Source organism: Mytilus trossulus, chromosome 10 (genome assembly GCF_036588685.1).
Source record: "Mytilus trossulus isolate FHL-02 chromosome 10, PNRI_Mtr1.1.1.hap1, whole genome shotgun sequence".
NCBI lineage: Eukaryota > Metazoa > Mollusca > Bivalvia > Mytilida > Mytilidae > Mytilus > Mytilus trossulus.
The window spans coordinates 53920351-53992439 of NC_086382.1; the positions used below are offsets into that span (position 1 = coordinate 53920351).

Genomic DNA, 72089 nt, shown 5'->3' on the forward strand with positions numbered 1-72089 from the left:
AGTGACATACAAATTATTTTTTTCATCCAAAATGACATAAATCCAAAAGGAATATCATATATATCAACCAAAGTGGTACAATAATACCGGCAATGTATAAATACGAATTATATCAAAAAAGATATTATAGAGAATGATCAGAATGCATGAGAGCTTTTGCTCTCCATGAGTACTAACTAACTGAAAAAAGCTCCTGAACATTTCAAAGCTTCCATCAAATCCTGGCTTTTAAATCACAGAAGAAACCATTTAATCGTTCACAATCGAATTCAGTCATTTTTGCAAGTGCACAAACACCTTGAAGTAGCTTGTTACGAAAAACAACGTACATGTATTGTTTACCAGTTAAAAAAAAAAATCTTTTATTTGTAGAATCCTTCTGTTTTTTCTATTGTCTGGCTACAATTGTGCAAATGAAAATACCACCACACATCTAAGTGGTCGCAGTTCAACAACTCATCGCCATAACAGTATTGGTATTACAACTATTCAGCACATATCACATCAAGTTCCTCTAAATGGTATAACCGCGCCGCCGCTTAATCATACAGATGGCAATCAACACAACAGAACCCATAAAATAAATGGTAATATTATAGTGAGTCATTAACATTTATATTTTTATATGGCGTGTGTTTCATTCAAAGGAAACATGTTTCTTAACTTTAGAAAAGAATAATGCCAATATGAAACAGCTTTAAGATAAATGTTTTTGAACTTCAATGTCTTATTCAATGGAAAAAACTGTTGTATTTAATTCCATCTAAAACAAAAATCATATTTCTCAGGAAAAGAATCAAACAACTAGAATAATAAAAAAAAAAAATACCCTCCACAAAAGATGAATGGCTTCAGAGGAGTATGACAATCGGGTCATACAAAATGATATACTCAAAATAACATGAAACAGAATGGTACATGTTTGTAGACCTACAATGTAGTATAAATAATAAAAGATGAGAAGATGTGGTATGACATAATGACACAGAAACTTCATCTAGCAACTACATGTATAGCCCACCATACAACCTTCAAAAATGATTTAAATCCATAGCGTGCTTATTTGTTAATGAAATACTATACAAATTATGTTGTCATAGCTGCATGTATCCTTTTAAAAGAACATCACAACTTTTAAAGTCTAGCGGTTGATTTATAAATTTTATTTATGTAATCATGTTAATTGTAAAATGTTGATGGATGTAACTTTACCAGCTGCGAGGGAATAGAACAAAAAGTAGGGAACAAACTTTTTAATGACAAACAAGGGACAAACTTTTTAATGACAAAAAGAAAACCTCTAGTTTTAAAAAATCTTCTTTCATTCAATGTCATTTTTTGCTTTTACTTTTTTTGTTGTTTTGAGTCGTCATGCTTGTTAAAGCTGAGTTTACTGAGGACCTTCCCTGACATTCGTCATCGAATTTCAAAGACGACAATGTATGTGTGTTGCCGTGTCATTCTTCTGATTCAGTCATGGTATAGATTGTTATTTAAAAAGAGAGAATTATATTAAAAAAAAATTTCAGAGTTCGCATATTTTCTGTTATTTGAATTTTGGCATTTTTTTTGTTTTCCATGACTTTATCAGTTTGTTTTTGACTTATGAGTAAAATATACCTTTGGTGTATTTTTCGTCTCTTTTTTTACACAACTATCTTCAAATTTCTACACAAATATATGTATTCATACAACAGCAACCATTGGATTAGTTTTTATCCTCAATCGAAGAAGAGCAAAACTGACAAGTATATACGTTCAATGCTGGTAAGTAAAATGTTGAATAGAACACTACAGGTAACTTTATGAACATGATGTGTTTGTGTACTCGATTGTCATAAGTTCAATGTCTCTTAACTCTGTTTTCCAGGGTGTGTACTCGATTGTCATAAGTTCAATGTCTCTTAACTATGTTTTCCAGGGTGTGTACTCGATTGTCATAAGTTCAATGTCTCTTAATTATGTTTTCCAGGGTGTGTACTCGATTGTCATAAGTTCAATGTCTCTTAACTCTGTTTTCCAGGGTGTGTACTCGATTGTCATAAGTTCAATGTCTCTTAACTCTGTTTTCCAGGGTGTGTACTCGATTGTCATAAGTTCAATGTCTCTCAACTCTGTTTTCCAGGGTGTGTACTCGATTGTCATAAGTTCAATGTCTCTCAACTCTGTTTTCCAGGGTGTGTACTCGATTGTCATAAGTTCAATGTCTCTTAATTATGTTTTCCAGGGTGTGTACTCGATTTTCATAAGTTCAATGTCTCTTAACTCTGTTTTCCAGGGTGTGTACTCGATTGTCATAAGTTCAATGTCTCTTAACTCTGTTTTCCAGGGTGTGTACTCGATTGTCATAAGTTCAATGTCTCTTAACTCTGTTTTCCAGGGTGTGTACTCGATTGTCATAAGTTCAATGTCTCTTAATAATGTTTTCTAGGGTGTGTACTCGATTGTCATAAGTTCAATGTCTCTTAACTCTGTTTTCCAGGGTTTGTGAACTATTGTCATAAGTTCAATGTCTCTTAACTCTGTTTTCCAGGGTGTGTACTCGATTGTCATAAGTTCAATGTCTTTTAACTCTGTTTTCCAGGGTGTGTACTCGATTGTCATAAGTTCAATGTCTCTTAACTCTGTTTTCCAGGGTGTGTACTCGATTGTCATAAGTTCAATGTCTCTTAACTCTGTTTTCCAGGGTGTGTACTCGATTGTCATAAGTTCAATGTCTCTTAATAATGTTTTCCAGGGTGTGTACTCGATTGTCATAAGTTCAATGTCTCTTAACTCTGTTTTCCAGGGTGTGTACTCGATTGTCATAAGTTCAATGTCTCTTAACTCTGTTTTCCAGGGTGTGTACTCGATTGTCATAAGTTCAATGTCTTTTAACTCTGTTTTCCAGGGTGTGTGAACTATTGTCATAAGTTCAATGTCTTTTACCTCTGTTTTCCAGGGTGTGTGAACTATTTTCATAAGTTCAATGTCTCTTAACTCTGTTTTCCAGGGTGTTTACTCGATTGTCATAAGTTCAATGTCTCTTAACTCTGTTTTCCAGGGTGTGTACTCGATTGTCATAAGTTCAATGTCTCTTAACTCTGTTTTCCAGGGTGTTTACTCGATTGTCATAAGTTCAATGTCTCTTAACTCTGTTTTCCAGGGTGTTTACTCGATTGTCATAAGTTCAATGTCTCTTAACTCTGTTTTCCAGGGTGTGTACTCGATTGTCATAAGTTCAATGTCTCTTAACTCTGTTTTCCAGGGTGTGTACTCGATTGTCATAAGTTCAATGTCTTTTAACTCTGTTTTCCAGGGTGTGTGAACTATTGTCATAAGTTCAATGTCTCTTAACTCTGTTTTCCAGGGTGTGTACTCGATTGTCATAAGTTCAATGTCTCTTAACTCTGTTTTCCAGGGTGTGTACTCGATTGTCATAAGTTCAATGTATCTTAACTCTGTTTTCCAGGGTGTGTGAACTATTGTCATAAGTTCAATGTCTCTTAATAATGTTTTCCAGGGTGTGTACTCGATTGTCATAAGTTCAATGTCTCTTAACTCTGTTTTCCAGGGTGTATGAACTATTGTCATAAGTTCAATGTCTCTTAATTATGTTTTCCAGGGTGTGTACTCGATTGTCATAAGTTCAATGTCTCTTAACTCTGTTTTCCAGGGTGTGTACTCGATTGTCATAAGTTCAATGTCTCTTTACTCTGTTTTCCAGGGTGTATGAACTATTGTCATAAGTTCAATGTCTCTTAACTCTGTTTTCCAGGGTGTGTACTCGATTGTCATAAGTTCAATGTCTCTTAACTCTGTTTTCCAGGGTGTGTGAACTATTGTCATAAGTTCAATGTCTCTTAATTATGTTTTCCAGGGCGTGTACTCGATTGTCATAAGTTCAATGTCTCTTAACTCTGTTTTCCAGGGTGTGTACTCGATTGTCATAAGTTCAATGTCTCGTAACTCTGTTTTCCAGGGTGTGTGAACTATTGTCATAAGTTCAAAGTCTCTTAACTCTGTTTTCCAGGGTGTGTGAACTATTTTCATAAGTTCAATGTCTCTTAATAATGTTTTCCAGGGTGTGTACTCGATTGTCATAAGTTCAATGTCTCTTAACTCTGTTTTCCAGGGTGTGTGAACTATTGTCATAAGTTCAATGTCTCTTAATTATGTTTTCCAGGGCGTGTACTCGATTGTCATAAGTTCAATGTCTCTTAACTCTGTTTTCCAGGGTGTGTGAACTATTGTCATAAGTTCAATGTCTCTTAATTATGTTTTCCAGGGTGTGTACTCGATTGTCATAAGTTCAATGTCTCTTAACTCTGTTTTCCAGGGTGTGTACTCGATTGTCATAAGTTCAATGTCTCTTTATTATGTTTTCCAGGGTGTGTACTCGATTGTCATAAGTTCAATGTCTTTTAACTCTGTTTTCCAGGGTGTGTACTCGATTGTCATAAGTTCAATGTCTCTTAACTCTGTTTTCCAGGGTGTGTGAACTATTGTCATAAGTTCAATGTCTCTTAATTATGTTTTCCAGGGTGTGTACTCGATTGTCATAAGTTCAATGTCTCTCAACTCTGTTTTCCAGGGTGTGTGAACTATTGTCATAAGTTCAATGTCTCTTAACTCTGTTTTCCAGGGTGTGTACTCGATTGTCATAAGTTCAATGTCTCTTAACTCTGTTTTCCAGGGTGTGTACTCGATTGTCATAAGTTCAATGTCTCTTAATTATGTTTTCCAGGGTGTGTACTCGATTGTCATAAGTTCAATGTCTTTTAACTCTGTTTTCCAGGGTGTGTACTCGATTGTCATAAGTTCAATGTCTCTTAACTCTGTTTTCCAGGGTGTGTGAACTATTGTCATAAGTTCAATGTCTCTTAATAATGTTTTCCAGGGTGTGTACTCGATTGTCATAAGTTCAATGTCTCTTAACTCTGTTTTCCAGGGTGTATGAACTATTGTCATAAGTTCAATGTCTCTTAATTATGTTTTCCAGGGTGTGTACTCGATTGTCATAAGTTCAATGTCTCTTTACTCTGTTTTCCAGGGTGTGTACTCGATTGTCATAAGTTCAATGTCTCTTAACTCTGTTTTCCAGGGTGTGTACTCGATTGTCATAAGTTCAATGTCTCTTAACTCTGTTTTCCAGGGTGTGTACTCGATTGTCATAAGTTCAATGTCTCTTTACTCTGTTTTCCAGGGTGTATGAACTATTGTCATAAGTTCAATGTCTCTTAACTCTGTTTTCCAGGGTGTGTACTCGATTGTCATAAGTTCAATGTCTCTTAACTCTGTTTTCCAGGGTGTGTACTCGATTGTCATAAGTTCAATGTCTCTTTACTCTGTTTTCCAGGGTGTGTACTCGATTGTCATAAGTTCAATGTCTCTTAACTCTGTTTTCCAGGGTGTGTACTCGATTGTCATAAGTTCAATGTCTCTTAACTCTGTTTTCCAGGGTGTGTACTCGATTGTCATAAGTTCAATGTCTCTTTACTCTGTTTTCCAGGGTGTGTACTCGATTGTCATAAGTTCAATGTCTCTTAACTCTGTTTTCCAGGGTGTGTTCTCGATTGTCATAAGTTCAATGTCTCTTAACTCTGTTTTCCAGGGTGTGTACTCGATTGTCATAAGTTCAATGTCTCTTAACTCTGTTTTCCAGGGTGTGTGAACTATTGTCATAAGTGCAATGTCTCTTAACTCTGTTTTCCAGGGTGTGTGAACTATTGTCATAAGTTCAATGTCTCTTAACTCTGTTTTCCAGGGTGTGTACTCGATTGTCATAAGTTCAATGTCTTTTAACTCTGTTTTCCAGGGTGTGTACTCGATTGTCATAAGTTCAATGTCTCTTAACTCTGTTTTCCAGGGTGTGTGAACTATTGTCATAAGTTCAATGTCTCTTAATAATGTTTTCCAGGGTGTGTACTCGATTGTCATAAGTTCAATGTCTCTTAACTCTGTTTTCCAGGGTGTATGAACTATTGTCATAAGTTCAATGTCTCTTAATTATGTTTTCCAGGGTGTGTACTCGATTGTCATAAGTTCAATGTCTCTTAACTCTGTTTTCCAGGGTGTGTACTCGATTGTCATAAGTTCAATGTCTCTTAACTCTGTTTTCCAGGGTGTGTGAACTATTGTCATAAGTGCAATGTCTCTTAACTCTGTTTTCCAGGGTGTGTGAACTATTGTCATAAGTTCAATGTCTCTTAACTCTGTTTTCCAGGGTGTGTACTCGATTGTCATAAGTTCAATGTCTTTTAACTCTGTTTTCCAGGGTGTGTACTCGATTGTCATAAGTTCAATGTCTCTTAACTCTGTTTTCCAGGGTGTGTGAACTATTGTCATAAGTTCAATGTCTCTTAATAATGTTTTCCAGGGTGTGTACTCGATTGTCATAAGTTCAATGTCTCTTAACTCTGTTTTCCAGGGTATGTGAACTATTGTCATAAGTTCAATGTCTCTTAATTATGTTTTCCAGGGTGTGTACTCGATTGTCATAAGTTCAATGTCTCTTAACTCTGTTTTCCAGGGTGTATGAACTATTGTCATAAGTTCAATGTCTCTTAATTATGTTTTCCAGGGTAATCGATTGTCATAAGTTCAATGTCTCTTAACTCTGTTTTCCAGGGTGTGTACTCGATTGTCATAAGTTCAATGTCTCTTAACTCTGTTTGCCAGGGAGTGTACTCGATTGTCATAAGTTCAATGTCTTTTAACTCTGTTTTCCAGGGTGTGTACTCGATTGTCATACGTTCAATGTCTCTTAACTCTGTTTTCCAGGGTGTGTGAACTATTGTCATAAGTGCAATGTCTCTTAACTCTGTTTTCCAGGGTGTGTGAACTATTGTCATAAGTTCAATGTCTCTTAATAATGTTTTCCAGGGTGTGTACTCGATTGTCATAAGTTCAATGTCTCTTAACTCTGTTTTCCAGGGTGTGTGAACTATTGTCATAAGTTCAATGTCTCTTAATTATGTTTTCCAGGGCGTGTACTCGATTGTCATAAGTTCAATGTCTCTTAACTCTGTTTTCCAGGGTGTGTACTCGATTGTCATAAGTTCAATGTCTCGTAACTCTGTTTTCCAGGGTGTGTGAACTATTGTCATAAGTTCAATGTCTCTTAACTCTGTTTTCCAGGGTGTGTGAACTATTGTCATAAGTTCAATGTCTCTTAATAATGTTTTCCAGGGTGTGTACTCGATTGTCATAAGTTCAATGTCTCTTAACTCTGTTTTCCAGGGTGTGTGGACTATTGTCATAAGTTCAATGTCTCTTAACTCTGTTTTCCAGGGTGTGTACTCGATTGTCATAAGTTCAATGTCTCTTAACTCTGTTTTCCAGGGTGTGTGAACTATTGTCATAAGTTCAATGTCTCTTAACTCTGTTTTCCAGGGTGTGTACTCGATTGTCATAAGTTCAATGTCTCTTAACTCTGTTTTCCAGGGTGTGTACTCGATTGTCATAAGTTCAATGTCTTTTAACTCTGTTTTCCAGTGTACCCAGTGTGTGTACTCGATTGTCATAAGTTCAATGTCTCTTAACTCTGTTTTCCAGGGTGTGTGAACTATTGTCATAAGTTCAATGTCTCTTAATAATGTTTTCCAGGGTGTGTACTCGATTGTCATAAGTTCAATGTCTCTTAACTCTGTTTTCCAGGGTGTGTGAACTATTGTCATAAGTGCAATGTCTCTTAACTCTGTTTTCCAGGGTGTGTGAACTATTGTCATAAGTTCAATGTCTCTTAATAATGTTTTCCAGGGTGTGTACTCGATTGTCATAAGTTCAATGTCTCTTAACTCTGTTTTCCAGGGTGTGTACTCGATTGTCATAAGTTCAATGTCTCTTAATAATGTTTTCCAGGGTGTGTACTCGATTGTCATAAGTTCAATGTCTCTTAACTCTGTTTTCCAGGGTGTGTACTCGATTGTCATAAATTCAATGTCTCTTAATTGTGTTTTCCAGGGTGTGTACTCGATTGTCATAAGTTCAATGTCTCTTAACTCTGTTTTCCAGGGTGTGTACTCGATTGTCATAAGTTCAATGTCTCTTAACTCTGTTTTCCAGGGTGTGTGAACGATTGTCATAAGTTCAATGTCTCTTAACTCTGTTTTCCAGGGTGTGAACTCGATTGTCATAAGTTCAATGTCTCTTAACTCTGTTTTCCAGGGTGTGTGAACGATTGTCATAAGTTCAATGTCTCTTAACTCTGTTTTCCAGGGTGTGTACTCGATTGTCATAAGTTCAATGTCTCTTAACTCTGTTTTCCAGGGTATGTACTCGATTGTCATAAGTTCAATGTCTCTTAACTCTGTTTTCCAGGGTGTGAACTCGATTGTCATAAGTTCAATGTCTCTTAACTCTGTTTTCCAGGGTGTGTACTCGATTGTCATAAGTTCAATGTCTCTTAATAATGTTTTCCAGGGTGTGTACTCGATTGTCATAAGTTCAATGTCTCTTAACTCTGTTTTCCAGGGTGTATGAACTATTGTCATAAGTTCAATGTCTCTTAATTATGTTTTCCAGGGTGTGTACTCGATTGTCATAAGTTCAATGTCTCTTAACTCTGTTTTCCAGGGTGTGTACTCGATTGTCATAAGTTCAATGTCTCTTTACTCTGTTTTCCAGGGAGTGTACTCGATTGTCATAAGTTCAATGTCTTTTAACTCTGTTTTCCAGGGTGTGTACTCGATTGTCATAAGTTCAATGTCTCTTAACTCTGTTTTCCAGGGTGTGTGAACTATTGTCATAAGTTCAATGTCTCTTAATAATGTTTTCCAGGGTGTGTACTCGATTGTCATAAGTTCAATGTCTCTTAACTCTGTTTTCCAGGGTGTGTGAACTATTGTCATAAGTGCAATGTCTCTTAACTCTGTTTTCCAGGGTGTGTGAACTATTGTCATAAGTTCAATGTCTCTTAATAATGTTTTCCAGGGTGTGTACTCGATTGTCATAAGTTCAATGTCTCTTAACTCTGTTTTCCAGGGTGTGTACTCGATTGTCATAAGTTCAATGTCTCTTAATAATGTTTTCCAGGGTGTGTACTCGATTGTCATAAGTTCAATGTCTCTTAACTCTGTTTTCCAGGGTGTGTACTCGATTGTCATAAGTTCAATGTCTCTTAACTCTGTTTTCCAGGGTGTGTACTCGATTGTCATAAGTTCAATGTCTTTTAACTCTGTTTTCCAGGGTGTGTGAACTATTGTCATAAGTTCAATGTCTTTTACCTCTGTTTTCCAGGGTGTGTGAACTATTGTCATAAGTTCAATGTCTCTTAACTCTGTTTTCCAGGGTGTTTACTCGATTGTCATAAGTTCAATGTCTCTTAACTCTGTTTTCTAGGGTGTGTACTCGATTGTCATAAGTTCAATGTCTCTTAACTCTGTTTTCCAGGGTGTGTACTCGATTGTCATAAGTTCAATGTCTCTTAACTCTGTTTTCCAGGGTGTTTACTCGATTGTCATAAGTTCAATGTCTCTTAACTCTGTTTTCCAGGGTGTTTACTCGATTGTCATAAGTTCAATGTCTCTTAATTGTGTTTTCCAGGGTGTGTACTCGATTGTCATAAGTTCAATGTCTCTTAACTCTGTTTTCCAGGGTGTTTACTCGATTGTCATAAGTTCAATGTCTCTTAACTCTGTTTTCCAGGGTGTTTACTCGATTGTCATAAGTTCAATGTCTCTTAACTCTGTTTTCCAGGGTGTGTACTCGATTGTCATAAGTTCAATGTCTCTTAACTCTGTTTTCCAGGGTGTGTACTCGATTGTCATAAGTTCAATGTCTTTTAACTCTGTTTTCCAGGGTGTGTGAACTATTGTCATTAGTTCAATGTCTCTTAACTCTGTTTTCCAGGGTGTGTACTCGATTGTCATAAGTTCAATGTCTCTTAACTCTGTTTTCCAGGGTGTGTGAACTATTGTCATAAGTTCAATGTCTCTTAATTATGTTTTCCAGGGCGTGTACTCGATTGTCATAAGTTCAATGTCTCTTAACTCTGTTTTCCAGGGTGTGTGAACTATTGTCATAAGTTCAATGTCTCTTAATTATGTTTTCCAGGGTGTGTACTCGATTGTCATAAGTTCAATGTCTCTTAACTCTGTTTTCCAGGGTGTGTACTCGATTGTCATAAGTTCATTGTCTCTTAATTATGTTTTCCAGGGTGTGTACTCGATTGTCATAAGTTCAATGTCTTTTAACTCTGTTTTCCAGGGTGTGTACTCGATTGTCATAAGTTCAATGTCTCTTAACTCTGTTTTCCAGGGTGTGTGAACTATTGTCATAAGTTCAATGTCTCTTAATTATGTTTTCCAGGGTGTGTACTCGATTGTCATAAGTTCAATGTCTCTCAACTCTGTTTTCCAGGCTGTGTGAACTATTGTCATAAGTTCAATGTCTCTTAACTCTGTTTTCCAGGGTGTGTACTCGATTGTCATAAGTTCAATGTCTCTTAACTCTGTTTTCCAGGGTGTGTACTCGATTGTCATAAGTTCAATGTCTCTTAATTATGTTTTCCAGGGTGTGTACTCGATTGTCATAAGTTCAATGTCTTTTAACTCTGTTTTCCAGGGTGTGTACTCGATTGTCATAAGTTCAATGTCTCTTAACTCTGTTTTCCAGGGTGTGTGAACTATTGTCATAAGTTCAATGTCTCTTAATAATGTTTTCCAGGGTGTGTACTCGATTGTCATAAGTTCAATGTCTCTTAACTCTGTTTTCCAGGGTGTATGAACTATTGTCATAAGTTCAATGTCTCTTAATTATGTTTTCCAGGGTGTGTACTCGATTGTCATAAGTTCAATGTCTCTTTACTCTGTTTTCCAGGGTGTGTACTCGATTGTCATAAGTTCAATGTCTCTTAACTCTGTTTTCCAGGGTGTGTACTCGATTGTCATAAGTTCAATGTCTCTTAACTCTGTTTTCCAGGGTGTGTACTCGATTGTCATAAGTTCAATGTCTCTTTACTCTGTTTTCCAGGGTGTATGAACTATTGTCATAAGTTCAATGTCTCTTAACTCTGTTTTCCAGGGTGTGTACTCGATTGTCATAAGTTCAATGTCTCTTAACTCTGTTTTCCAGGGTGTGTACTCGATTGTCATAAGTTCAATGTCTCTTTACTCTGTTTTCCAGGGTGTGTACTCGATTGTCATAAGTTCAATGTCTCTTAACTCTGTTTTCCAGGGTGTGTACTCGATTGTCATAAGTTCAATGTCTCTTAACTCTGTTTTCCAGGGTGTGTACTCGATTGTCATAAGTTCAATGTCTCTTTACTCTGTTTTCCAGGGTGTGTACTCGATTGTCATAAGTTCAATGTCTCTTAACTCTGTTTTCCAGGGTGTGTTCTCGATTGTCATAAGTTCAATGTCTCTTAACTCTGTTTTCCAGGGTGTGTACTCGATTGTCATAAGTTCAATGTCTCTTAACTCTGTTTTCCAGGGTGTGTGAACTATTGTCATAAGTGCAATGTCTCTTAACTCTGTTTTCCAGGGTGTGTGAACTATTGTTATAAGTTCAATGTCTCTTAACTCTGTTTTCCAGGGTGTGTACTCGATTGTCATAAGTTCAATGTCTTTTAACTCTGTTTTCCAGGGTGTGTACTCGATTGTCATAAGTTCAATGTCTCTTAACTCTGTTTTCCAGGGTGTGTGAACTATTGTCATAAGTTCAATGTCTCTTAATAATGTTTTCCAGGGTGTGTACTCGATTGTCATAAGTTCAATGTCTCTTAACTCTGTTTTCCAGGGTGTATGAACTATTGTCATAAGTTCAATGTCTCTTAATTATGTTTTCCAGGGTGTGTACTCGATTGTCATAAGTTCAATGTCTCTTAACTCTGTTTTCCAGGGTGTGTACTCGATTGTCATAAGTTCAATGTCTCTTAACTCTGTTTTCCAGGGTGTGTACTCGATTGTCATAAGTGCAATGTCTCTTAACTCTGTTTTCCAGGGTGTGTGAACTATTGTCATAAGTTCAATGTCTCTTAACTCTGTTTTCCAGGGTGTGTACTCGATTGTCATAAGTTCAATGTCTTTTAACTCTGTTTTCCAGGGTGTGTACTCGATTGTCATAAGTTCAATGTCTCTTAACTCTGTTTTCCAGGGTGTGTGAACTATTGTCATAAGTTCAATGTCTCTTAATAATGTTTTCCAGGGTGTGTACTCGATTGTCATAAGTTCAATGTCTCTTAACTCTGTTTTCCAGGGTATGTGAACTATTGTCATAAGTTCAATGTCTCTTAATTATGTTTTCCAGGGTGTGTACTCGATTGTCATAAGTTCAATGTCTCTTAACTCTGTTTTCCAGGGTGTATGAACTATTGTCATAAGTTCAATGTCTCTTAATTATGTTTTCCAGGGTGTGTACTCGATTGTCATAAGTTCAATGTCTCTTAACTCTGTTTTCCAGGGTGTGTACTCGATTGTCATAAGTTCAATGTCTCTTAACTCTGTTTTCCAGGGAGTGTACTCGATTGTCATAAGTTCAATGTCTTTTAATTCTGTTTTCCAGGGTGTGTACTCGATTGTCATACGTTCAATGTCTCTTAACTCTGTTTTCCAGGGTGTGTGAACTATTGTCATAAGTGCAATGTCTCTTAACTCTGTTTTCCAGGGTGTGTGAACTATTGTCATAAGTTCAATGTCTCTTAATAATGTTTTCCAGGGTGTGTACTCGATTGTCATAAGTTCAATGTCTCTTAACTCTGTTTTCCAGGGTGTGTGAACTATTGTCATAAGTTCAATGTCTCTTAATTATGTTTTCCAGGGCGTGTACTCGATTGTCATAAGTTCAATGTCTCTTAACTCTGTTTTCCAGGGTGTGTACTCGATTGTCATAAGTTCAATGTCTCGTAACTCTGTTTTCCAGGGTGTGTGAACTATTGTCATAAGTTCAATGTCTCTTAACTCTGTTTTCCAGGGTGTGTACTCGATTGTCATAAGTTCAATGTCTCTTAACTCTGTTTTCCAGGGTGTGTGAACTATTGTCATAAGTTCAATGTCTCTTAATAATGTTTTCCAGGGTGTGTACTCGATTGTCATAAGTTCAATGTCTCTTAACTCTGTTTTCCAGGGTGTATGAACTATTGTCATAAGTTCAATGTCTCTTAATTATGTTTTCCAGGGTGTGTACTCGATTGTCATAAGTTCAATGTCTCTTAACTCTGTTTTCCAGGGTGTGTACTCGATTGTCATAAGTTCAATGTCTCTTTACTCTGTTTTCCAGGGAGTGTACTCGATTGTCATAAGTTCAATGTCTTTTAACTCTGTTTTCCAGGGTGTGTACTCGATTGTCATAAGTTCAATGTCTCTTAACTCTGTTTTCTAGGGTGTGTGAACTATTGTCATAAGTGCAATGTCTCTTAACTCTGTTTTCCAGGGTGTGTGAACTATTGTCATAAGTTCAATGTCTCTTAATAATGTTTTCCAGGGTGTGTACTCGATTGTCATAAGTTCAATGTCTCTTAACTCTGTTTTCCAGGGTGTGTGAACTATTGTCATAAGTTCAAAGTCTCTTAACTCTGTTTTCCAGGGTGTGTGAACTATTGTCATAAGTTCAATGTCTCTTAATAATGTTTTCCAGGGTGTGTACTCGATTGTCATAAGTTCAATGTCTCTTAACTCTGTTTTCCAGGGTGTGTGAACTATTGTCATAAGTTCAATGTCTCTTAATTATGTTTTCCAGGGCGTGTACTCGATTGTCATAAGTTCAATGTCTCTTAACTCTGTTTTCCAGGGTGTTTACTCGATTGTCATAAGTTCAATGTCTCTTAACTCTGTTTTCCAGGGTGTGTGAACTATTGTCATAAGTTCAATGTCTTTTAACTCTGTTTTCCAGGGTGTGTACTCGATTGTCATAAGTTCAATGTCTCTTAACTCTGTTTTCCAGGGTGTGTGAACTATTGTCATAAGTTCAATGTCTCTTAACTCTGTTTTCCAGGGTGTGTACTCGATTGTCATAAGTTCAATGTCTCTTAACTCTGTTTTCCAGGGTGTGTACTCGATTGTCATAAGTTCAATGTCTTTTAACTCTGTTTTCCAGGGTGTGTACTCGATTGTCATAAGTTCAATGTCTCTTAACTCTGTTTTCCAGGGTGTGTGAACTATTGTCATAAGTTCAATGTCTCTTAATAATGTTTTCCAGGGTGTGTACTCGATTGTCATAAGTTCAATGTCTCTTAACTCTGTTTTCCAGGGTGTGTGAACTATTGTCATAAGTGCAATGTCTCTTAACTCTGTTTTCCAGGGTGTGTGAACTATTGTCATAAGTTCAATGTCTCTTAATAATGTTTTCCAGGGTGTGTACTCGATTGTCATAAGTTCAATGTCTCTTAACTCTGTTTTCCAGGGTGTGTGAACTATTGTCATAAGTTCAATGTCTCTTAATAATGTTTTCCAGGGTGTGTACTCGATTGTCATAAGTTCAATGTCTCTTAACTCTGTTTTCCAGGGTGTGTGAACTATTGTCATAAGTGCAATGTCTCTTAACTCTGTTTTCCAGGGTGTGTGAACTATTGTCATAAGTTCAATGTCTCTTAATAATGTTTTCCAGGGTGTGTACTCGATTGTCATAAGTTCAATGTCTCTTAACTCTGTTTTCCAGGGTGTATGAACTATTGTCATAAGTTCAATGTCTCTTAATTATGTTTTCCAGGGTGTGTACTCGATTGTCATAAGTTCAATGTCTCTTAACTCTGTTTTCCAGGGTGTGTACTCGATTGTCATAAGTTCAATGTCTCTTAACTCTGTTTTCCAGGGTGTGTACTCGATTGTCATAAGTGCAATGTCTCTTAACTCTGTTTTCCAGGGTGTGTGAACTATTGTCATAAGTTCAATGTCTCTTAACTCTGTTTTCCAGGGTGTGTACTCGATTGTCATAAGTTCAATGTCTTTTAACTCTGTTTTCCAGGGTGTGTACTCGATTGTCATAAGTTCAATGTCTCTTAACTCTGTTTTCCAGGGTGTGTGAACTATTGTCATAAGTTCAATGTCTCTTAATAATGTTTTCCAGGGTGTGTACTCGATTGTCATAAGTTCAATGTCTCTTAACTCTGTTTTCCAGGGTATGTGAACTATTGTCATAAGTTCAATGTCTCTTAATTATGTTTTCCAGGGTGTGTACTCGATTGTCATAAGTTCAATGTCTCTTAACTCTGTTTTCCAGGGTGTATGAACTATTGTCATAAGTTCAATGTCTCTTAATTATGTTTTCCAGGGTGTGTACTCGATTGTCATAAGTTCAATGTCTCTTAACTCTGTTTTCCAGGGTGTGTACTCGATTGTCATAAGTTCAATGTCTCTTAACTCTGTTTTCCAGGGAGTGTACTCGATTGTCATAAGTTCAATGTCTTTTAATTCTGTTTTCCAGGGTGTGTACTCGATTGTCATACGTTCAATGTCTCTTAACTCTGTTTTCCAGGGTGTGTGAACTATTGTCATAAGTGCAATGTCTCTTAACTCTGTTTTCCAGGGTGTGTGAACTATTGTCATAAGTTCAATGTCTCTTAATAATGTTTTCCAGGGTGTGTACTCGATTGTCATAAGTTCAATGTCTCTTAACTCTGTTTTCCAGGGTGTGTGAACTATTGTCATAAGTTCAATGTCTCTTAATTATGTTTTCCAGGGCGTGTACTCGATTGTCATAAGTTCAATGTCTCTTAACTCTGTTTTCCAGGGTGTGTACTCGATTGTCATAAGTTCAATGTCTCGTAACTCTGTTTTCCAGGGTGTGTGAACTATTGTCATAAGTTCAATGTCTCTTAACTCTGTTTTCCAGGGTGTGTACTCGATTGTCATAAGTTCAATGTCTCTTAACTCTGTTTTCCAGGGTGTGTGAACTATTGTCATAAGTTCAATGTCTCTTAATAATGTTTTCCAGGGTGTGTACTCGATTGTCATAAGTTCAATGTCTCTTAACTCTGTTTTCCAGGGTGTATGAACTATTGTCATAAGTTCAATGTCTCTTAATTATGTTTTCCAGGGTGTGTACTCGATTGTCATAAGTTCAATGTCTCTTAACTCTGTTTTCCAGGGTGTGTACTCGATTGTCATAAGTTCAATGTCTCTTTACTCTGTTTTCCAGGGAGTGTACTCGATTGTCATAAGTTCAATGTCTTTTAACTCTGTTTTCCAGGGTGTGTACTCGATTGTCATAAGTTCAATGTCTCTTAACTCTGTTTTCCAGGGTGTGTGAACTATTGTCATAAGTGCAATGTCTCTTAACTCTGTTTTCCAGGGTGTGTGAACTATTGTCATAAGTTCAATGTCTCTTAATAATGTTTTCCAGGGTGTGTACTCGATTGTCATAAGTTCAATGTCTCTTAACTCTGTTTTCCAGGGTGTGTGAACTATTGTCATAAGTTCAATGTCTCTTAATTATGTTTTCCAGGGCGTGTACTCGATTGTCATAAGTTCAATGTCTCTTAACTCTGTTTTCCAGGGTGTGTACTCGATTGTCATAAGTTCAATGTCTCGTAACTCTGTTTTCCAGGGTGTGTGAACTATTGTCATAAGTTCAAAGTCTCTTAACTCTGTTTTCCAGGGTGTGTGAACTATTGTCATAAGTTCAATGTCTCTTAATAATGTTTTCCAGGGTGTGTACTCGATTGTCATAAGTTCAATGTCTCTTAACTCTGTTTTCCAGGGTGTGTGAACTATTGTCATAAGTTCAATGTCTCTTAATTATGTTTTCCAGGGCGTGTACTCGATTGTCATAAGTTCAATGTCTCTTAACTCTGTTTTCCAGGGTGTTTACTCGATTGTCATAAGTTCAATGTCTCTTAACTCTGTTTTCCAGGGTGTGTGAACTATTGTCATAAGTTCAATGTCTTTTAACTCTGTTTTCCAGGGTGTGTACTCGATTGTCATAAGTTCAATGTCTCTTAACTCTGTTTTCCAGGGTGTGTGAACTATTGTCATAAGTTCAATGTCTCTTAACTCTGTTTTCCAGGGTGTGTACTCGATTGTCATAAGTTCAATGTCTCTTAACTCTGTTTTCCAGGGTGTGTACTCGATTGTCATAAGTTCAATGTCTTTTAACTCTGTTTTCCAGGGTGTGTACTCGATTGTCATAAGTTCAATGTCTCTTAACTCTGTTTTCCAGGGTGTGTGAACTATTGTCATAAGTTCAATGTCTCTTAATAATGTTTTCCAGGGTGTGTACTCGATTGTCATAAGTTCAATGTCTCTTAACTCTGTTTTCCAGGGTGTGTGAACTATTGTCATAAGTGCAATGTCTCTTAACTCTGTTTTCCAGGGTGTGTGAACTATTGTCATAAGTTCAATGTCTCTTAATAATGTTTTCCAGGGTGTGTACTCGATTGTCATAAGTTCAATGTCTCTTAACTCTGTTTTCCAGGGTGTGTGAACTATTGTCATAAGTTCAATGTCTCTTAATAATGTTTTCCAGGGTGTGTACTCGATTGTCATAAGTTCAATGTCTCTTAACTCTGTTTTCCAGGGTGTGTGAACTATTGTCATAAGTGCAATGTCTCTTAACTCTGTTTTCCAGGGTGTGTGAACTATTGTCATAAGTTCAATGTCTCTTAATAATGTTTTCCAGGGTGTGTACTCGATTGTCATAAGTTCAATGTCTCTTAACTCTGTTTTCCAGGGTGTGTACTCGATTGTCATAAGTTCAATGTCTCTTAATAATGTTTTCCAGGGTGTGTACTCGATTGTCATAAGTTCAATGTCTCTTAAGTCTGTTTTCCAGGGTGTGTACTCGATTGTCATAAGTTCAATGTCTCTTAACTCTGTTTTCCAGGGTGTGTACTCGATTGTCATAAGTTCAATGTCTTTTAACTCTGTTTTCCAGGGTGTGTGAACTATTGTCATAAGTTCAATGTCTTTTACCTCTGTTTTCCAGGGTGTGTGAACTATTGTCATAAGTTCAATGTCTCTTAACTCTGTTTTCCAGGGTGTTTACTCGATTGTCATAAGTTCAATGTCTCTTAACTCTGTTTTCCAGGGTGTGTACTCGATTGTCATAAGTTCAATGTCTCTTAACTCTGTTTTCCAGGGTGTTTACTCGATTGTCATAAGTTCAATGTCTCTTAACTCTGTTTTCCTTGGTGTTTACTCGATTGTCATAAGTTCAATGTCTCTTAATTGTGTTTTCCAGGGTGTGTACTCGATTGTCATAAGTTCAATGTCTCTTAACTCTGTTTTCCAGGGTGTTTACTCGATTGTCATAAGTTCAATGTCTCTTAACTCTGTTTTCCAGGGTGTGTACTCGATTGTCATAAGTTCAATGTCTCTTAACTCTGTTTTCCAGGGTGTGTACTCGATTGTCATAAGTTCAATGTCTTTTAACTCTGTTTTCCAGGGTGTGTGAACTATTGTCATAAGTTCAATGTCTCTTAACTCTGTTTTCCAGGGTGTGTACTCGATTGTCATAAGTTCAATGTCTCTTAACTCTGTTTTCCAGGGTGTGTACTCGATTGTCATAAGTTCAATGTCTCTTAACTCTGTTTTCCAGGGTGTGTGAACTATTGTCATAAGTTCAATGTCTCTTAATAATGTTTTCCAGGGTGTGTACTCGATTGTCATAAGTTCAATGTCTCTTAACTCTGTTTTCCAGGGTGTATGAACTATTGTCATAAGTTCAATGTCTCTTAATTATGTTTTCCAGGGTGTGTACTCGATTGTCATAAGTTCAATGTCTCTTAACTCTGTTTTCCAGGGTGTGTACTCGATTGTCATAAGTTCAATGTCTCTTTACTCTGTTTTCCAGGGAGTGTACTCGATTGTCATAAGTTCAATGTCTTTTAACTCTGTTTTCCAGGGTGTGTACTCGATTGTCATAAGTTCAATGTCTCTTAACTCTGTTTTCCAGGGTGTGTGAACTATTGTCATAAGTTCAATGTCTCTTAATAATGTTTTCCAGGGTGTGTACTCGATTGTCATAAGTTCAATGTCTCTTAACTCTGTTTTCCAGGGTGTGTGAACTATTGTCATAAGTGCAATGTCTCTTAACTCTGTTTTCCAGGGTGTGTGAACTATTGTCATAAGTTCAATGTCTCTTAATAATGTTTTCCAGGGTGTGTACTCGATTGTCATAAGTTCAATGTCTCTTAACTCTGTTTTCCAGGGTGTGTACTCGATTGTCATAAGTTCAATGTCTCTTAATAATGTTTTCCAGGGTGTGTACTCGATTGTCATAAGTTCAATGTCTCTTAACTCTGTTTTCCAGGGTGTGTACTCGATTGTCATAAGTTCAATGTCTCTTAACTCTGTTTTCCAGGGTGTTTACTCGATTGTCATAAGTTCAATGTCTCTTAACTCTGTTTTCCAGGGTGTTTACTCGATTGTCATAAGTTCAATGTCTCTTAATTGTGTTTTCCAGGGTGTGTACTCGATTGTCATAAGTTCAATGTCTCTTAACTCTGTTTTCCAGGGTGTTTACTCGATTGTCATAAGTTCAATGTCTCTTAACTCTGTTTTCCAGGGTGTTTACTCGATTGTCATAAGTTCAATGTCTCTTAACTCTGTTTTCCAGGGTGTGTACTCGATTGTCATAAGTTCAATGTCTCTTAACTCTGTTTTCCAGGGTGTGTACTCGATTGTCATAAGTTCAATGTCTTTTAACTCTGTTTTCCAGGGTGTGTGACCTATTGTCATTAGTTCAATGTCTCTTAACTCTGTTTTCCAGGGTGTGTACTCGATTGTCATAAGTTCAATGTCTCTTAACTCTGTTTTCCAGGGTGTGTACTCGATTGTCATAAGTTCAATGTCTCTTAACTCTGTTTTCCAGGGTGTGTGAACTATTGTCATAAGTTCAATGTCTCTTAATAATGTTTTCCAGGGTGTGTACTCGATTGTCATAAGTTCAATGTCTCTTAACTCTGTTTTCCAGGGTGTATGAACTATTGTCATAAGTTCAATGTCTCTTAATTATGTTTTCCAGGGTGTGTACTCGATTGTCATAAGTTCAATGTCTCTTAACTCTGTTTTCCAGGGTGTGTACTCGATTGTCATAAGTTCAATGTCTCTTTACTCTGTTTTCCAGGGAGTGTACTCGATTGTCATAAGTTCAATGTCTTTTAACTCTGTTTTCCAGGGTGTGTACTCGATTGTCATAAGTTCAATGTCTCTTAACTCTGTTTTCCAGGGTGTGTGAACTATTGTCATAAGTGCAATGTCTCTTAACTCTGTTTTCCAGGGTGTGTGAACTATTGTCATAAGTTCAATGTCTCTTAATAATGTTTTCCAGGGTGTGTACTCGATTGTCATAAGTTCAATGTCTCTTAACTCTGTTTTCCAGGGTGTGTGAACTATTGTCATAAGTTCAATGTCTCTTAATTATGTTTTCCAGGGCGTGTACTCGATTGTCATAAGTTCAATGTCTCTTAACTCTGTTTTCCAGGGTGTGTACACGATTGTCATAAGTTCAATGTCTCGTAACTCTGTTTTCCAGGGTGTGTGAACTATTGTCATAAGTTCAAAGTCTCTTAACTCTGTTTTCCAGGGTGTGTGAACTATTGTCATAAGTTCAATGTCTCTTAATAATGTTTTCCAGGGTGTGTACTCGATTGTCATAAGTTCAATGTCTCTTAACTCTGTTTTCCAGGGTGTGTGAACTATTGTCATAAGTTCAATGTCTCTTAATTATGTTTTCCAGGGCGTGTACTCGATTGTCATAAGTTCAATGTCTCTTAACTCTGTTTTCCAGGGTGTGTGAACTATTGTCATAAGTTCAATGTCTCTTAATTATGTTTTCCAGGGTGTGTACTCGATTGTCATAAGTTCAATGTCTCTTAACTCTGTTTTCCAGGGTGTGTACTCGATTGTCATAAGTTCAATGTCTCTTAATTATGTTTTCCAGGGTGTGTACTCGATTGTCATAAGTTCAATGTCTCTTAACTCTGTTTTCCAGGGTGTGTACTCGATTGTCATAAGTTCAATGTCTCTTAATTATGTTTTCCAGGGTGTGTACTCGATTGTCATAAGTTCAATGTCTTTTAACTCTGTTTTCCAGGGTGTGTACTCGATTGTCATAAGTTCAATGTCTCTTAACTCTGTTTTCCAGGGTGTGTGAACTATTGTCATAAGTTCAATGTCTCTTAATTATGTTTTCCAGGGTGTGTACTCGATTGTCATAAGTTCAATGTCTCTCAACTCTGTTTTCCAGGGTGTGTGAACTATTGTCATAAGTTCAATGTCTCTTAACTCTGTTTTCCAGGGTGTGTACTCGATTGTCATAAGTTCAATGTCTCTTAACTCTGTTTTCCAGGGTGTGTACTCGATTGTCATAAGTTCAATGTCTTTTAACTCTGTTTTCCAGGGTGTGTACTCGATTGTCATAAGTTCAATGTCTCTTAACTCTGTTTTCCAGGGTGTGTGAACTATTGTCATAAGTTCAATGTCTCTTAATAATGTTTTCCAGGGTGTGTACTCGATTGTCATAAGTTCAATGTCTCTTAACTCTGTTTTCCAGGGTATATGAACTATTGTCATAAGTTCAATGTCTCTTAATTATGTTTTCCAGGGTGTGTACTCGATTGTCATAAGTTCAATGTCTCTTTACTCTGTTTTCCAGGGTGTGTACTCGATTGTCATAAGTTCAATGTCTCTTAACTCTGTTTTCCAGGGTGTGTACTCGATTGTCATAAGTTCAATGTCTCTTAACTCTGTTTTCCAGGGTGTGTACTCGATTGTCATAAGTTCAATGTCTCTTTACTCTGTTTTCCAGGGTGTGTACTCGATTGTCATAAGTTCAATGTCTCTTAATTATGTTTTCCAGGGTGTGTACTCGATTGTCATAAGTTCAATGTCTCTTAACTCTGTTTTCCAGGGTGTGTACTCGATTGTCATAAGTTCAATGTCTCTTAACTCTGTTTTCCAGGGTGTGTACTCGATTGTCATAAGTTCAATGTCTCTTAACTCTGTTTTCCAGGGTGTGTACTCGATTGTCATAAGTTCAATGTCTCTTAACTCTGTTTTCCAGGGTGTGTGAACTATTGTCATAAGTGCAATGTCTCTTAACTCTGTTTTCCAGGGTGTGTGAACTATTGTCATAAGTTCAATGTCTCTTAACTCTGTTTTCCAGGGTGTGTACTCGATTGTCATAAGTTCAATGTCTTTTAACTCTGTTTTCCAGGGTGTGTACTCGATTGTCATAAGTTCAATGTCTCTTAACTCTGTTTTCCAGGGTGTGTGAACTATTGTCATAAGTTCAATGTCTCTTAATAATGTTTTCCAGGGTGTGTACTCGATTGTCATAAGTTCAATGTCTCTTAACTCTGTTTTCCAGGGTATGTGAACTATTGTCATAAGTTCAATGTCTCTTAATTATGTTTTCCAGGGTGTGTACTCGATTGTCATAAGTTCAATGTCTCTTAACTCTGTTTTCCAGGGTGTATGAACTATTGTCATAAGTTCAATGTCTCTTAATTATGTTTTCCAGGGTGTGTACTCGATTGTCATAAGTTCAATGTCTCTCAACTCTGTTTTCCAGGGTGTGTACTCGATTGTCATAAGTTCAATGTCTCTTAACTCTGTTTTCCAGGGTGTGTGAACTATTGTCATAAGTGCAATGTCTCTTAACTCTGTTTTCCAGGGTGTGTGAACTATTGTCATAAGTTCAATGTCTCTTAACTCTGTTTTCCAGGGTGTGTACTCGATTGTCATAAGTTCAATGTCTTTTAACTCTGTTTTCCAGGGTGTGTACTCGATTGTCATAAGTTCAATGTCTCTTAACTCTGTTTTCCAGGGTGTGTGAACTATTGTCATAAGTTCAATGTCTCTTAATAATGTTTTCCAGGGTGTGTACTCGATTGTCATAAGTTCAATGTCTCTTAACTCTGTTTTCCAGGGTATGTGAACTATTGTCATAAGTTCAATGTCTCTTAATTATGTTTTCCAGGGTGTGTACTCGATTGTCATAAGTTCAATGTCTCTTAACTCTGTTTTCCAGGGTGTATGAACTATTGTCATAAGTTCAATGTCTCTTAATTATGTTTTCCAGGGTGTGTACTCGATTGTCATAAGTTCAATGTCTCTTAACTCTGTTTTCCAGGGTGTGTACTCGATTGTCATAAGTTCAATGTCTCTTAACTCTGTTTTCCAGGGTGTGTGAACTATTGTCATAAGTTCAATGTCTCTTAATTATGTTTTCCAGGGCGTGTACTCGATTGTCATAAGTTCAATGTCTCTTAACTCTGTTTTCCAGGGTGTGTGAACTATTGTCATAAGTTCAATGTCTCTTAATTATGTTTTCCAGGGTGTGTACTCGATTGTCATAAGTTCAATGTCTCTTAACTCTGTTTTCCAGGGTGTGTACTCGATTGTCATAAGTTCAATGTCTCTTAATTATGTTTTCCAGGGTGTGTACTCGATTGTCATAAGTTCAATGTCTCTTAACTCTGTTTTCCAGGGTGTGTACTCGATTGTCATAAGTTCAATGTCTCTTAATTATGTTTTCCAGGGTGTTTACTCGATTGTCATAAGTTCAATGTCTTTTAACTCTGTTTTCCAGGGTGTGTACTCGATTGTCATAAGTTCAATGTCTCTTAACTCTGTTTTCCAGGGTGTGTGAACTATTGTCATAAGTTCAATGTCTTTTAACTCTGTTTTCCAGGGTGTGTACTCGATTGTCATAAGTTCAATGTCTTTTAACTCTGTTTTCCAGGGTGTGTACTCGATTGTCATAAGTTCAATGTCTCTTAACTCTGTTTTCCAGGGTGTGTGAACTATTGTCATAAGTTCAATGTCTCTTAATTATGTTTTCCAGGGTGTGTACTCGATTGTCATAAGTTCAATGTCTCTCAACTCTGTTTTCCAGGGTGTGTGAACTATTGTCATAAGTTCAATGTCTCTTAACTCTGTTTTCCAGGGTGTGTACTCGATTGTCATAAGTTCAATGTCTCTTAACTCTGTTTTCCAGGGTGTGTACTCGATTGTCATAAGTTCAATGTCTTTTAACTCTGTTTTCCAGGGTGTGTACTCGATTGTCATAAGTTCAATGTCTCTTAACTCTGTTTTCCAGGGTGTGTGAACTATTGTCATAAGTTCAATGTCTCTTAATAATGTTTTCCAGGGTGTGTACTCGATTGTCATAAGTTCAATGTCTCTTAACTCTGTTTTCCAGGGTGTATGAACTATTGTCATAAGTTCAATGTCTCTTAATTATGTTTTCCAGGGTGTGTACTCGATTGTCATAAGTTCAATGTCTCTTTACTCTGTTTTCCAGGGTGTGTACTCGATTGTCATAAGTTCAATGTCTCTTAACTCTGTTTTCCAGGGTGTGTACTCGATTGTCATAAGTTCAATGTCTCTTAACTCTGTTTTCCAGGGTGTGTACTCGATTGTCATAAGTTCAATGTCTCTTTACTCTGTTTTCCAGGGTGTGTACTCGATTGTCATAAGTTCAATGTCTCTTAATTATGTTTTCCAGGGTGTGTACTCGATTGTCATAAGTTCAATGTCTCTTAACTCTGTTTTCCAGGGTGTGTACTCGATTGTCATAAGTTCAATGTCTCTTAACTCTGTTTTCCAGGGTGTGTACTCGATTGTCATAAGTTCAATGTCTCTTAACTCTGTTTTCCAGGGTGTGTACTCGATTGTCATAAGTTCAATGTCTCTTAACTCTGTTTTCCAGGGTGTGTGAACTATTTTCATAAGTGCAATGTCTCTTAACTCTGTTTTCCAGGGTGTGTGAACTATTGTCATAAGTTCAATGTCTCTTAACTCTGTTTTCCAGGGTGTGTACTCGATTGTCATAAGTTCAATGTCTTTTAACTCTGTTTTCCAGGGTGTGTACTCGATTGTCATAAGTTCAATGTCTCTTAACTCTGTTTTCCAGGGTGTGTGATCTATTGTCATAAGTTCAATGTCTCTTAATAATGTTTTCCAGGGTGTGTACTCGATTGTCATAAGTTCAATGTCTCTTAACTCTGTTTTCCAGGGTATGTGAACTATTGTCATAAGTTCAATGTCTCTTAATTATGTTTTCCAGGGTGTGTACTCGATTGTCATAAGTTCAATGTCTCTTAACTCTGTTTTCCAGGGTGTATGAACTATTGTCATAAGTTCAATGTCTCTTAATTATGTTTTCCAGGGTGTGTACTCGATTGTCATAAGTTCAATGTCTCTTAACTCTGTTTTCCAGGGTGTGTGAACTATTGTCATAAGTGCAATGTCTCTTAACTCTGTTTTCCAGGGTGTGTGAACTATTGTCATAAGTTCAATGTCTCTTAACTCTGTTTTCCAGGGTGTGTACTCGATTGTCATAAGTTCAATGTCTTTTAACTCTGTTTTCCAGGGTGTGTACTCGATTGTCATAAGTTCAATGTCTCTTAACTCTGTTTTCCAGGGTGTGTGAACTATTGTCATAAGTTCAATGTCTCTTAATAATGTTTTCCAGGGTGTGTACTCGATTGTCATAAGTTCAATGTCTCTTAACTCTGTTTTCCAGGGTATGTGAACTATTGTCATAAGTTCAATGTCTCTTAATTATGTTTTCCAGGGTGTGTACTCGATTGTCATAAGTTCAATGTCTCTTAACTCTGTTTTCCAGGGTGTATGAACTATTGTCATAAGTTCAATGTCTCTTAATTATGTTTTCCAGGGTGTGTACTCGATTGTCATAAGTTCAATGTCTCTTAACTCTGTTTTCCAGGGTGTGTACTCGATTGTCATAAGTTCAATGTCTCTTAACTCTGTTTTCCAGGGAGTGTACTCGATTGTCATAAGTTCAATGTCTTTTAACTCTGTTTTCCAGGGTGTGTACTCGATTGTCATACGTTCAATGTCTCTTAACTCTGTTTTCCAGGGTGTGTGAACTATTGTCATAAGTGCAATGTCTCTTAACTCTGTTTTCCAGGGTGTGTGAACTATTGTCATAAGTTCAATGTCTCTTAATAATGTTTTCCAGGGTGTGTACTCGATTGTCATAAGTTCAATGTCTCTTAACTCTATTTTCCAGGGTGTGTGAACTATTGTCATAAGTTCAATGTCTCTTAATTATGTTTTCCAGGGCGTGTACTCGATTGTCATAAGTTCAATGTCTCTTAACTCTGTTTTCCAGGGTTATGTACTCGATTGTCATAAGTTCAATGTCTCGTAACTCTGTTTTCCAGGGTGTGTGAACTATGGTCATAAGTTCAATGTCTCTTAACTCTGTTTTCCAGGGTGTGTGAACTATTGTCATAAGTTCAATGTCTCTTAATAATGTTTTCCAGGGTGTGTACTCGATTGTCATAAGTTCAATGTCTCTTAACTCTGTTTTCCAGGGTGTGTGAACTATTGTCATAAGTTCAATGTCTCTTAATTATGTTTTCCAGGGCGTGTACTCGATTGTCATAAGTTCAATGTCTCTTAACTCTGTTTTCCAGGGTGTTTACTCGATTGTCATAAGTTCAATGTCTCTTAACTCTGTTTTCCAGGGTGTGTGAACTATTGTCATAAGTTCAATGTCTTTTAACTCTGTTTTCCAGGGTGTGTACTCGATTGTCATAAGTTCAATGTCTCTTAACTCTGTTTTCCAGGGTGTGTGAACTATTGTCATAAGTTCAATGTCTCTTAACTCTGTTTTCCAGGGTGTGTACTCGATTGTCATAAGTTCAATGTCTCTTAACTCTGTTTTCCAGGGTGTGTACTCGATTGTCATAAGTTCAATGTCTTTTAACTCTGTTTTCCAGGGTGTGTACTCGATTGTCATAAGTTCAATGTCTCTTAACTCTGTTTTCCAGGGTGTGTGAACTATTGTCATAAGTTCAATGTCTCTTAATAATGTTTTCCAGGGTGTGTACTCGATTGTCATAAGTTCATTGTCTCTTAACTCTGTTTTCCAGGGTGTGTGAACTATTGTCATAAGTGCAATGTCTCTTAACTCTGTTTTCCAGGGTGTGTGAACTATTGTCATAAGTTCAATGTCTCTTAATAATGTTTTCCAGGGTGTGTACTCGATTGTCATAAGTTCAATGTCTCTTAACTCTGTTTTCCAGGGTGTGTGAACTATTGTCATAAGTTCAATGTCTCTTAATTATGTTTTCCAGGGTGTGTACTCGATTGTCATAAGTTCAATGTCTCTTAACTCTGTTTTCCAGGGTGTGTACTCGATTGTCATAAGTTCAATGTCTCTTAACTCTGTTTTCCAGGGTGTGTGAACTATTGTCATAAGTTCAATGTCTCTTAATTATGTTTTCCAGGGTGTGTACTCGATTGTCATAAGTTCAATGTCTCTTAACTCTGTTTTCCAGGGTGTGTACTCGATTGTCATAAGTTCAATGTCTCTTAACTCTGTTTTCCAGGGTGTGTACTCGATTGTCATAAGTTCAATGTCTTTTAACTCTGTTTTCCAGGGTGTGTACTCGATTGTCATAAGTTCAATGTCTCTTAACTCTGTTTTCCAGGATGTGTGAACTATTGTCATAAGTTCAATGTCTCTTAACTCTGTTTTCCAGGGTGTGTGAACTATTGTCATAAGTTCAATGTCTCTTAATAATGTTTTCCAGGGTGTGTACTCGATTGTCATAAGTTCAATGTCTCTTAACTCTGTTTTCCAGGGTGTGTACTCGATTGTCATAAGTTCAATGTCTCTTAACTCTGTTTTCCAGGGTGTGTACTCGATTGTCATAAGTTCAATGTCTCTTTATTATGTTTTCCAGGGTTTGTACTCGATTGTCATAAGTTCAATGTCTCTTAACTCTGTTTTCCAGGGTGTGTACTCGATTGTCATAAGTTCAATGTCTTTTAACTCTGTTTTCCAGGGTGTGTACTCGATTGTCATAAGTTCAATGTCTTTTAACTCTGTTTTCCAGGGTGTGTACTCGATTGTCATAAGTTCAATGTCTCTTAACTCTGTTTTCCAGGGTGTGTACTCGATTGTCATAAGTTCAATGTCTTTTAACTCTGTTTTCCAGGGTGTGTACTCGATTGTCATAAGTTCAATGTCTCTTAACCCTGTTTTCCAGGGTGTGTGAACGATTGTCATAAGTTCAATGTCTCTTTACTCTGGTTTCCAGGGTGTGTGAACTATTGTCATAAGTTCAATGTCTCTTAACTCTGTTTTCCAGGGTGTGTGAACTATTGTCATAAGTTCATTGTCTCTTAACTCTGTTTTCCAGGGTGTGTACTCGATTGTCATAAGTTCAATGTCTCTTAACTCTGTTTTCCAGGGTGTGTACTCGATTGTCATAAGTTCAATGTCTCTTAATTATGTTTTCCAGGGTGTGTACTCGATTGTCATAAGTTCAATGTCTCTTAACTCTGTTTTCCAGGGTGTGTGAACTATTGTCATAAGTTCATTGTCTCTTAACTCTGTTTTCCAGGGTGTGTACTCGATTGTCATAAGTTCAATGTCTCTTAACTCTGTTTTCCAGGGTATGTACTCGATTGTCATAAGTTCAATGTCTCCTAACTCTGTTTTCCAGGGTGTGTGAACTCGATTGTCATAAGTTCAATGTCTCTTTACTCTGTTTTCCAGGGTATGTACTCGATTGTCATAAGTTCAATGTCTCTTTACTCTGTTTTCCAGGGTATGTACTCGATTGTCATAAGTTCAATGTCTCTTAACTCTGTTTTCCAGGGTGTGTGAACGATTGTCATAAGTTCAATGTCTCTTAACTCTGTTTTCCAGGGTGTGTACTCGATTGTCATAAGTTCAATGTCTCTTTACTCTGTTTTCCAGGGTGTGTGAACGATTGTCATAAATTCAATGTCTCTTTACTCTGTTTTCCAGGGTATGTACTCGATTGTCATAAGTTCAATGTCTCTTAACTCTGTTTTCCAGGGTGTGTGAACGATTGTCATAAGTTCAATGTCTCTTTACTCTGGTTTCCAGGGTGTGTGAACTATTGTCATAAGTTCAATGTCTCTTAACTCTGTTTTCCAGGGTGTGTAAACGATTGTCATAAGTTCAATGTCTCTTAACTCTGTTTTCCAGGGTATGTACTCGATTGTCATAAGTTCAATGTCTCTTAACTCTGTTTTCCAGGGTGTGTGAACGATTGTCATAAGTTCAATGTCTCTTAACTCTGTTTTTCAGGGTGTGTGAACGATTGTCATAAGTTCAATGTCTCTTAACTCTGTTTTCCAGGGTGTGTACTCGATTTTCATAAGTTCAATGTCTCTTAATTGTGTTTTCCAGGGTGTGTGAACTATTGTCATAAGTTCAATGTCTCTTAACTCTGTTTTCCAGGGTGTGTGAACTATTGTCATAAGTTCAATGTCTCTTAACTCTGTTTTCCAGGGTGTGTGAACTATTGTCATAAGTTCAATGTCTCTTAACTCTGTTTTCCAGGGTGTGTACTCGATTTTCATAAGTTCAATGTCTCTTTACTCTGTTTTCCAGGGTGTGTACTCGAGTGTCATAAGTTCAATGTCTCTTAACTCTGTTTTCCAGTGTGTGTGAACTATTGTCATAAGTTCAATGTCTCTTAACTCTGTTTTCCAGGGTGTGTGAACTATTGTCATAAGTTCAATGTCTCTTAACTCTGTTTTCCAGGGTGTGTACTCGATTTTCATAAGTTCAATGTCTCTTTACTCTGTTTTCCAGGGTATGTACTCGATTGTCATAAGTTCAATGTCTCTTAACTCTGTTTTCCAGGGTGTGTGAACTATTGTCATCAGTTCAATGTCTCTTTACTCTGTTTTCCAGGGTGTGTACTCGATTTTCATAAGTTCAATGTCTCTTTACTCTGTTTTCCAGGGTATGTACTCGATTGTCATAAGTTCAATGTCTCTTAACTCTGTTTTCCAGGGTGTGTACTCGATTTTCATAAGTTCAATGTCTCTTAACTCTGTTTTCCAGGGTGTGTACTCGATTGTCATAAGTTCAATGTCTCTTAACTCTGTTTTCCAGGGTGTGTACTCGATTGTCATAAGTTCAATGTCTCTTAACTCTGTTTTCCAGGGTGTGTACTCGATTGTCATAAGTTCAATGTCTCTTAACTCTGTTTTCCAGGGTGTGTGAACGATTGTCACAAGTTCAATGTCTCTTAACTCTGTTTTCCAGGGTGTGTACTCGATTGTCATAAATTCAATGTCTCTTAATTGTGTTTTCCAGGGTGTGTACTCGATTGTCACAAGTTCAATGTCTCTTAACTCTGTTTTCCAGGGTGTGTACTCGATTGTCATAAGTTCAATGTCTCTTAACTCTGTTTTCCAGGGTGTGTGAACGATTGTCATAAGTTCAATGTCTCTTAACTCTGTTTTCCAGGGTGTGAACTCGATTGTCATAAGTTCAATGTCTCTTAACTCTGTTTTCCAGGGTGTGTGAACGATTGTCATAAGTTCAATGTCTCTTAACTCTGTTTTCCAGGGTGTGTACTCGATTTTCATAAGTTCAATGTCTCTTAACTCTGTTTTCCAGGGTATGTACTCGATTGTCATAAGTTCAATGTCTCTTAACTCTGTTTTCCAGGGTGTGAACTCGATTGTCATAAGTTCAATGTCTCTTAACTCTGTTTTCCAGGGTGTGTACTCGATTGTCATAAGTTCAATGTCTCTTAACTCTGTTTTCCAGGGTGTGTACTCGATTTTCATAAGTTCAATGTCTCTTAACTCTGTTTTCCAGGTTGTGTACTCGATTGTCATAAGTTCAATGTCTCTTAACTCTGGTTTCCAGGGTGTGTGAACGATTGTCATAAGTTCAATGTCTCTTAACTCTGTTTTCCAGGGTGTGTGAACGATTGTCATAAGTTCAATGTCTCTTAACTCTGTTTTCCAGGGTGTGTACTCGATTGTCATAAGTTCAATGTCTCTTAACTCTGTTTTCCAGGGTGTGTACTCGATTGTCATAAATTCAATGTCTCTTAATTGTGTTTTCCAGGGTGTGTACTCGATTTTCATAAGTTCAATGTCTCTTAACTCTGTTTTCCAGGGTGTGTGAACGATCCAGCAGATATCGTCTTTCTTCTCGATAGAAGTCGCAGTGTCGGAGCCGCGAATTATCGTCACGGATTGGATTTCATTAAAGATTTTGCAAAGCACTACAAAATAGGACCTCAAAATGTGCAAATAGGAGTAGTATCATTTTCTGGTAGTACAACAGAAGAAATCAATATGAAGCAATATACTAAGATACACGATCTAAATACAGCCATAGATAATATTACATATCCCAGTCAGCATGGCGGAACTCATACATCAACTGCATTGCAATACATCCGAGAAAATGGTTTCACTCATAAATCTGGGGAAAGACCACATGTGCCAAATTTTCTCGTTGTAATTACTGATGGTAACTCTCGACCACCAGAATTCTATCCTGACAAAGAAGCGGCTAAATTACACCAAACAAACATAGAAACATTCGTCATTGGAATTGGTAGTGTTGATCCAAGTGAACTGAGACTGATTGGCACGGACGACAAACATGTCTACACAGTGACAGATCATTTAGATTTACATATACCGTTACGTCATATCCGATGTGGTATGTATATTTTAAAATTTCAAAAAAAATAGCATGTTATGTAAGTAACATCTGCAAACGTGTTGCATGTTACATTGCAGAAGGATAAAATGAATTATTGTTTCAATATGCACAGATTCAAGCCGGGAGCAACTCTAAGCAGCAACTCGAGACAGCAGCTCCTTTTTTTTCCGTCAGTCAATTTTCGTGATATGCCTAAAAAAAAAGGAAACTGTATAAGATTTTTAAAATGTGTCAGCCTGGGTCTGGCTATTTTTAATCGTATTAATCACATTTGTAAGAATATTGTTTGAGTCGACGATTATAATTTATTTGCCATTCACTGACCTATAATTAATCAGGTTTTCGACAGATTTTTTAGGACGTGGCTCATTTGCTCATATACCATTTTCACTCTGATGTTAAAAAATTGCAGAATGTGACTGACAGATTTTTTACTTGTTTTCAAATGTGCATGATTGTTACTGTCATGGTATTGTTTTATATAACGTTATAGTTCTATCTTTTCATGAAACCTATTTACACTAACTTCAGATGTCAGTGTTCTGAATTTTTGGCCATCAAACAAGATTTGCCTCATTTCAATTAAATTCATCCAATAATTATAAATAAAGAATTATAACAATGAAACACTATAATTTTACAGAAAATATTGATATGGGATTCAAAATCAAGTTTAAAAAAACTTTTATAAAACCTTTTCATTTATCTTGTTTCGAGTTTTTCTTCTGTCTTAATATAATATATTTACTTTTATTGGTCTCTTATACTACTTAAACTACGTAAACATGAAATTGTTTGGTTTTTGAACTTCTACATATCATTTTCATATCATGATAAAAAAAGAAGATATGGTATGATTGCCAATGAGACAACTCACAACAAGAGACAAAAAGACACAGACATTAACAACTATAGGTCACCGAACGGCATTCGACAATGAGCAAACCCCATACCGCATAGTCAGGTATAAACGACCCCGAAATGACAGTGTAAAACAATTCAAACGAGAAAACTAACGACCTTATGTATGTACAAAAAATGAACGAAAAACAAATATGTGGCACATAAACAACCGACAACCACTGAATTACAGGCTCCTGACTTGGTACAGGCACATACATACATAATGTGGCGGGTTTAAACATGTTAGAGGGAACCCCAACCTTTAGAGACAGTGGTATAACAGAACAAGAACGAACTGTAAACATAATTTGAAAAAGGCTTAACTCATCCGGTGAGACGGACAAATGTACAATTGAACATGGACGGGTACTTGTACATCCCAACAACAAAAAGACACTAGGTACAGATCTGAGAGTACTCGGAGTTAACTGACAGCTAGTTCAAAGTAACTAACAACTAGTAAAAAAATCATGCATCTAACACTAAATTAGCAATCCGTACACATTCAACATCCAATGGATTTAGTTTAAAGACGTCGTAAACAGTCAGAGAAAAACATGACATTGTGCAATGCCAAGATACAGGTATCGACAGATTGCAGATTCATGAATGTGTATATGTATATAGCATACTAGTAATATTTACTTTGCTTTTAATTTATTGATAACAAAGTCAATATTTATACGAATAAAAACAATATTCAAAGAATATATCACAGTATTGAATTGGTAACATTTTAGAATAAGTATTTTTCCACGATCGTTTCTTAATAGGATAATTACCAATTGCCGTCAATTGACCCTATTATAAGAGGTCCCTTTTTAGATGATTCTCTTCTGCACGGCCGACACTCGGCTAACCGAGAGATGGGTCGGTTAATCTATATTGAGTATGCGGCTATATCGGCGGTGGGTCTGTTAATCGGGTTGGCTAAAGTCTGTTAATCAGGTGTTATCGTGAAAATCAGTGCAAGGTCAGCATGTTTCATTGTATAACTTTTTAATTATATTTATATCATAAAAAACTATTCATGTCTGACAAAATGATTTGGAGTACTGAATCCAGTGCTGTAATTATTTTTTTTCTAGCTTCAATAAACGATCTATAAAATGAAAAGGCGAGTTACTCATCAGTAAATTTATACACATTTTACACACACAAAATGTACACAAAAATGACAAGTTGGTTGCGTTTACTTGCATGCAATCTTTTGAACATCGAAAAAAGACTGGCATTATGTTTGTTTACCATATTAACATCAATATGTGAAAAATCTACACGAAAAACTGTATTTTGGTGACATAAATCAATTTTTGATAAAAAATATGGTCTGTTAATGGGTCGGATGTATAAAACTCGGTCTGTTAATTGGTCTGTTAAGAGTTATGAATGACATTACAAGTATAATGTAATTGCTATATTGGATGTTATCTGAAAAAAGAGATAGGCCCAAGATTAGTGGCTAGAATAAATGGAAACAACACATGTACAATGAAACATAAGTTTAGACAATGGAATCTGAAAATTGATAGAAATGATTTTAAAAAGTGTAAAATCAAAGTAATATGAATTTCATCAAAGAAAGATCGCATATATCATGTAGATTCTGTTTCATTGATATGAATTGCACCAATTTGTCATTTACATAGTAAACAAGTACATAATTCAGAGATAAACTTCGTAATGTTTTGATTTTTTTTATCAAATGAACTGAAATATGATTATAGTGCAAACAAATATAGACAAACCTTTCAACATCAACCTTTCTCTACACCACCTTGAAGGTCACCCGATAGAAAAACAAGCACGTTTGCGGACTGCGAGTCGGCTAAATGACTTACGATATCATAGGAATACATCATTACTCGAAAAATAAAATTAATATTATGCATTTATTGTGATTTACAGGAATATAAAATTGTCTTGTTGTTACACAATAAATCAGCACCCAACACTAATATAAAAAAAAAACTTACTCACTATTAAAAATTACTAATGTCTAGTATTTCTTGTTTAGAACCACGGTTTAGAACTTGGTACAGACATTTCCTTAGGCGGCAGAAAATGAGAGTGATGACTCGGTACAAAGGAAAACACATACCGGAAATAAACTCGTCATAGATACGACGATTGAAATTTGATATTTGCGCCTTATATTTACGCCAGACACGCGTTTCGTCTACGAAAAACTCATCAGTGACGCTCGAAGAAAAAAATGTTTAAAAGGCCAAAAACAAAGTTGAAAAGCATTGAGAAAATACAACTAATACTGGCGTCACACATAGGCGTATAGCTCCGGCGTGTTACAAATCATTTACGCTGCCAATATGCTTTAAACGTGTATTGGGCGTACTAGAAGCGTACCTAAGGCTAAGCGTTTATTCGACGTTCATGTTGGCGTATGTTGTATGTTTTTTATGCTACATAAAAATTTCCTCGGGTTGTAGCTTTCATCAAGCGTATTTACTTTCCTTCAGTGGCTAGAGGTATAGGGGAGGGTTGATATCTCATAAACATGTTTATCCCCTCCGCAGTTTTGCACCTGTCCCAAGTCAGGAGCCTCTGGCCTTTGTAAGTCTTATATGATTTTTAATTTTAGTTCCTTGTGTATAATTCGGAGTTTATTATGACGTCCATTATCACTGTACTAGTATGCATATTTTTTAAGGGGCCAGCTGAAGGACGCTTACGGGTGCGGGAGTTTCTCTCTACATTGAAGACCCATTGGTGGCCTTTGTCTGTTGCCTGTTCTATGGTCGGGTTGTTGTCGCTTTGACACATTCCCCATATCCTTTCTCAATTTTACCTTTGTATTTCGACGTACTTCAAACTTATGCAACGCGCTTTGAACGATTGCTTGAGCGTTCCTATGGCGTGCAACTAACGTATACCGACTTTGTCAGTTTTCTCTGTTCGTTTGGTGCACGCTGGTCTATCCGCCAATGTGTGACGCCGGCATAAGGCAATCTATTCCTGAGGTAGAAAAACCTTAGTATTCCAAAGAAAACGCATGAAATTTAACCAGCTATATTGCAACACATGACAGATTCATAGATGTTACCGACTTTGAACAGACAAAAATATAAGGCTAATTGATAACTTGGCGTAAATAATAAATTTATGCGAATTTAAAAAAAATAAGTAAAAGTGCTCTTTCTATAAGGATACTGTTGCACCGTATTGTAATTTTTTCGTCATAAGTACATCTCATTTTTTTTCAATGGGAAAATATAAACTCAAGGCAGTAAGACTATTGTCGTGGCTAAATAACTCTTAACTGACACGATTTAAATTGTCCAACCCATTAACAGACTGTTTTCCCCTATTATTCATTAAAATGTGGTATAACTCAACTTATATAACAATTATGAAATATTTATCGATGACAATTGATTTTTTAGAACCAAAGTACTATTTTGTGTCCTTTGAATCATATCTAAAAATGGTTTTTGGCCTTTTATCTAAAATATTGCTATGCGAACAAGCATAAAAACCACATACTTGCGCGACGCCTTTTCGTTTTACTTAAAATTGCGCAGGCTATCCATTTTTTTTAATGGTGGAAAATGTTCTAGGATAGATATCATTTTGTCAGACACTTTTCTTTTTTAGATGTGATTCTCATAATGTGCCAAAAATTCTGTATATTTAACAGAGTTTAACATTAAATTGTGAGTTTTACTCTTAACAGACGTATAGCCAACCCGATTAACAGACCCACCGCCGATATAGCCACATACTCAATATAGATTAACCGACCCATCTCTCGGTTAGCCGAGTGTCGGCCGTGTTCTGAGGGACATTTTTTTTTATCTATAATGATGAGCTAATGTACCTGTGCGTAATGTGAGTAATCTTTAAGATTATCAAATCTTTTACTTACATTAATTTGTTGTTATTAAAGCTAAATATTTTTGTCATTAGAAATTGTTTTTCGTAAAAAAAATAGTTGAACCGCCGTCACACAACTTTCAATTTGCTATGTTTTGCATTTTGGTAAAAGCCAATTTTGTCCGGTATGGAACCAGTCTACAATTCACAAAGGGAAGTAATTCGTTTAAAAAGTGTGTAATACAAAATCAATTGGGTAATTGGCAAACTGACGATTTCCGGGCATGGTTAACAATATTTCCGTGAAAATGAGGATGTGCTATCACATTTGAAATAAGTTACAACCAAACTTCATCCCTGAATCTTTATACCAATGGAAAAATTTAGAAAAGGTTCTAAGTAATTTATGGTTACGAAATCCCATGCTTAATAATTTACCAGTAAACATAGATTATGTTCGTTAAAATCAAAAACGTCACAACAGGCAAGGGAATATCGAACGAGCTGTGAAACATAAAAAAGTATGGAGCTTTGGAATACCGAAACTATTATATGTTTTTAACCCAGAAGTGTTTTACTGCAATGAAGTGTCGGATTAATTACATGTCCTACAACTGTCAAATTCAAGGAAATATATTTTTCGACCTATTTTCGTATGCAACCGGATGTTACATACTATGATTAGGTGGTATTACATTTTGTACACCTTATGCACATATGCTCGTTTGCCACACAATACACAAAATGTGTTTTGGAAACAGCCGGAAACCCATTTTTGGATTTTTTTCTTCAGTCACATATGGAAGGGCAGACTCGAAAATTACTGAACTAATAAATTGATATGTTTTCCGTCCGTGGTAGTTTTTTCCAAAAAATCGGAGGTTATGCATTTTCTTCATCCAACTTGAACGATACTCATGTCGTCGACTTGATATCTAATTGTTCTGCTTAACTATGTACTAGATAAATTGAAAACTTAATATGCAAATGGTGTTTTTAAAATAAAACACCTCGTTATTGAGAAGAAAATTGCAATTTTGTTTTTTTCTATTAACTTTTAAAAATTTTGTCACTATAGTAAACAAAACAGGAAACATTTATCGCCTTCTCTAACAAAGAGCTTCGATTCTTTTGATCTATTTCAACCTGGTTTCCGACTGACCTATCTAATGAGTCACAGAAACAGAGAAGATGTGTTCGGATAGCTATATTTTTTACTGAAAGTACTTGACGACAGTCTTTCAAGTTGGATGATGAAAATGCATATCTTCGAAAAAAAAAAAATTTTGTGTGTGTGATAACTAGGGTTTATAGTCTTCAAACACTAAAATAATCTAGTCTGCCCTATCACGAAATATTTAATTAGATTTTTTTTAAATATTTATGAATTTTCGAAAATTTCACATGACAACCGATCAGACAATAGTTTTAATTTGAATCAATTAAGACAAGATCATTAACTGATGCTCATTGATAATTTTTTTTTTTTTAAATACAACTGACATATAAGGATCGTAATGGTGCAATGTGGATACTTTTATCGGTTTCCAAGAGCAAAGTTGGTAGCGCATCATCCCTACAATGGCTTCCATTCCTGCGATTGTGAAAATGAACTGGCGTAATGGGGAGATAATTCTGACAAAATACAATCCTGACTGGGAAAGCGATCCTGTTTATCTTTTAACTTAAATAAAATCTCACAATTTTGTTTAAACGGAACAATTGCAAACTCTTCTTCTTAACTTCGTTTTGTTGATTATTAATGTGACTATTTCATTACAGAAAATTTCAAAACATTACGTGAGTATTATAGGATATTTTCACTTTTGATTTTTTCAGCTTTTGAGATATAAAGTTTATACACACAAAACTATAGGGATAAGATTGAAAAATGTATAAAACTATACAATTTTATCGAAAATTCAAAATACAGATGGAAAGCAAATGTAGCCTAGAGTATAATTTCTTCTTTCATCGCTAGTACTACATGTAAATGATGAGGCCTGAATTAATGAAACTAGATGATTTTGAGCATGTTTAAATGGACTAGTTATACCGTGTATAACAAGCAGATGACCACCTGCCTTTTAAATTTATTACAAAACTTTTAAGCTTTCGAAAAACTAAGGATGTTCTTATCCCAGGCATAGATTACCTTAGCCGTATTTGGCACAATTTTTTGGAATTTTGGGTCTTCAATGCTCTTCAACTTTGTACTTGTTTGGCTTTATAAATACTTTGATATGAGCTTCACTGATGAGTCTTATGTAGACCAAACGCGCGTCTGGCGTACTAATTATAATCCTGGTACCTTTGATAACTATCCAAAAGGCAAACTTCTTATGCATCCTATAATGAACGAATTATCATTGTAGACGGTAGATGTGGAGGATAATTGAAACATAATTGATAAAAAGGTTTCTACTTTGCCACAACTAGAGACAAAAATATAATTTTACGTAACATTTGGTGTACCCTTTTCGTAGAAGCAAATCAAATATCTTTTTAAAGTGTCACATGGACAAATAATGTGACAACTTTTGTAAAGTTTTGCAAGAATCTGTTTTAGATTTTACTGGAAAATAAGCTGCTGTTTGTTTACTGACTTAGTACCCATAGCCTAATAGCATCAGGACGAATCGCGGCTATAGTTTGAATATATTTGGGATACACTTGATGTTAAAGGAAAAGCAACCAAATGACTTAAAAATGGAATTTAAACTTCAACACAATACCTTCAGCAAGAGGGTGTTGTCTACACACTTGATTTATCGATATAATTAACGATCCTTCCGTGTTTAACATAAAATATTTTTAAGAAACTATCAAATGTTTGCCACCAAGACCACGACAACCAACACTCGAGGTATACGAACATAAGTATGACCGAGTAAAATGAGATTTTTTTTCATAGATCTGAACCCCCAAAAAATCATTTATCATTATATGAAGGGCGTTTATTTATGTCGCACCGATTTTCGTTTCATGAAGTTTCTTCTTTTTCCCCATTTTATTTTAAGTACCATGCTATATATTGTCCCTTCCTTATACCTGTATATCATTATAATAATGGGTTCGAAGGAGTACCGACTACAAGAAACCATTGTAAAAGGATGTCTAACTACCTTTACCTGTCAAGTCATAAGTGGCTATTGTTGGGATATTAAAAAGTTCTTTACACGTTTAAGAGCCTTTACTACCATTGTTCCCGTGTGCCTAGATGACCGATTGCAAGGCATATTCTGTCCCATATCTTTCACTTTTATATAGTCACAGCTTTTAAAAGAAATAAAGTTTTAGATCATCCTTATATTATCCACAATCCAATTTTCAAAGCTCATAGCACTACACAACAGAAACGATACATATACAACATGAAATTAACATGTAACAGATTATGCATGTAAATAAGATCTATGTTAATAGAATTAGGTAAAAATTTGAACATTATTTCCTTTAAATGATAGAAAAACAAAATATCTATATAGTATTTGTACATGTAGGAGGTCATGGCGAATTGAAGTATGAAAGAATTAAGGACAATGATAAAATATCGTAAATTGGCAACTTTTCAAACAGAAGAAAAGGGCGCGCGCAAATCGACCGGTCCTTTTTTTCTACTCTAATCTTATAGTGCATAAACTATTACATTTATAATATAATGCCATCGCAAATTCAAATTAATCATTATTGATTTGTAAATATTGGAACACTTTCATTTGAATATATAATTGCTTAATAACAACAATAGTTAAACATGCTATTAAACTTTAGTATTTACTTATCAGCACCAACCACATTAGAAACTACAACCAAACCAGCCATTACAACAACAACTACGAAAGTTACAACTACCAAAACAACTGTACGGACTACTACATTGTCAACAACTAGTTCTTCAATCCCAAGTACAAGTAAGTATACGTGAATATAAATTATGACCAAACCTAGCGATGATAAACTTTACATGATGAGGTTGAAAATACCTAGCTATGGTAAAATTTCACTGAGGTAGTTAAACATACCTAACCATGGTAAACTTTACCCGAGGCAGTTGGCATCTTACTTTCTAGATTAATACAAATAAAAAATGAAATAATTTTCATTTTTTGGTCATGGTGTTTGTTGTTTTGTTTTCAGTTTTTTTATTGACCTTGTTGTTGTATTCTCCCCTGAAAATATTCATCTTGGATTTAAACTGTTCATTAAAAATAGATAAATTGTGTTTTTAAAAAGTAGTTATGAATAATTAAATATCTATTTTGTTCTCATTATTTCAGGTCTTGATAATAAATTTCGATTATAATAAAATTCATTGCTTTTAATCTAAGTTTTATCTACTACTCTGACAGCACCAATATCAACAACACTAAAGACAACACAAACAACAACACCAACGCCAACAACACAGACAACGACACAAACAACAACAACACCAATTCCAACACAGACAACCTTATCAACAACAAAAGCAAAGGGTAAGACAAAATAACTAAATCAAATCCACTGACGAAAACATTATTATACCTCATAAGAAAGCATTTTTTCTGAGTTGATCTGAACTTGTATCAATAGAGTAAGCATTTAGGGTTTGGACATTGAAATCACTAGTTATATGTAAAACGTTTTGAATTAGACATTTATTCACACACAAAATAGAAAGAAATCAGATGTGACTAAGATATCGTCTTAAGAATATTTAAATCCAATTTTCCCATAAATTATTAAAACTCTGTAATAAACTTAAACAGTACAAAATTTAGATGCATGCCTTAATCTCAAATAATCCTATTAGTGTTATCAATTCTAAAATTATATCAACAATATTAATATACTCATGTCAGTATTTAGCTACTGGGCTAGTGAAACAATAAAAAGATGCATCAAAATGTATTTAATAATACATCATTATTTGAAAAAAGAAGCACAAATCTTCTGAACCTCCGAAATCTCAATTTTGATCAGTTAATAAAAATCGATCAGTCAAGTAGATCACCTTTACTTCAACCACCGACACAACTTTAACAAGTGAATCGAAATCTTTGCTATTTCTAAAATAAAGCAACGTTATCCAGTATAATTCTACATGCAAGATAATAGACACACCTATAAGACGTAGTGTTTGGTTTTGACTTATCTTGATACATAAAATTGAGAATGGAAATGGGGAATGTGTCAAAGAGACAACAACCCGACCAAATAAAAAAAACCAACAACAGCAGAAGGTCACCAACAGGTCTTCAATGTAGCGAGAAATTCCCGCACCCGGAGGCGTCCTTTAGCTGGCCCCTAAACAAATATATACTAGTTCAGTGATAATGAACGCCATACTAATTTCCAAATTGTACACAAGAAACTAAAATTGAAATAATACAAGACTAACAAAGGCCAGAGGCTTCTGACTTGGGACAGGCGCAACAGTCTTAAAGTATTTTTGTAGTTAAAATGATATATTTCAGTATAAAATGTATATCTTCAAGGTTTAGTAGAATGTATGGGATGTAAGCGGATAGCGGAACCTCACGACTGTGAAAAAGTAATAACATGTGCTGAACATGAGGTACTTGTTTTCATTAGTATACAATTTATTTAAAAAAGTAATAACATGCTCTGAACATGAGGTACTTGTTTTCATTAGCATTCAATTTATTTAAAAAAATAATAACATGTGGTGAACATGAGGTACTTGTTTTCATTAGCATACAATTTATTTAAAAAAGTAATAACATGTGCTGAACATGAGGTACTTGTTTTCATTAGCATACAATTTATTTAAAAAAGTAATAACATGTGCTGAACATGATGTACTTGTTTTCATTAGCATACAATATATTTAAAAAAGTAATAACATGTGCTGAACATGAGGTACTTGTTTTCCTTAGCATACAATTTATTTAAAAAAGTAATAACATGTGCTGAACATGAGGCCATAATAAATAATAGGTTTGTTTGCCCAAACGCTACCTACCCAGAAAAAAGCTGCCTACTCAAATTCTTTTATTGTCCTGATTTGAAGAAGTTTTTTTTTAATTAAATAGGCATGAAGACTAATAAACATCTGATACTACAATTTCTTTTTTTGAAAAAAAAAAAGAAAATGCCTACCTACCAACCCACTGTCTCAAGCTTGGGTAGGGTTTGGGCAAACCAAAATGTTTTTAAGTGTGGCCTGAGGTACTTGTTTTCATTAGCATACAATTTATTTAAAAAAGTAATAACTTGTGCTGAACATGTGGTACTTGTTTTGATTAGCATACAATTTATTTAAAAAAGTAATAACATGTGCTGAACATGAGGTACTTGTTTTCATTAGCATACAATTTATTTAAAAAAGTAATAACTTGTGCTGAACATGTGGTACTTGTTTTGATTAGCATACAATTTATTTAAAAAAGTAATAACATGTGCTGAACATGAGGTACTTGTTTTCATTAGCATACAATTTATTTTGAATAACTTTATGTTTATTTTAAAGAAACATTTTAACGAAACTCAGTAATTGAAACAGCCAGTTGCAAACACGTCATTTCGACTACGTTTTTTAAAGTAAAAAGGAAAAGCAAAATAGTATTGATAAATATAATTTTAAATAAAATACATAGCGGCTATTGAAGATGTATCATACCGATACTTTTTATATACAGGTCCAATATCACCATTGATTATTCCTTTATTAGTCTTTGTTAGATTTGCACTTTTAAATTTTTTTATGCAGACATATTTGGCATGAGTAAAGTTTTATCATGTCTAGTTCTATATATATAATATTTTACATAACATGTCATTCCATATAAGAAAATAATCAACCCTGGAAGTTTACCAATCAATTTTTTCCTGTTTACAAGCTAAATAACCACGTTACCTCAAGTATCAATATTCTCTAATACACAACATAAAAAATAATGTTGCTCTGGGATACCCATGATGTTTATTTCTTTACTCGGATTTTTTTACTGCAGTGGATATTTTTTCGATCCTTTTTCGAGTGTAACCAGAGGTGACGAACTACAATTGGGTGGTATTACACCTACACATGTTTGTACATCCTAAAGACATCCAATTATCATTATTGTTTCAATGATAACTATAAACCAAACACGCTTCTTCATCTTCTCTCCGTATGAGCTTCCTTTATAAGGAACACCAATGATTATCTCCAAGTAAAAGTACTATTTACACATTAAAATATATGTATGTTATATATATTTTAAAAGTTAATATCCACCGGTATAATACACAGTAAAAAACTCTTCTATTTACACATAATATCCGAGTAAACTGTTTGTTTCAGACCGTCAACCATCCATTGCCTCAAGCAACTTTAAGCGTTTGATATACAGTTTATAACACATCTCCCTTGTTTTGATTTCTATCATGTTCATTATCTTGTCCTCTCTAAGTGTTTGTGAGAAATGCCTACAGTCTATAATTAGCCTGATGATACTTGATTTAGATTAAAAGACACTGTGCCAGACTTCAGCTGTTATATGTTGAGTAACATAGGTCTTGATTGGTTGAAAGTATGTAATTCACGCACATCTGTAAAAAAAAGTTCGAGACATAGGTTTATAGGAGTGCCATTACAACTTCATGCGTTTTTGTCTTCTACTGGATTGTTGTGTATAACGTCAAATTAATTGTGAAGAAAAATTACACAAATGATTTAAGTAAAAACAAATCAAAGAGTGTGTTCAAAAGTCTCATATAAAAGAAAACAAAATGGAAATTTCAAACTTTCTAAAAGAGCATTTTCGAACCTGACGAAGATCAAAGTCACAGTTGTGATTTCGTTGACCGTGACGTCATATCTGTAAAAAATGACGATAATTCTATTCCGTTTTTTATTTCCATTTCCCCCCCTCTTGGATGAATAAAGACAACAGTAAAATACCGCTGTTCGGTATTCATCAATCGATTGAGAAATCCGGGTACAAACTAAAACTGAGGGAAACACACCAAATATGCGAGTAGAACTACGACACAACAGAAACACAATATTAAAATTTATCACACACAGAAACGAACTATAATATTACAACAGCAATTTTCCTGACTTGGTGCAGGACATTTAAAGAAAAAAAATGGTGGGTTGAACCTAGTTTCGGGGTATGCTAAACCTCCTGCTTTTATGGCAATGTTAAATATAACATTAAAATTACAACATTACATGACAGGACTACAATACAAATAAATGGGAGAACATATATAAGGCAGAAAAACACACGAATAATAGCTACATAAGGGTACCAGGCTTAAAATCTAATACACCAGACGACCGTTTCGTCCACACAAGACTAAACAGTGACGCTCAAATGAAAACAAAATTCGAAAGCCAAAACAAGTACAAAATTGAAGAGCATTGAGAATCTAACGTTCCAAAAAGTTGTGCCCAATAAAGCTAGGATTTTCTGCCTGGGATAAGAACATTATTACTTCTCATTACAAACTTTACAAATAAAAGATTGAAGAACGATTTACTAAACTTTTCAGCAATGTTCAACAGACTTCTACATTACTCCACAAGGACACGTATTTTATGACCTTGGATGCAGAACAAATCGAGTAAGTCATATATTTATTGCTTCAATAGTAATTTTTTTTTTATTATTAAATGCAAAACAAAATGTTAAATTGTATTTCTTTGTTTTAACATACTGATGATGGTTGTTTTAAAGTCATTTATATTTATTTCACTATCATTAATTTTGAATTGCAACATTTTAAACTATGTAGAAACCACATAAACTGTACAATTGTAGTAAGAATCATATCCCTTCAATAAAAAAACGATTTGTCTGTTGCCTTGGTGTTAATTTGAAGAAACGACAAGATAATATTTATAATAATCCTCATATCTTTAAGGTCTGCGATGCCATTTCTAAATACGGAAAGAGAGATACCGTTCAGAAACGCCAAGATGGAAACTTATACGTATGCCAGGAATGTTGTAATACGGAACACTGTAATCGGTTTGGTTGCATAGATAAAGGTACTGTATACTTCATGGAGCAAGTCTGCTTTGAAACCAAATGATCACCAATATTTAAAAGAAAGAAATATAGCATACAACACTACAAACAGAATACAATGAAGTACTCATATACTTTTTTGATGAAGGCTCACAAGGAAGGTTCATTCTTTTTTTCAAACTAGAGCAAACATATGTGTTCCAATACATTATACTTAAGATGTGACTTAGGACGCAACTAATAACTGAGTTTTGGGGGGAAAATGTCATTCTTCATACTGGAAATTGGTGATACAGTCTGGATGTAAAAGTATAACATTACGTAAGTGAAAGGTTAAACAATTATCAATAATAGCATGAATTGATAAAGGATGCATACTCTTGACACATATAAAAGTTGAGATGATATCTATGAACAAAAAAATGTTTGAACTGGGATTAACCAGGAAGAATCATTGTGATATATGTAACGTCTGTATCAAAAGGTCACTGCATTTGCACAGAGAGAAAAACACAAGGAGCCATTATAGACAGAGATTCTTTTCTGCGTAAAATAGTGGAATTTCTGGTACAACAAAACGGAATAGACATTACGAGTATGACATATCAAAATTTCACTGTAAGGGGTCTTTTTGAAAAAAAGCATGAGTACGTGAACTTATATGAAAGAAAAACTGTGTTAACATCAATGAGTCATAATCCTAGCGAACCGAATACATAAATCAAAGAAGAAAAAAGTACAAATATCACGTAATTTTTATGAGAAAACGAATATATCTTAATTCTAAAGCAATGTGACGGACTTTCACATTTAAATACACTTATCATAAGTACCAGGACTAAATTTAGTATATACGCCAGACGCGCGTTTCGTCTACAAAAGACTCATCAGTGACACTCGAATTCAAAAAAGTAAAAAAAAAGTAAGAGGGACAAAACAAAGTAGACATAAGCGATGTTGGTATATCTTATGTATCTGTCGACTGGACTTGACATACCTGTTTAGATCTTTTATGCATCGTTGTTTAGGTGTCATTACTGATAAAATGGTTCATGATTAGTCTAAATACAATCATCAAAGACGTCGCGGTAAACAGGAGATGTGATAACTAATATTAGTTTGTTCTCATTTATGTATCAATAATATACTTTGCTGCCGTAACAACATATGAATAAGTTTCATAGTCGTAATATCATTGTAGTATTTTTACAGCTAAGCTGAATAGAACTGTTTGTTTTAACTGCGTAGACGTGTCCAAACCAAGTGACTGTGATGTAATTGAAATATGTGATGTCGATAAGGTAAAAATTATTTATTCTAGGCTAAAATTTTAACACAATCAAATGTACATTTATATCCGTTTATGACAGTTGTTATCCTTTCGTTTGATTTTTAATCGCTATCTAGAAAAAGAATATGAAGGTCGATTTAAAGCATAACTTTACGACAAAAGAGATGACTTCGGCTTCCCAATTGTGTCCTGTTCATTTTTCAACCACGAGTTCTAAATGGTGAAGTTGAAATCATCACTTCGTAAATTTAATGGGCGACATCACGAGTTGGATGACTGTAATTGAATATCCGTTATACTGATGATTTCGAATATTTTTATTTTGTCGTTACTACAATCCTTCTCTTTTCACGAACTTGAACTACCGAAATAGACTATTTACTAACTGCTTACCCTTCCGGCAAACATGAAATAACCCCTGTTTTTGTTGGGGTTCGTGTTTGCTGTTATACCCTCATATGTATCATTTTTACCTTTTGTTAGCATATAAATCTATTGCAATAAAAATTCATAATTTCAAATAAAATTTGTAGATTTAGCTAACTAATTCCTTATATTTGTATAAAATAACATTCGTTTATAGTGGAACATTGTTTTAACAATGAATTAGCTGCAATCAAAATTTGCTTGCGAGTCCCTCTCTGTGATCACAAATATATAACTCTGGCTCATCAATCTATCATGAAGGGAAGTAATTTCATGCAATTTTCATTCATAGTCTATTTCAAAAATGATAAAAAAGTTCTTTATATTGATATGTAATAATTTTAAACGTTTCAAATTTATGAAATTATATTCGTACATCAATTGTTTTGATAGATCAATAACAAAAACTGAAATATATTGCATTGATTCATTTTGTAATTATTCAAAATAACATCAGAAACCTAAACATAATTATAAAAAAATTAAACCTGTTAAGGGGAGACAATTCTCGTATAACTTTTTCGAATTGGCACATAATACCACGGAATGTCACTCATCATACAAATGGCACATCCATATAATTAATTAACTGCACAATCGTGCTCCACCTCAAATGATGATTCTGAATTAGAAATATAACCAAAAGTTGTTAATCTATAGATAGTGAAGACTAATGAAAGCTAACCCACTGTAAAAATATTTTTTTGCACTTTTTTAAAACTTCCTCAGGAAAAATTCTCTAGCCACTTGACTTTCATAGCTCAAAATTAACGTTTTTACAGAATATTTGAATAAAGTAGTTACAGATTATATGCTTCTCAAAGTGCAAGACACAATAAGAATCGTATGCTTGCACAATCTTACCGAAATACGGATTTAATTAAGTCCTAAAATATTTGACATTTCTTCGTATATTTTTATCGAAAACCGGTTTAAACAAATCACACGTACTTTTTAAGATCCGACTAAATACCTATTTCCCGATATGGTCAGGTAAAATTGCTACTTTTTTGTCTGTTTGTTTCGTTCACGTATCGTTATCTGTATATTCGACAAATTCGATGCAACTGATGTACAAGTGAGAGGGTTAGCGCTATCAACACAGTTTAAATCAACAATTGTCTACATTTTAAAATGCCTGTACCAAGTCAGGAAAATAGCAGTTATTGTCCATTCTTTTGATGTGTTTTATCATTTGAATTTGTCATTTGATTTAGAACTTTCTTTTTACAATTTTAGTATTTTAGTGATTTTACATTTTGTTTTGTATATTACATGTTTTCCTCTTTTTTTACAATGTTGTTTACAGTAAAAACCAAGTTCTCTAATTGCCTAAATCAATAGAAACAAGCAAACGTTTAATCCTATATCTGCGTTACGTGAAAAATGTGTTGCCAATTTTTAGATAGGAATTCTATCAAGTATAAATTCAAATCTAATTTTATTTATATTTTCACATTTTCACTTTATCGATAGTTTTTATTAATTTGTGATTTCGATTTCTTTTCCGTTACAGAAATGCTTTGCAAGACATTACATTACTGATATGTTCGTGGAAAGGTGGAGATTGGGATGTGAAGATAAACGGGTATAACTTAAGTTTCCTTTTATAAAGAGTCATTCTGTTAGAAAAATGCTATGTGGGTGACAAAAACCTTTCTGAGCTGAGTACTATGTGATAGATGTTATAGAGCAGAAATGTATGTTTTCCTTCTTCTATCATGAATCAGATTCAAATATTGAAAAAAAAATGAAAGTGTAGTGCAACAAACATAAAATTGTTACCAAAAAAACAAAACCCCAAAAAACCATTTAACTGCAATTACCTTTAACATCTAACCAAAATTGATCTGATCAGCACTCAGTCAAAAAATCAGAAGAGAAATAGAGTTTTAGAAGTAATCTAAGTATTTGAAAGGTAGATGAAGCAACATCAAAACCAAAATTAAAAAAAGTTTTCCATTCGGCCCAATTGAACGTTTCGACATAACATTTGTAATTTATCTTTTGAAAGATTAAATTATTTCAATCGAATACAAAATGATGAACTCTTTACATTTGTATTAACGTTTCTTTTATTGAAGGGATACAGTTGTATCCTGCATCAACCCTCTGTTATTCAAATAACAGTGAAGAATCGGTACACATATATGATTTTATTCATTTATTTGTACTTATAATTTTTTTTATCTACAGAAATGTACAGATATCGCTAAGTATTCCATGTATGCAGGTCACCCTAAAACCAAGAAACAAGTAATAGGTGGATCTGATGGGTTTGACTTGTGTTACTATTGTTGTGACGACAACTTCTGTAATAAGAAAGATTGTGAAAAAGGTAACAACCAATGATGTCTAAAACTACCTTTGAACGAATGTATGTGTTTTCTTTAATTTGTTACTTTTTATCCCAAACACTTGAATCTGTTTCTGGTTACTTAGCGACAACATGACGTCACTCTGGAACGGAGTGAGTCACAGGTAATTTATGGGCGCGTGATTTGTCCAATTTAATACGATTTACGTTTGTGAAACAGCAATATAAATTCCAAAAGACATTTGAGATCCCTAATCTAGAATCATAAGTTATCATAACATAAGCCTGTTGTTGTATAAACACTCCGAGACTTACCGTTTTTAATTTTCCATGGATTTCGCTTTTGTTATAAAAGTTAACATATGTATATGTCCTTGATAAATATAAAAAGATAAAGTTCTACTTCAAAGTGTATTTGAATAAATTTGTTGTTTTATTATTTTAGGAAAACTAAGTACAGCAGTTCAAAAAATGATGACAACACAGACATATATATCGACTAAGAAGATGGGACTGTATACTTCTCCAAGTACGCCATAACATCAAATGCACACACACAAGCATTTTTCAACTTTGTAACTGCCGTACGTCTTGTATAAAAATGAGAAGCAGAAATAAAAAAAAAATATAAATAAAAAGGACAATGATGTCTCACAAAGTTCTTGAATTATCTTAATCGAATCTTTCACAAGTATATTAATTTTAGTCTGATTGGTCATTTTCATTTTAGAAACATATGAACAGTCTAACCATTAAATAGTTCATATTAAAGATAGAAGATGCGGTACGATTGTCAATGTAATGACTATCTACAAGAATAAGGTATATAATCATTTCAGATATTCCAAATATGTAAATTAAGAAGAGTTTCGATGGTTTGCCTACATCCCATCTAGTTATGTTCAGTCAATTCAGTACAAGTATGTCATTGTTTAGTACAGATAAACAATATAGGATTATTGCATGAATATTAAGAAATATTGTACCGAGTAGAAATTTATATTGCACGAGCTTGTGAGTGCAATATATGTTCTACGAGAAACAATATCCCCCAATATTCATGCAATAACCCTTTTCTATCTACAAGAATAAGGTATATAATCATTTCAGATATTCCAAATATGTAAATTAAGAAGAGTTTCGATGGTCGGTATATCTCTTTCATATTCATTTGATAAAATTTACTGTTTGCAATAGCATGAATTGTTCTATATAATACGAATGTTCTTATCCCGGGCATAAAAACAATGCCGTATTTGGCGAAACCTTTTCAACTTTTGATCTTCAGTGCTGTACAACTTTGTACTTTTTTCACTTTCGATCTTTTATATCTGGGCGTCACTGGTGAGTCTTGTGTGAACAAGGCGCGTTTTTGGCGTATTGAATATTAAACCTGATGCTTTTTGTTATCTATTAATGTTTTTCTTTGTCTAATATGTTCTCTTATTTATTTGTATTGTAGTCCTGTAATATTATGTTGTCATTTCAATGTTATATTTAACTTTGCCATTAAAGTGCGAGGTTTGGTATGCCATGAAACCAGGTTCAACCCACCACTTTTATTCCCCTTTAAAAGTGTCCTGAACCAAGTCAGGAAGATGGCCATTGCTATATCATTGTTCGTGTCTGTGTGTGTTGCTTTTTAACGTTGAGTCGTTTGTGTTTTCTCTTATTTTTGAGATATTGAGATAAGACGTGGCACGGTACTTGTCTATCCCAAATTCATGTATTTGGTTTTCATGTTATATTTGTTATTCTCGTGTTGTTTTGTCTGATGCTTGGTCCGTTTCTGTGTGTGTTGCGTTTCGGTGTTGTGTCGTTGTTCTCTTATATTTAATGCGTTTCCCTCGGTTTTGGTTTGTTACCCCGATTTTGTTTTTTGTCCATGGATTTATGAGTTTTGAACAGCGGTATACTACTGTTGCCTTTATTTATTGTATAGCAATATAATATTTGAAATTAAAAATTGGTTTAAACTAAGATTTTGTCTCTGCTGACGACATGAATTTTGAAGATTTATTACACTAGTGGAATATTGGAATTAATTGAACGCTAACACTTGGTAATTTTTTATGGGAAAAATTATATTGCTAAGCAAAAATATAGGGTTATTGCATATAATGTCCCGAGTAGAAATTTTGTCGTTTATGACGTCATGAATATTGAAGATTTTTTGCACTAGTGAAATGTTAGAATTTAAAAACTGACTTTTGGTTACTTTCTGTGGGAAATAATATGTTGCTATGCAATGATAAACAATACTGAATAGTCTGTTAAAAAAAATGACAATTTAAGTTACTGGGAATTCTAGTGTTTGTATAAGACATGAAATTTACTACGGTTACACGTTTTTCTGCTTAAATGATCTGATGAGTTAATCCTTTTTTTAACCGATTTGTAAAGTTTGTTATTATGTTGTACTGTTGCATAAATGTCTCCGGTTATGAGGAGGGTTGGGGGTCACAGACATGTTTAACCCTGCCACTGTATAATTTCGTCTCAAGTTATTAGCCTGTATTTCAGTGGTTGTCATTTGTTGATTGTCTGTCATATTATTATTATTATTATTATTATTATTATTATTATTATTATTATTATTATTATTATTATTATTATTATTATTATTATTATTATTATTATTATTATTTAAAAGCAGACAACATCCAATCAGCTATACAAAGGTTGGACTCTTAAAAATCACCAAATTGGTTAGAAATGGATTAAAAGAATTATAAATGAATCAGTAAAATAATCAATAATTGTTATCTAACCTGAAAAACATTAAAACTGCTGAAGTCTACTAGCCCAGGCAAACATTTCTTTAGCCGTATTTTGCACAACCTTTTGGAATTTTGAGTTCTCAATGCTTTCAGCTTCCGACTTGTTTGGCTTTCTAACCTTATTACCAAATCGCACCAATCGTGCCAGTTGGTAAAAATGTATGAGTTTACTGACATGCGAAGGAGATAGCCCATACAAGGCTTTGAATGCGTAAAGAAACAGTTAAAACTGGAATAAGATTTTAAATGGTAACCAGTAAAACGAGTTATAAGTGTTGTAGTAATATGTTCAAACTTTTTTTTGCGGGTTACTAGCCTTGTATCAGTGTTCTGAATACGCTGAAGTTGGGATAGACTCGAGGCATTCAGACCAGACATTAGGCATAACCATAAATAAGAGGGCATACACGAGTTTTGAAAGCGCCCACAGTTATATGTGATCGAATCCGTCCTATATTATGAATCTGATGGAAACAGGATTTGGTAATTGCATTTGTCTGTTGCAGCATACTGATTGATGGTCGAGAAAAAACTCCGATATTTCGAATACAGAATGATTCACTTATTATAGTGCCATCAGAATTCAGTTGTAACCTACGAAGCCTTTTAATCTTTAAATTAGGCCGTTAGTTTATTTAACTGTTTCCATATTTTTTGTTATGTCAGAACCTTTTACAGTCTACTATACAATATGTTTGTTTTCATTGTTGAGGCCGTTTGGTTGCCTATAAATGCCCGAAAAAAATGAGATGATTTCAATTTTCTATTTTTAAATTTAATTTCTGTAAAGCGTCAGCGTATGTTAATACAATAAGCAAGGGGTTGTGTTTATTCCCATATTTTCATTGGGGGACATGTTTTCAATGAAACTATTGAACCAATGATTTTGAAATTAAATTGTTGTTATTCATTTGATGGGTTGTATACATACATAAATGGATTTAATAGATAATCCATGGGGCCTTGAATTTATGATGATTTCACCACGGGTTGGCATTTAAGGTAAATATTTTACCACAGTCAAATCTGAACTACCAATTTAGACTTATTACCAGGTTTGTAATAATATGAGCATCACGACAGTTGCCACTTGCGGAGAAGGATCTGCTAACCTTACTCTTTTGTAGCACCTGAGATAACACCCAGTCTTTGGTGGGGTTCGTGTTACTCAATCTTTAGTAAACTATGTTGTGTTTTGTGTATTATTGTGTGTCTATTAATTTTATTCTTTTTAGCTTTGACATTGTCCGTTTCTTTTCGACATACGAATTGAAATGTCCTTGTATATTTCGCTCCCTTTGAATGATTTTGTTTTCATTCGAAAAAAAACCCGTGGTTGTCTAACTTCACTAAGAAGGTGTTATGTGATTACATTTGTAAAAATATAGCTGTAAATGTTCGAGTTATATTTAAAGTAAATTGTCTGTACCGATAATTAAAGAAATGATCATAGGGTACAAATGTACTTTCTAAATGTAAACTATAAGTTACAAGTGCAAGTATTATTGATTGTGTCGGACGAGATTAAGTTTTACATGTAATTTATGTGCGTCAAATCAGATCATGAATATTCTAAACGAATTATAATTCATGAAGGAAAGAAGCCTTACTATTAGAATCAGTGTTTCTATACATTCGTTGAGTGTCCGATGTAAACTTTGTTTCTTATCAATATGACCTTGTCATTATTCTTGGCCATTAAGTTCACTGCATGTTGGTATGTCACTTCAAGGTTTAATACGTAATTTTTTTCGTAAGACTTCCCTTCCAATTCGGATGTTTATAACGCATTGTTTTTGTCAGCCAGGGCCAAATACAAGGACCTGGAAATATTTTGGAAAATTTTTAGGACAAATGTTTACAAGTTCCATTATCACATCACCATTTGGCTATTTTTTTTAGTTTTGTTTTGAATGTGAGATCCAATTTGAAATTCATGTTCTATTGCAATAATGTTTTATTTTTTTTTATTTTTGAAACATTCATTAATTATAAAAACAAATGTGATTGCCTTTGAGACAACTTTCTGACGTACAACTAAAACAAAGAATAAGGATAAAATCAACTACGCACCATAATAACGGACTTGTCAATGAGTCAAAACACATACAAAAGACCTTGATTTAAACAACATTGCACACCCCGACATTCCAAACCCCAACCCGCTTCCAACAGTTTTACCCGACTTCACCCAACCCATTGAAATGAAAAGGTACCTCAATTAGGAGTTCAACACATATAGAAGAAATACAATTGACGGAAATTTACAACGACTGCTGCACTATTCATCCTTGACTTGAAACCGGGGCATTAAAACGTGTGGGGTTATCTAAGTTAAGAAACGGCATGAATTCAAATCAGAAGGGTAACTAGCGCTTTGAGTATTCATTAGTGCAATATAAATTGGAACTTATTTTTGATAACCTTTAAACTTCTTTTAAGATTATTTGTATAGTCTATTCTTTGATATATCTTTTGTCAGGTCATTGATAAACAGGAAAGTAAAAGTCTTACAGAAAAACACGAAGCTCAGCCCCGCCATTTGTGCTTATGTCTATTCAATGGCTAGGTTGTAACTTGGTCCAGTCATTTGCAATAGGATATTAATGCATTTAATTTTGTATTGTCTTGTTTTTGTTTAAACAATAAAATCACAAAAAAAATGAACTCCTAATACTCTCATCTGAATCTTCGCCGAATTTTTGAATATGAACTCAGTCAAATAACGTCGAACAAAACATATAAATAAACTCATTATAGATGGATTGAAATTTTGTATTTGCGACAGACGCGCGTTACGTCTACAAAGATCATCAGTGACGCTAGAATAGAAAAAAAGGCATGTGACTTGTTGTTGTCTAGTGAAGAAATATCGTTCGGTTACATTTAATTTCACGCCAAAAAAAAATCTCTTTTCACACATTTTTAACTTATTCATTTATGTACATTTCAACATACGGAATACTATACAAACAAGCACATTGAATAAATCATACATTAATTTCTTCTCAAATTATAAGGAGAAATTACAAGATTATCATTATCCAAAAGGCAAAATCAGTTCAGTTAATATATGTGAACAAACAAAGAGACTTGATTAAAATTGTGATTGTTATTGCAACCATGTGCCTTAATCAATGACAGACCTACTGGGAACATTATACTTACCTTTACGAAATCATCTATACATATGAACTAAATCAGAACTGTAACAACTCAATGTATAACATAGACTAATGAGTCAAATGATTTGTCATAGATTCTTTGATTTATTTAGTACGTGAAGTTGTACTGGATTTTTTTTTTAATGTTATTATCATTTAAATATTTCGACAAGAAAACCAAAAGGAAATGATATACCGTTATCAGTGACCTTTGTTAGGTCAGGTACGTACACATTTGAAGGAAACACCAAACTATGAGGACCTTTATGTAAGTTCAATACAAGTTTGCTTCAATAACATTCCATATACCAAATATTTTGAATTATGTATCCGTATTACTAGTATGTAATGAATTCATAAATAATAAATTTTAAAATTGCAAAAAAATAGGCAAACAAGGCAAAACTAAATGAAATGTTACTTTATATCAATCTTAGAGTAACATTGCATGACTACAAACTATGATTTTATTAAGAAATCGATCGTTAGAAAAATAAACAACTGTCATAGAGGTTTAGCAAGCTTTAAAACCATTTAACCCAACGGTTCATCTGATAATTCATTTAACTAGTCATTTATCTGACAGTTCTTTTCTTTCTTTTCAGTAATGCTTATATTAAGTCTTACGTTTGATTTTGTCTGATTTTGCGGAATTCCGCTTCATATGAACGTTGTCATCATTTCCTATGGTGTGTTTAATATTTCGATTTCGGCATTTGATTGAGGATATTCCGTTAAAAATATCCTCATAGTTTGGTACTTGTGCAATTTTACTTTTTTTTTATTAAAATTTACCTTGAAGTTTTGAATTTTATTTTAGTTACATTCAAGCATACTACTGTATTTTAAAACTTCTCCGAAGTACACAAACAATGTGTGACAATATCTAAAAAGCATTAAAGAATTGTTTAAAAAGAGTCAAAACTTCGATAAGGAAGGTTATGATAAAAGAGGGGCTAAAATTAACTAAAGCTTATATCAGGTGTTCCGGAAGGGTAATCAGATTCTGCTGCTCATGTGACACCCGTCGTGTTGCCAATGATATTACTAATCCGGTACATTGTCTAATTGGTGAATCACATTCATGAAAAGGGAGGGGATTGTAGTAGCAACATAAGCAACATATCCGATATTCTCTGTGAAATGATATTCCATAACGGTCAACCAGCTTGTGATGGCGTCCGTATAATTTACGGATGGGTGTTTCAACTTCACCATTTGAAACTCTTGGATTAATAACTTCCTTGTTAGCAACAATCATGATAGGAAATACATGCGCGAGAATATCGTATCAATTGAGAGATATTTACTCAGTATGCATGCACTGCTGGAATGTTGCTATTTATAAACGAAACGTTTACAATTGGGAAGCTGAAATCATCTCGTTTGTCGTAAAGTTTTGTTTTCAACCGAATCTTATTGTCAATTTCGAGATGTAAGTCAATATATGAGTCAGAATTGACTGCATCTATTGTGTCCTTTATCTCTAATTATATGGGAAAGATGCGTTCAACATGAAGATATGATAGACAAAAGTGAAAGGTTCTTTTACACATGTTTATATTGAGAAGATGGACAGGAGGCTTTTATAAAACCGTAACATATGAAATACATTTCTAATTACCTTCGTTAAATTGATACAAGTAAGTACTTATAATATTGCTCGTCTTCCAAATCAACGATTGACTTAAAAAAAGGTCGTCCATCATAAACCCGTCCGTATTGACAACTGTACACAAGGAGCATTATTAAAATTCTTTTGTAATAAGAATGCACCAAACTGTCCACCATGCCCTGGCGATCCATATTAACACATACTAGTATATTAAACGGCAATATACAAATGAGCAAATCTGACATTTGTCAATTGTAAAAATTACTCACTTGTCAAAGTTTGAACAAAGATAGCCAAAAAACATGGTTTCTAGTGTGGTTTCAAGTAACAATAACAACAATTTGCCATAAATTATGGCTTATATTGTCCAATAATATGCTGTCCGTTCTTTTTTTATTTATTTAACAATGAATGTTAACAAATATAGGGTTTAACATCAGATGTAAGTTAGTTATACACTTTGGGATATTACCTTAAACAGTTGCAACTAAATTTCAATTAACACCACTTGTGATTTTTAATAAAAGTTGAATAATTTACACTTTGCACAATCCTGGATTGTATAGGTTAGCATAAATAATTTTTTTCACAAATTTTACTTCAAAATACAACAGGAACACTAATTACAATCGGTATATTGGGGATTTCAGAGAGTCAGTGAAAAAATCAGCATGCGCTTCAGGAATTAAAGTCTTTTTCTTCCCCTTTAATCAAATGTAGAATTCGTTTTATACTTGAATCACCTCAGTATTTTCCAAATATCGTCCAAAACTATAAATTCCCCAAACTACAACACTAGCAGTTTTCTCAAATCTTTTTCACTTATTTCAGAATAGTTCTGTCAGTTTTACTGTCATGTGTGCTGTCAGTGTCAGTGGTCAGAGTTTCAACGGTGTCGACTCATAACATTACAAATACTCATAACAGTACACATCATATCTATAATGGTACATCTGCAACTACGAACAATTATCCGAATATTAAACCTCACAACAGAACAACTGTTCATCAGCGACATGGTAAGATTGTTATTCAATTTATAACCCCTTTTCTATAATGATATTCAAAATTCAGTGAGTTTCTTATTGATCATACATTCTACTCTAACACATGTCACAGCGGTGACCTCATATCACCCAATACAAACTGGAAAGACATAATAAGCAATTTAACCGTCAAAGACTGACACTATGCTTAAAAATTGTGCCACAATTGTCAGATAGCGACCACATAATTGCCACAAACTGAATGCATAAAGTTAAAATTGTAAATACACAAAAAAGTTCATATTTCATTATGCAAACTTTAACATTGTAATTTAACAAAGACGTTAACGCAAGCAAAGCTAAAAAATTGAGTTTGTTTTAGAACAATCGCATGTTTTCAAGCGTATTTTCGAATATTCGACATAAAATTTAGATTATGTTTCAGGTTGTGTGAATGATCCTGCCGATATCGTTTTTCTTGTTGATCGGAGCGGAAGTGTAAAAATACATAATTTTCGACGCGGGCTCAATTTCATAAAAGATTTTGCTAAACATTATACTATTGGACACAATAATGTCCAAATAGGAGTTGTTACGTTTTCTAATACCGTGAAAAAAGAAATCGGCCTTAACCAGTATAGTAATAGACAGGCATTAAATACAGCAATTGATAGAATACAATATGTAGACGTTCATGGAACTCATACTTCAACTGCATTGCAGTATATTCTAGATCATAGTTTTAACGATAAGTCTGGAGAGAGACCGAATGTACCAAATTTTTTAATTGTAATTACGGATGGTCGTGCTAGGCCATTAGAATTCCGTCCGAATAAAGAAGCAGCACAACTGCATCAAACTAACATAGAAACATTCTCCATTGGTATCGGTAATATGAATCCGAGTGAATTGAGACTGATTGGCACGGACGACAAACATGTCTACACAGTGAAAGATCATCTTGATTTACATATACCGTTACGCCATATACGCTGTGGTAAGTATTGCTTAGATCAAATATTTATATCATAAACAAATAACTGTTTGAAATGTATCAAGTCAGAGCCTTAAATTTTCGAATTTTCGTTTTTTTCATTGATGAAGGATGTACTAGAATGTAATTGCTTTCATCCATTTCAGTTTAGTTAAATTTTTAAAATACAAAACTTGATTTTTTCTATATAACATTTAGTACTTTAAATATTATTGCTACGATGTTTTTTTCGTATTATTTACCATTATATAGCCAAGGATTTACTTCCAAGAAAAGTTCGTTGAAAGATGCAACTCACATTTGTTAATCTAATTCTCATCAAAATATTGCAATATAGCAGTGTCACGAATAGTGCTTCATATGAAAAACCATTCGTTTAGTTTCTGAATGAATTGCGATATACTCAGTCAGGAATATGACAGCTGTTGTCAATTCGTTTAATGTGTTTGCGATTTTGATTTCGCCATTTAATAAGGGCCTTTCCGTTTTGAGCTTTCTCAGATTTCGGAATTATTATGATCTAATTTTTTTTTAAATATACTTCATATATATTTTCATATAGAAAATGGCTTATGCGCAATCCGTTTCACATGTTGAATCAACATGAACTACTAAATTAATCGATAACCTTTAAACTTATAATAGTTGTTCAATGGTTCGAAACTAAATAATAATAAAATATACTTTCGTCTCAACATTAAATTGGCAGATTGTTCTTAGAATCTCATTTCAATTAGGCAACCTTTCTGTCGTTTTAGTAGTCGTCGAAGCGTTTCAGAATGTACAATATGTCTTTCTAACGCTTATTTACCTTAAAATCTTGTGTGGTGATTGAAGTTGATGATTTTAATATTTTTACCGTGTTTTCTTTGTTTCTTATTAATTTAGAGCCATTCAAGACATTACGTGAGTACTAAATATTTCATTTCATTCCTTATATGTGTTTTTATGGATTTTTTTCAAAGCTTTGAACAATAATATTTTTTCAGTTGCGTATCTCGCAAAAAAGATTTTCGGTTTGAACCCTTAAATAAAGGCAACAGTAGTATATTGCTGTTCGAAATTCATAAATCGATTGAGAAAATAATAAATACGGGTTACACATTAAAACTGAGGGGAACACATCAAATATAAGAGGAGAAATACGACACAACAGAAACACAACAATTTAACTCACACAGAAACGAACTGTAATATAACAATGACAATTTTCTTGACTTGGTACAGGACATTGTAATAAACAAAATGTAGGGTCAAACCTAGTTTTGTTGCATGCAAAACTTTCCGCTTTTATGGCAATCTGAAATATTAAAATGACAACATTACATGATGGGACCACAATACAAATAAAACAGAACATATAGGACAGAGAAACACACGAACAAGGGCGCAATTTCCATATCTGGAAAGTCGCCTCCGAAAACATCAATATAATAATAATAAACGAACAATCAAGCCAATACTTTTGATGCCTCTTTAATTACCCAACACAGTATTCTATCACTTGTTTTACGTATATACTCTTATCTTTTCGTTGGGTCATTAAAGTGCTTACGTCACCGGTTTTTATATTAGCCTAAGGTTTGACAAATGTATTCACGTGTATAACAACTATCGTCTCAAAGATGCTCTTTTTCACGACGTCGATGTTGACGTAAACATATAGGATCGCTTAATATAGCTGCTTCAACAAAATACAGAGGCTTTTATCCCGGCTAAACATTTACACGCTTCAGATACAAATCAGGTATATGATGTTTTTAAAGGATAGCAAATGTTATGCCACATTTTATTTGTCCATTTTAGTCACATTTCAATAATAAATATTATACGACAAACAAACAACGGTAAACATTTGACTAAGGTGCTTGGAAAGCTTAACTATTCGTAGATATGAATTGAGTGATTATTTATAAGATCCTTGAAAAGATAGCATAATCATGTAACATTTTTCTCTAAATTATGCAAGAAATGTACATCTTTTTTTTTTAGCCCCAACAATCCCAACAACACCAAGAATGACCACATCAAGTAAGTATATGCAAGATTTTGCTTATCAATATAAATAGACATTTTTGTATCTGATTTTTATTACTTATATATACTTTTTGTACAGTTTTGTTTCATAATCAATAGGAATCTTTAAAAATGTGAAATTTTTAAAAAGAGTTTTCTTTAAATGCTATTTATTTGAAGTAAAATACATTGAAACGCTTAAACCCACTGCATTGTTTGCAGCTGTCCTAAGTCAGGAACCTGCTGTTCAGTGGGTGTCGTTTGTTGAGGTGGAGCTCTTTTTTTATATAGATTAGACCGTTGGTTTTCCTTATTTAATGGTTTTACACTCGTCATTTTTTGGGCCCTTTATAGCTTGCTGTTTGGTGTAAGCAAATGCTCCGTGTTGAAGACCGTAGTCGGGCCAATAATCGTTTACTTTTGCAAATTGTTACGAAGATGGAAAGTTGTGTCATTGGCACTCAAACCACATCTTCTTATATATAATTGATATAGTGTCTGTATCCATTAGATTTTGAAACTATATTCATATTTCCCGTAGTTGTAACAATTTGCAGCAACGTGTATTGAGAACGACAATGAGTGAAAATATACGTCTTCTTTTAAAATGACAAACGAATCTGTTTCCTACCTACACTTTGACATAGGAGAGGGAGATATTCGTATATACCAATATAGGGCATACTTATGCCCAGTTTCAGTAATTTCAGCATATTATTTGGGTGACAAAGTCATAAATAATGTGAATCATTTAAAAAAAAATACAAAAATGTAAATTGTAAAGGTATGGTAGTTTGGAAAGTATTGTTCAAAATGGCCTTGAGGTGATATATATTATCTCGATGTTTAGATATATATTTGTATTTTGTCGAATATACAGCGGGATAGTCTTACTTGACAAAATACACGTCAGTGGTTGCTGACATTACGTTCGTATATACTGAATTGTTGGTTTTTTTTGGCTACTGAAATATTATTGTTCTTAAGAGTCAGTCGGACGTTATTCAACAGCCTCAACAGCTCAATTTCAACATGATTCCTAGCGTATCGAAAAACAAATTAAAAAGATCAAAATATATTTGCTGGATACTTTCCTTTGTATACATAATCGACATTTTCTGTGAAAATAATCTTATCACCATGAACAATAAGCAGTTTATCTAATGCGTTAATTTGTTGCCATTTAAACTATAAACAGTCTTGATAATACAACTATAATGTCATTATTTCCGAAATTTGCTTTCAAAGGTTTAAAACAATGTATGGGTTGTAAGCGAATAGCAGAACCTCATGACTGTAAAGAAATCATCACTTGTGCTGAACACGAGGTATATTGTATACGGTTATGATTATAAAATTGAGAATGGAAATGGGGAATGTGTCAAAGAGACAACACCCCGGCAGTAGCTAAAAGGGAGGAAAATTCTAAGCTGCTCTAAAATGACAAAAAGACGAAGGATATACACAATTCCATAACAACCGTCTCCTAGACACCTTATTGCTTTACTTCTTAGTAAAATTTATTCTCAGAAAGTTCTTGAAATTTGAAAAAAATCAAGAAAAGCATTAAGCTTAGCTGCATCATAAGAACCATATACAGTTGTATGTTACTAATTTATCGATGCTGTTTTACCGTATTTTCCAGGCATTGTTCATACTATCGTTTTGATATATGTTAAGTGCTTGTTTACATTGAAATGATATAATTTAGTACCAATTCTTACACACAAAATATTAATTTCTATTGTTAAATGATACTAACGTCGAAACTTTATGAACACCATGACTCTTAAACAACCTTTACGTAACGACAAAGCCAAAACATGACAAATGTGAAAATTTCTCAGCACCTTGTCTGAATCTTATTTTGAAATAGTTTAGGAAAGCCGATTCTGATTAATCATTGTCATGTTTTAAAGCCAAAGCTCACTCAATATATACGAGGAGATATGATGTGATATGATTTCAAATTAGACAACTGCTAAAACGGAATATGGACATTAACAAATGAATTTGTATATTGTCTCCAAGAATGAGTAAAATCCGTAAAGTCATTAATAAAATGTTTTATTATTTTACCATATTAGAGTATACTTATATGGTTTATAAAATATATACGTTATCTTTCATTGTAAAAAGAAAAATGCCAAAATATAGAGCTACGATAAAAATCAAAACAGAAAGTCCTTTATCCAATGGCAAAATCAGAAGCTCCAACGTCTATAACAAATGAATACAACTGTCATATTACTGGCTTTGTACAGGCATTTTCTTATGTTGAAAATGGTGGATAAAACCTGGTTTTAAAACTAACTAAAATTTTGACTTGTATGGTAGTTGCATGAAATTAGTTCACTGTATAAAATGTGTTTTTCGACAATCTACGTTTTTGAAGTCATGCCCGAGTCCAAAACTTGGGGGAAAAATTTGACACTTATATGAACCCTTAAGAGGTTATGAACTAAAAAAAAAGACAAAAACATATCGACAAATCCGGACAAAGAATCATAACTTAGACTAGATGAAATGTACAAAGAGCGCAGTGTATTTCATTATTGAGTGGAAATGTTATGCAAATTTAGTGCAAAGAATGAAAATTAATGATTTTATTTTATAATATCTTTTTATAGTATGAAATTTCATTTTAAAAAAATGTCAATAATTCTACTTCTAGGTATACACACAAATTAATATAAAATAGAACACTCAAAATAATATGAAATAGATTCCAAAAATGAAAAGAAATAGATTTTTTTGAAATAACGAGTGGGTGTTGCGAAGGTTCATACATGTTTGTGGTATGTTAAGAAATGTCTTTATTCATAAAAGATTGTTTCATAGACAGACAATCTGAATTATTGACTTTATATTGTTATTTTTTTTTTAAATTTAGCAATGTTCTGCAGATTTTTATATAACACCACAAGGCCATGCTTTCTATGATCTTGGATGCCGATCAAATCGGGTGAGTAATGTCCCTTTAACACGCCTTTGTAATTATGGAATTATAACAGAAATAAGACTTGAAATGTAATTACAATGTTAATTTTGTGTATTTTCCTTCTCAGTAGTTTTTATTTATCTGTACAAAAAAACAAGGCTGTAATTTTTCTCAATTAAAATGTTCCGTATTTACCATATCGTACCCTTTTGCTGTTCACTACACATCATTTTTTTCTAATTGTTGAAGGCTTATCTGTTGCCTGTAATTGCTTACCTCCATCTCATTAATATTTGTATTATTGGCAATCAAAGAATATCTCCTTTTTTTTTAAACAAATTCAAAAAGATGCTGATACGTAAAGAAAAAATATTTTGGAGAGTACAAAAAGAAAATATCTGAAAAATAACTCAAACTTAAGTATGAATTTCATTGACCAACATAAGCACATGAAAATAAAGATATTAAACTCTTAGGCAAAATGATACAATTTAAGTGACTTTTTATTAAGTTATCATAAAAGGGATTCCACGTATATAATATTAAAATGTTCAAAACCCTATATATATTGTCAGCTACAAATCAAATTTTCTGTTTGACAGTTTATAATGCTAATTCTTCATACCATTGATCCCCTTTTTAAAGCACTACTATTCACCTTTCTTATATATCTTTTCTTTCAATTCACAGGTTTGCGAAGCTATATCGAAATTCAGTAAGAGAGATAAAACAAAAAAACGCCAAGACGAAAATTTATATATTTGTCAGGAATGTTGTGATACTGAGCATTGTAATCTATATGGTTGTGCAGAAAAAGGTATTTGGCATATTGGACTTAAATTGAATAAGAACTTATTCTTAAAGGTAGTTTGTTGCAATGTATACATTATTGTTCATAAAACATACCATATTCTAAACATCAAATGTTAATCCATAGCCTTAATTTAATATACATTTTAATTTTAAGATAAAATCGAAACACTTCTTTAAATAATACGTGCTCATTTTTTGAACAGACATTTTCAATTTCTTTCCAACACATGTTGACTCTTACAATATCTTACTATATGTTCCAGCCAGCTTTGAATAAGATCAAATAATCTATATAAACTTGAACATGAATTTACAAGAACCTCACAACTAAAACCACTATTTTTATCCTTGTTTAACACGTTCATTGGATTGATATTGGGACTGTCCATCAAATAGTTAACTAGTTTATCATAGATATCAGATTAAAAAGAGGTAGAGTAATAAATTTGAAGGGTATTTGAAGGGTGGTAAGGATCGAGTCTTGTGTTTTTATGGGATTGATATTATGACTCATAATTTTAATGGTAAAAATATATCACGTATCACAAAAATACTGGAAATTACAACAAACAACCTATGCCATCAACACCTGGTTTTCTATTTCAAAATAAACGTGTGTGAAAACTAACATTAACACCAACGAACGTCTTTTTGGATATTAGTACTGCAGCCTCAGGAAATAAATCAATGGAAACATTTCAAGAGTTATTCTGTTTCTTGTAGCTAAGCTTAACAGGACACTGTGTTACAACTGCGTCGACGTAGCACATCCAGGAGACTGTGATGTCATCAGTGTATGTGATATCGATAAGGTAAAGACAAATTCCGATGTAGGCTCCGAATCATTTCACCGGCTTTCAAAACATCCATGACACGACAAAAATTAATTTTCAGAATAAATTGTAATTGGAAAAAAGTATTCATATGAAATGAAACTTGACTTATTTTATAAATATTTTGAAACTTATAATCAACATTTTTGTCAAATCATAGTCAACAATCTATAGCTAAAGGATACATATTTATTCAATAGACATAAGAATATTAAGTATGAAGACAATAGATAATTTGTTTTCCAAGTCACAATTTGTAAAAGCACGACGTTCAATAGGGAGTCTTGACTCACGTTGAACAGTAATTAATTTTTTGAATATTTTGAGACTTCTTATCAATATTTTCAATAACTTATTAGTTAACAATTTATAGCTAAAAGAAAATTATTTATTAAATAGACATACATGTCGGAACATGTGGTGTGATTTCCAATGAGACGACTCGTTTTTCAAGTCACAATTTGTAAAAGCACGGCTTTCATTACGGAGCCTTGACTCACATCAAACTGCAAGCTATGAAGGGACCCAAAAAATTACTATTTAAAAAACATTCAAGCAGGAAATTAACGTATTAAGCAAAATCGATATTTTAACAATAACTTTTTTTATAGAAATGTTTTGCAAGACACTTCATAACTGATATGTTTGAAGAAAGATGGAGGCTTGGGTGCGAAGAAAAACAGGTGAATAAAATAAACAGGACCAATATTACTACACAAGATGCACGTTTCGACTATAAATGTCTCTTCGTTGATTCTCGAGGAAAAACTATTTGAAATTCCAAATCCAGATAAAGGTTTAACTGTTGAACACACCACAAAGGATCAAAAGTATAAAAGCCAAATCCAGACAAGACTATCTGTCGTGAAGCTATCTCAATCAAATGACATGCCTGAATGTTAATGTGCTTAAGTTAAATATTGTACGTTTTATTTTAATTTTGTCTAAAAGATGCGTACTCATTTATATTATTTGTCAGTTAGTATGTCAATTTGAATAAAGTGTAAACTAATACAAGCTAGGCTTTGGGTACATTCCAAATTTTTGCAACATCTATTTAGTTCCTCTTTTAGTTCTAATGGTATGATTTTAAATTATGTTTATAAAATTATTTTACAAGTTTTGACGTGGGTCGGAAAGATTTCATTTCCTTTTTTAATTTTTACGGTCAAAAGTTTAAAAGCAACAAAGACAAAGTGTAAAACTAAGTTTTAGTCATAAATTAGTGTTGCATGAATTTGTGTGTGCAAGCTTCTTGTCTTGTTAGTTTTGGTATACTTGAAAGATAACATCTTTTGGGGGATAGAAAATGTCAAAGAGTATAATTTGTTCACTTGTAGCAATTGATGCATGTATGTTAGAAAGTTAAAAACAAATTGATTAAAATATATTACATCTTTTGTTATTCTTATATATGTTTTCGATGTACCTATCGTCTTGTATGCGACTGAAAATGATAAGACATGATGTATCAATTCCAGATATACATTCTCTTCAATCATTGTGGCCAAAAAGTTTGAAAGTTTGAACACTAACCAGCACACCAACAATTAACTATTTTAAGAGTTGTGTGGTATATGATCTGTTTATTTGAACGGCGGCAACAAAAAACGTAAAAAACAGAATCAAACTTTACATCGACTTGTGTTAAGGACAGATAAAAAATATTATTATTTTGTTTCAGAAATGTACAGATATCGCTAAGTATTCCATGTATGCAGGTCACCCTAAAACCAAGAAACAAGTAATAGGTGGATCTGATGGGTTTGACTTGTGTTACTATTGTTGTGACGATAACTTCTGTAATAAAAAAGATTGTGAAAAAGGTAAGCAGACAGTTTTTAAGTCTAACACGATTTCTCAAAATTCTATACATTACGGAAAAATAAAAAAAAAAGAAGAAAATCATGTTTGATTAATTATTTTTAAATCAATTATCAAAGGGTTTTTGACTTCATATTTAAATTGTTGACAAGATAAGAACTAATTCTAAACATCGCAGTTTTTAACATGTATTACATAATCTTCTGACGCCAGTAATTGAGGTATCCCTGTTTCCAATTTCCAATTCTTTATATGTTTCTATTTTCTAAAACCTAGTCATCGTATCTAATCTGGTTTGTCCCTGTTTATGGATAATGGAATACTCTTTTTAACCTGTGTTATGTTTTCTATTTTCTCCTGTAGGTCAGCAGTTAAATATAGAATATCATTTATCATTTTAGGACCTTTGACCTCTTCAACACCAGCTTCATCATCTACAAAGCCATTGCTTTCTTCCCTGACAACTTCTGCTTATAGCAAACACATAGAACATTCTACATCAGTAATGTATAGTAAAGCTGATGACAGTTCAACGACAGCTATTGGTATAAAGAACAGCACAACATCCAGCATCACATAGCGAGACTATTTTTTTTTAATTAAGACTTAATAGTGCAGACAAAAGGTTTACAAAGTATCAAACGTCAGCTTATATCGCCGATTACAGAAAGGTTTAGTTTGCTTCTATTAATCATCATTCAAAAAATGACTGCTACGTTGCTATTTCCTCAATCTGTATATCAATGTTCAAATATTTTATATTGTTCTGCTGAAGCGGAATGTATCCTGATATATAACGCACGCAACCTCCTTGCGATGTTGCACTCTTTACATGCAGTTTTATGTCCTGTTCTTTATTTATTTAGTACCTTATAAAAACAGTGGGTAAACGATACTGTCAAATTCGAAAAAAAGGATAAATTTAAGTAGACAATACACAGCATACATCCAAATGACTGGGCTTCAAAATTATTCTGAAACTGCCTTTTCTAGAGATGGCGTGCACCAGCTGTGGATACTAACAAAATTCCAAAGATCTTTTCGAATACATACATTCTTAGACTCTTTCATATTGTAATATTATTAAAACATTTGACCTGTCTGCACTTTACACTAGTATTCCTAACTCCAAACTAAAAGACGAATTGAAAGAGTTATTATCGGTTTGTTTCATAAAAAAGAAAAAAGAATGAACAATAAGATACAAGTATATTGTCGTAGGACGGGATAAATCATTCTTTGTAAAAAATCACTCTTATTCAAACTAAAGATTCTATGAAACTGATATTATGAAGATGCTTGACTTTTTATTTGACAACATATAGTTGTTACGTATGGAGTACATGTTTTCCAACAAACAATCGGCCTTCCCATGAGAATAAATTGTGCCCATCTGCTTACCGAATTGTTCATTTATTCTTAAGAGCCTGACTTAATAAAGGAACTCTTTAGGAGGAAAGACAAGAACCCAATATCACCCATGTTGGTGGGGTTCGTGTTGCTAAATGTTTGGATTTCTATGTTTTGTCTAGTGTACTATTGATTATCAGGTTTTGTCTAAAGCATTTTAAACAACTTTAAATAGAGAAATATGGAAAGGACAAAACTGTTTAGATTGTTAAGTTCTACATATTATCTTTTTACGTCTAAACTGTGCAAAGACGTTATACAGGATTTATTACACTTAGATAACAGTTTTTATCAGTGAAGGGCGTTTTGCCTTTTATCTTGAAAACTTTCTACAAGAGGCTGTCACAACGACAGTAAACCAGATTTATTAACATTTATTTGTGTCCTGGCAATATCACAAGAACCATTACTGATGATTAATGAAAGTTAAAATCGTCTATTTCAAATTTGACCTCCATTTTGTCATCAGTATCAACATATTAAAATTTGAAAAGCTTAGATTGAATGGTTCGTGGGTAAATGCAACAACGTGAATGGAAACACCATTTTACGATCTTTCAAGAACCATAACTTCTAAACGGTAAAAGTCAAAATTGTCATTATTGAACTTGACCTCTATTTTGTCATCAGTAACAACATATTAAAATTTGAAAAGCTTTGGTTCAATGGTTCATAAGAAAATGCACAAACATGACTGGAAACACCATTTTCAATCTTTCAAGAACCATAACTCCTGAACAGTAAAAGTCAAAATCGTCATTATTAAACTTGACCTCCATTTAGTCATCAATAACAACATATTAAAATTTGGGTAGCTTTGGTAGAACAGATCATGCGTAAATGCACGGACACGACTGGAAACTCCATTTTACGATCTTTCAAGAACCATAACTACTGAACGGTAAAAGTCAAAATCATCATTATTGAACTTGACCTCTATTTTGTCATCAGTAACAGCATATAAGAATTTGAAAAGCTTTGGTTGAATGGTTCATGAGAAAATGCACGAACACGACTGGAATAACCATTTTTTAATCTTTCAAGAACCATAACTCCTGAACGATAAAAGTCAAAATCGTCATTATTGGACTTGACCTCCATTTTGTCACAAGTAACAATATATTAAAATTTGGGAAGCTTTGGTAGAAGGGTTCATGCGTAAATGCACGGACACGACTGGAAACTCCATTTTTCAATCTTTCAAGAACCATAACTCCTGAACGGTAAAAGTCAAAATCGCCATTATTGAACTTGACCTTTATTTAATTGCCAGTAACAACATATTAAAATTTTTAAAGCTTTGGTTGAACGGTTCATGACGGTTGTCACAAAAATCCGGTTAAAAAACAATAGCAAATTGAATTACATAATAGGATTTGCAAGACAAGATCTACATTATTGTGATAGATTTAACAGACAAGTTTTCCTGATATATTGATATTATCAATAAGGTGGTGTCTCAAACATAAAATGATTTTTGTTATTGCTAGTCAATTACATGAGTCAATGAGTACGAACATAAATGTGTTCTCAACAAGATCAATCTTTGCTTTTCACATTCTTTAGATATCAGTATTTTTTAACCAGGTCTAAACCTCATTTTTAATACACACTGAAATATGTGTACCAAGGCAGGAACATTACAATTGTTTTCCTTTTATTTTGTCTTTAAGTCTTTGATTTTGCCATTTGATTAGTGTCTTTTCGTTTGAAATTTTCTTTCAAACTTTTTTGTTGTTATTTTACTCTTACAATATATTGAATACAGTTTATTTGTTTAGAAAAAATCTTCAATAAAGGATATATTGTTTTTTTCACCTAATGAATTATGAGTTATAATGTATACTTGTTTTTTTTTTCGAAAACCAATTTCCCTTGTCATTAACTTTTTTCCTTCATTGTGTATAATATTATTATTCTTTAATATTGAATATATTGTAAAGTTAAAATTATTTAACTCCATTTTTAAGTGTTTGGAAGATTGAAGTTGACATGTTATTACTTCATAGACATTGTGTAGAATTAACTATATATACTTTGTATTACCATGTATCTTATTCAATTTAGATTTTTTTGTAATAACTAATCGATAATATGGAGAGAAAAAAACATGAACAGAAAATACCATTTTGACATTTAACTCACAAATCGTAGTAAATCTGACAACATAGTGCTAAAATGCGACGGAACAACAAATACGTATACAAAACACTGAGCAACAACATGCCTACCAAAATTCAGGTGTAATTTCAGATATCTTACAGGTTAAGCAGATCCTGCTACAACAGTGATTACTGTCATGGTGTTCATACTGAGTACATATTCGATGATGTCACGATTCAAGAAAAGAGGAAGAAATGGTGACAACGTTATTAGATTATATCCGTAGTCCATCAGAATAGACGAATCAATTGACATTTAAATTTTCAACATTTAGGATTTAGATAATTTTAGAAAAACAGACATATCCTATAATGTAAAGCAAGTACAAAACAAACATTTACCTATACAAAATCCCTTAGAATTCAGACATCTTATCAAATTTTACAGTAGGGTAAGAAGATCCTGCTCCCAATTCGATTCCTTAATGTTCCCAAATATTAAACGTGAATAATGTTGTGGTTTTTTTCAACTTTCTCTTTTATCGAAATATGTCTGCATTTCATTTTGGCACACTTACCTGATAACGACCAAAAATTCTCATTGCTGTAAGTTGTGGCAGGATATAATCATGATTTAGCAACTCAATTTCAAACCTCTCTTGTGCAAACGCATAAAAAAGAGTGTGGTTTTTCACACCACCACGTGTGCATTTGCACTTTAGGATCTTCAGATTGACCCAAGTAATTAGCTTACCAACATTGAGGTTGTGAGGTAGAATCAAGAACGTACAATACAGATCAATGCAATTAATAAAACCTTTAAATGTGCATAGGAATCTATTTCCGATCTTTTATTTGATATTCATTAGTATAATAACGTTTAAACTTTTAAGTCGAGAAAACGTGTCAAGCAATACCTACGCTTACTAAGAACATTTTGGGCTAACAGCATTTGGAACAGCAAAAAAAAACAAAAAATACTAGTATACCAAAAGGTTACTTCAGTCATCTATGGTTTTCATCTTAAAAACTGTTTAGTTGCTCTAGTTTTTAAGCTTTTTATTAATTAAACATGGTAGTAAATGTATCATATTGAAGGACAGTGTTTTTAACAACGACTGCAGTTCAGGTAAATAAGGATGAAGTTATTAGCGCTATGGTGTACTGTTTGTGTACTCAACTTGTCCTCCAGAATTTATTGTTAGTAAATTTTATTTTGTAGCAATTTTACTTTTGACGTTTCATTTCAATCAGTTAAGCAAAAGTTTGGCAGTTGTCATCTTTTGCAATTGCTAAATCAATCGTCATTCTTTAATATATATATTTACGTATACTATTGTGCCGAAGACCTATCATTTATTTGTCCGACATTTCTTCTTTTCAAGCTTGAATTTCTGTTAGCAATATTTTTGGGGGTAAAGATACTTCTGCTTCTAGTCAAGATGATAATGTCAATCGATTACAAATTTATAGTTGAATACCGTCTTGAATAAGTTGTCTCTATTTACATGTTTATCATAT

General features: G+C 33.9%; 2 protein-coding genes and 1 long non-coding RNA gene across 3 annotated transcripts; all 3 read left to right on the top strand.

Annotated features, from left to right (window-relative positions):
- The first annotated feature begins 398 nt into the window (after positions 1-398).
- Positions 399-49721, top strand: LOC134686348 (uncharacterized). The gene is made up of 12 exons (XM_063546025.1): positions 399-587; positions 30796-31350; positions 37870-37887; positions 39876-40001; positions 40440-40565; positions 41568-41647; positions 44578-44649; positions 44950-45076; positions 46269-46357; positions 48290-48361; positions 48970-49111; positions 49536-49721. The coding sequence occupies exons 2-12, from the start codon at positions 30978-30980 to the stop codon at positions 49628-49630; spliced, it is 1320 nt and encodes a 439-aa protein (XP_063402095.1). The 5' UTR covers positions 399-587; positions 30796-30977; the 3' UTR covers positions 49631-49721.
- Positions 49722-55212: 5491 nt separating this feature from the next.
- Positions 55213-64686, top strand: LOC134688006 (collagen alpha-6(VI) chain-like). The gene is made up of 8 exons (XM_063548473.1): positions 55213-55302; positions 57481-57668; positions 58081-58632; positions 59518-59535; positions 60622-60660; positions 61894-61973; positions 63539-63610; positions 64663-64686. Exons 1-8 carry the CDS (start codon positions 55289-55291, stop codon positions 64684-64686), a joined length of 987 nt encoding a protein of 328 aa, XP_063404543.1. The 5' UTR covers positions 55213-55288.
- A 434-nt stretch (positions 64687-65120) lies between these two features.
- On the top strand, positions 65121-67059 carry LOC134686349 (uncharacterized). Its single transcript, XR_010101596.1, has 3 exons — positions 65121-65211; positions 65844-65915; positions 66917-67059. It is a non-coding gene; the product is annotated as an uncharacterized LOC134686349 (long non-coding RNA).
- Positions 67060-72089: the final 5030 nt, after the last annotated feature.

Bases quoted from the DNA above. Each gene is read 5' to 3' on its own strand.
- LOC134686348 (XM_063546025.1), top strand. From the start codon at position 30,978: ATGAAGCAATATACTAAGATACACGATCTAAATACAGCCATAGATAAT. The intron at 40,566-41,567 runs GTAAGACAAAAT...TATATCTTCAAG, and splicing joins ATCAACAACAAAAGCAAAGG to GTTTAGTAGAATGTATGGGA. The intron at 46,358-48,289 runs GTAAAAATTATT...TTTCCGTTACAG, and splicing joins AAATATGTGATGTCGATAAG to AAATGCTTTGCAAGACATTA.
- LOC134688006 (XM_063548473.1), top strand. The intron at 60,661-61,893 runs GTAAGTATATGC...TTGCTTTCAAAG, and splicing joins ACCAAGAATGACCACATCAA to GTTTAAAACAATGTATGGGT. The intron at 61,974-63,538 runs GTATATTGTATA...TTTTAAATTTAG, and splicing joins TCACTTGTGCTGAACACGAG to CAATGTTCTGCAGATTTTTA.